The sequence below is a fragment of the Chionomys nivalis genome, chromosome 8 (genome assembly GCF_950005125.1).
Source record: "Chionomys nivalis chromosome 8, mChiNiv1.1, whole genome shotgun sequence".
Classification (NCBI taxonomy): Eukaryota; Metazoa; Chordata; class Mammalia; order Rodentia; family Cricetidae; genus Chionomys; species Chionomys nivalis.
This window is the reverse complement of record NC_080093.1, coordinates 25013112-25085200: the sequence shown is the minus strand read 5'-3', so window position 1 is coordinate 25085200 and position 72089 is coordinate 25013112. Positions and strand designations below refer to the sequence as shown.

General features: G+C 42.5%; 4 protein-coding genes across 4 annotated transcripts in view; 1 reads left to right on the top strand and 3 right to left on the bottom strand.

Moving 5' to 3' along the window:
- Window positions 1–6811: 6811 nt before the first annotated feature.
- LOC130880225 (interferon-induced protein with tetratricopeptide repeats 1-like) lies at window positions 6812–17732 on the bottom strand. The gene is made up of 2 exons (XM_057779165.1): window positions 17632–17732; window positions 6812–8660 (listed from the first exon to the last, which is right to left on the bottom strand). The coding sequence occupies exons 1-2, from the start codon at window positions 17634–17636 to the stop codon at window positions 7274–7276; spliced, it is 1392 nt and encodes a 463-aa protein (XP_057635148.1). The 5' UTR covers window positions 17637–17732; the 3' UTR covers window positions 6812–7273.
- A 9764-nt stretch (window positions 17733–27496) lies between these two features.
- On the bottom strand, window positions 27497–37632 carry LOC130880446 (interferon-induced protein with tetratricopeptide repeats 1-like). Its single transcript, XM_057779470.1, has 2 exons — window positions 37618–37632; window positions 27497–28970 (listed from the first exon to the last, which is right to left on the bottom strand). The coding sequence occupies exons 1-2, from the start codon at window positions 37620–37622 to the stop codon at window positions 27590–27592; spliced, it is 1386 nt and encodes a 461-aa protein (XP_057635453.1). The 5' UTR covers window positions 37623–37632; the 3' UTR covers window positions 27497–27589.
- Window positions 37633–40611: 2979 nt separating this feature from the next.
- Window positions 40612–51619, bottom strand: LOC130880064 (interferon-induced protein with tetratricopeptide repeats 1-like). The gene is made up of 2 exons (XM_057778895.1): window positions 51498–51619; window positions 40612–42424 (listed from the first exon to the last, which is right to left on the bottom strand). The coding sequence occupies exons 1-2, from the start codon at window positions 51500–51502 to the stop codon at window positions 41038–41040; spliced, it is 1392 nt and encodes a 463-aa protein (XP_057634878.1). The 5' UTR covers window positions 51503–51619; the 3' UTR covers window positions 40612–41037.
- An 18391-nt stretch (window positions 51620–70010) lies between these two features.
- The window catches only part of LOC130880310 (interferon-induced protein with tetratricopeptide repeats 1-like), a 5512-nt gene continuing 3433 nt past the window's right edge, over window positions 70011–72089 (top strand). Inside the window, exon 1 of the mRNA XM_057779286.1 lies at window positions 70011–70063. Within this exon, the coding sequence (XP_057635269.1) occupies window positions 70059–70063 (5 nt within the window). The 5' untranslated portion in view covers window positions 70011–70058. The remainder of the gene's footprint in view (window positions 70064–72089) is intronic.

Genomic DNA, 72089 nt, shown 5'->3' with positions numbered 1-72089 from the left:
GAACTTCCAGATTGGCAAGGAAGGGCGTAGACAGGGAAGTGATAGTTTCCTTTGCTTTACAGAAACTTCTCGGTTTCAGTAGGTCCCATTTATTCAGTGTTGCCCTTAATGACTGTGCTGCTGGGGTTTTACATAAGAAGCGATCTCCTGTGCCCATATGTTGTAGGGTACTTCCCACTTTCTCTTTTATCAGGTTCAGTGTGTTCAGATTGATATTGAGGTCTTTGATCTATTTGGACTTGAGTTTTGTGCATGGTGATAGATATGGGTCTATTTTCATTCTTCTACAGGTTGACATCCAGTTGTGCCAGCACCATTTGTTGAAGATGCTTTCTTTCTTCCATTGTATACTTTTAGCTCCTTTATCGAAAATGAGGTGTTCATAGGTTTGTGGGTTAAAATCCGGGTATTCTATTCGATTCCATTGGTTGACTTCTCTGTTTTTATGCCAGTACCACGCTGTTTTCATTACTGTAGCTCTGTAATAGAGTTTGAAGTCAGGGATGGTAATGCCTCCAGAAGTACCTTTATTGTATAAAATTGTTTAGGCTATCCTGGGTTTTTTGTTTTTCCATATAAAGTTGATTATTGTCCTCTCAAGATCTGTGAAGAATTTTGAAGGGACCTTGATGGGGATTGCATTGAATCTATAAATTGCCTTTGGGAGAATTGCCATTTTTACTATGTTGATCTTCCCAATCCAAGAGCAAGGGAGATCCTTCCCATTTCTGGTATCCTCTTCAATTTCTTTCTTCAAAGACTTAAAGTTCTTGTCAAATAGATCTTTCACTTCCTTGGTTAGAGTTACCCTAAGGCAAAAAGGCAAAAAGGCAACCTACTGACTGGGAGAAGATCTTCACCAACCCCTCAACAAACAAAGGTCTGATCTCCAAAATATATAAAGAACTCAAGAAACTAGACTTTAAAATGCTAATTAACCCAATTAAAAAATGGGGCACTGAACTGAACCGAGAATTCTCAATAGAAGAAGTTCAAATGGCCAAAAGACACTTAAGGTCATGCTCAACCTCCTTAGCAATCAGGGAAATGCAAATCAAAACAACTTTGAGATATCATCTTACACCTGTCAGAATGGCTAAAATCAAAAACACCAATGATAGCCTTTGCTGGAGAGGTTGTGGAGGAAGGGGTACCCTCATCCATTGCTGGTGGGAATGTAAACTTGTGCAACCACTTTGGAAATCAGTGTGGCGGTTTCTCAGGAAATTCGGAATCAACCTACCCCAGGACCCAGCAATACCACTCTTGGGAATATACCCAAGAGATGCCCTATCATACAACAAAAGTATATGCTCAACTATGTTCATAGCAGCATTATTTGTAATAGCCAGAACCTGGAAACAACCTAGATGTCCTTCAATGGAAGAATGGAATATATACATATTAGAGTACTACTCAGCGGTAAAAAAACAATGACATCTTGAATTTTGCATGCAAATGGATGGAAATAGAAAACACTATCCTGAGTGAGGTAACCCAGACCCAAAAAGATGAACATGAAATGTACTCACTCATAATTGGTTTCTAGCCATAAATAAAGGACATTGAGTCTATAATTTGTAATCCTAAAGAAGCTAATTAAGAAGGTGAACCCAAAGAAAAACATATAGTTATCCTCCTTGATATGGGAAGTAGACAAGATTTCCCAGCAAAAAATTGGAATCTTGAGGGTGGTGTGGACTGTGGGTAAAGGGAGATGGGGAGTGAAAAGTGGGAAGGGGAGGATGGGGAGAACTTGGGGAAATGGGATGGTTGGGATAAAGGAAGGGTGGATATGGGAGCAGGGAAGTATATATCTTAATTAAGGAAGCCATTTTAGGGTTGGCAAGAGACTTGAACCTAAAGGGGCTCCCAGGTGCCCAGGGCAATGTCCCCAGTTAGTTCCTTGGGCAGCTGAGGATAGGGAACCTGAAATGGCCCTATCCTATAGCCATACTGATGAATATTTTGCATATCACCATAGATCCTTCATCTGGCGAAGGATGGAGATAGAGACAGAGACCCACATTGGAGCACCAGAATGAGCTCCCAAGGTCCAAATGAGGATCAGAAGGAGGGAGAACATGAGCAAGGAAGTCAGGACCGCGAGGGGTGCAGCCACCAACTGAGACAGTGGGGCTGACCTATTGGAAGCTCACCAAGGCCAGCTGGACTGGGACTGAAAAAGCATGGGGTAAAATCTCTGAACATAGTGGACAATGAGGGCTGATGAGAAGCCAAGGACAATGGCACTGGGTTTTGATTCTACTTCATGTTCTGGCTTTGTGGGAGCCTAACCAGTTTGGATGCTCACCTTCCTATACCTGGATGGAGTGGGGAGGACCTTGGACTTTTCACAAGGCAGGGAACCCTGACTGCTCTTTGGACTGGAGAGGGAGGGGGAGAGGAGTGGGGAGAGGGGGAGAAGAGTGGGAGGAGGAGGAGGAGGGAAATGGGAGGCTGGGAGGAGGTGGAAATTTTTTTTCAATAAAAAAATAAATAAATAAAAATAAAAAAAATTTAAAAAAAGAAAAAAATCAAACAAAAAACAACCAAGAACAACAACAACAAAAAGAGTCCAATAACTAATAAAAGTAAGTACAAATGGGTCCCCCCAAACCCCTATAGCATAGACAACAAAAAGGGACCCACCAAGACGCAGCTCTGTAGCCTGGGAGCCAATTTTAGAGTGACATGGAGAGCTTAGATTGTGGACTAGGGGGCTTTCAACATGTGGCCTATGGCCATGCAGAAAGGCCACCCTACCCGGTTGGACCTCCAAGATGTTAGGAGTTTTGCTAATGAGAGTTCTCTGCTGACGCAAAAAATACCAATCAAGCCAAATTACAATTCAAATTTACAAATATCCAAATTTAATGGAACTCTGTGCTCTTGGGTGGCCCCAAGGGGGAACTGGGATACCGGAAACGTAATTATGGGCTGGGTGGGGGCAGTGGAGGAAAGAGACCACGAGGGAACTTGTGGAGATATCCTTGGTCTCTGCCAATGCATGAAGCCATCAAAATCTGTAGGTTCTGCAGCTGTAGGGTACCAGATAGTTGTGGGTGGCCATCTTGATATCCTCTGACAGGTCAGCCTATGACAGCTGGGTCTTGGTTAATGGGCTTACTGAAACATAGGGCTGTGTTTGTGGTCTATAGTGTCCCCAGATTTTGAGTGGGTCATCATGACCCATGTCCCCACTGAATGGAAAGAGCACGCAGATGACTTTTGTGGTGAAAGTGATATCGATGGCTGCAGAGGCAGGGTTGAGAGGGGAAGACATGGAAGGCTTTTGTGGCAGACTTTGAATCTCCCAAACTGCCTTCCCCTAAAACACATAACAGCCTAGACAGAGAGCCACCAAAGAAAACTCTTAAAAAGTGTGACAAAGTGTGATCTCAATCATCTGTAATGCCAGCTGCCCTACATCAACTCTTTTTTCCCACCTTTAAAACCAGAACTCCACAGGCAGAAACTGGTGGATATCTGAGTTCAAGACCAACCTGGTCTACAGAGTGAGTTCCAGAACAGTCAGAGCTACACATAGAAATTCAGTCTCAAGAAACCAAAATGAATGAAGCAGTGACTAAATAAATAAATATAAGAAAACTTGTGAACTAGCTGAAGACTAGCTGTTATAATTGTTCATCTCTTTAAGAGACAAGCCACGCCTACTCCCTGCAGCCCCTCCCTTCCTTACCTTGGCTTCTCTCTCTGTTCCCTTTTCTGCTGTCCCCTTCTCTCTCTTGCTCTGTCCTCTTTCCCTTCTTTTCTCTCTCTCTGTCTCTCTGTCTCTTACCCCCTTTTCCCTTTTCCCTTACCCTGCATAATTTAACTAATAAATATCTAATTCTTTTCTGTATGATGTGTCTGTCCACGATGTGCTGTCCATGTGCCTACACTGCTAGCCAACAGGAACTTGCACCTTTGCCGGGAACTTGCACTTACCAGGGGACTCACAGTCTGCAGGACCAGCCCACCTACACATGGCTGGGGCCAGCCACCTTGGTTTGTGGACCCGCTACAAGCTGCATGGGGCCCGAAACAAAAATCATACACTAGCTCTCCTCAATCCATAGTTTCTGAGCTTCTGGTGAATGTGTGGGAGAGGAAGGATTCAGTTGTATTTCAGGGGCCGGGCACTCAGAATTTGGCGATGCTCCAAATACTATATAGATAACACAAAGTGATATTTGTGTTTTTCTTGTTTGTTTCCTTCTATTGTGAGTAAGTTTACAAGGGGGCGTGGACATGGAAGGACTGTCAAGATCAGGGTGCATGATGTAAAGCTCCCAGATAATCAAAAAAGATGGTATGTAGGGAAAAAAGATTACCATATGTATTAAAAATGTTGTGAATTAAGGGGCATTTCAAGGAAACCAGGCTCAAAGACTTATCTGACAAATCAGATTGAAGAAGTGTAGGCCCATATTTCTACATGATTTGACATCTAAGTTCTCAGGCCATGGTTAAGATCCATCAGGCACCCTTCCAGACAGGCTGTCACTGCCCTAACAAAAGCTCAGGATATGCTGCTCCTTTTCCTTTGTAATTATGTAGATTGCCTGAAAAGAGGTGTTATTTTCAAACTAGTGACCAAGCTGTGGACATGACTGCAGATCTGCTACCCAGTAAACAGAATGTTAATGAACTTCCATGTTAGTTTACCTTGGGGGATAAAAGGTATTTGGTTAGTAAACACTGGTGAGCTTCAGGATTTGAATAAAGCCTGAGACTCCCTACCCATTTCTGTGTGAACTGTGTCTCAATTATTCCCATGCCTCCCTGCAGGTCCAAGAGAGAAAAATAGTTAATGTTGGGGTATCAGACCTTGACAAAGAAGGGGTGTTGCTTCCACCCTTGGAAATCATACATAGAGTGACAGTTAGCAGAAACTGGGATGTCACAGCCCTACACTAACCTATCATCTGATATCTGCTGTTTGTGTTAAAGGACATTTTGACCAACCTTAGTCCCCTCCCTTGATGTAGTCTGCTCTACTGAAGACCCTTTCCCCTGATCACCCATCTAGACCCGGACCTGACTTGCAGCTCTTGCCTTTGACTTGGTTAGGCCTTTTGACTCCTGGCTTGATTCCTTAGCATCTTTCTTGGCCTGATGCTGACAACAACACCAGCAATCAGTACCAGCAGCACCTCCTGGCCTCCTACTCATCTATGGCTCTTTCTCGTGTGGGATCATTCTCACTCCTCTTTTGAACTGCAGTTCATCATGGAATATTGGGAACCATACTCATAACTAAGTACACATAATCTTCATTTACTAAACAATAGTGACGCTATTAGCTACAACCTGATGCTCAAACCATAAAACACAGTGGTTCTACTTATTATTAATTTAAATATTTTTCATACTTATTTAGTGTTGTGTGCTTGTGTATGTGGTTGTGCACATGCACAGTGTATCACCGTGATTGTCCCTTGCACAGCTGTGCAGGGTAGGCCACAACTCGTTGAAGTTTCATCCATGCAGTTGGATGTAATATCAATGAGAAGAATCAGGACAATGGGAGAGACAACACTATGAGGGGAGAAAGAAGAGCAAAGAGGGCCAGGTGGGGGTGGCGCACGCCTTTAATCTCAGCACTCGGGAGGCAGAGGCAGGCAGATATCTGTGGGTTTGAGGCCAGCCTAGTCTACAAGTGCTTGCTCCAGGACAAGCACCACAGAGAAATATTGTTTCGAAAAACAAACAAACAAACAAAAAAAAGAAGAGCAAGGAAAACCCAAAAGAGCTGATAGGACAGTTAAACAACAGGGAGAGAGGAGGAGGAGCAGAGGGCAGAGAAGAGCTCCTGAGCATTGGCAGTGTGGGTCTGCAGATATAGAGCACAAGGTGCATCCTGGCCCAGTGAGTCTGGGATCTAGGAACTCAAGGCACATTAATCAATGCAGGAACCTTAAGCATTTTAGTTCTATAGTTTTGACCTATAGGTCTCATGAAGTTAAGGGCAGGATACAGGGCTTAGTGATAATAGGACATGCCAGATAGCTGAAGCATCCAGTATCTGACACACATATCATTACCTGAATAATCTTGTAAATATGTCTCCCCTGAGATAAAGGTGGAAATGGTTTCCTGGAAGAGAAGAATCTGCCAATTACCCAAATCCCAGCTTTTAAATCAAACTGCATATCCTCTTGCTGCTTCCCAATCTTTCTCTCTCTCGTTCCCTTTTCTTCTCCCCTCTCGGTTACTCTTCCTCTCTATTGATGTGGACTACCAGGGAACATCTTTATGAATCCTGAGAGCTGATACTACAATTTTCCTTTGCTTGAAATTAATAAACATGTTATTGGCTTAACATGGAAAAATCTGTAGAAAGTATCAGTTGTACTTTCCCAAGGATCAGGCAAATGAAGTCTAAGCCCATCCTAAGCATCATCTTCCTACTGAGAAATAGCAGCGCTCAGGTACCTGGGTAGCATCAGTCACCCTTACTAACCAGTGTTGTATAGAATGAAATAACCTTCTTCATGTTTTCACATCCCACGTGCTGCTCTCATGTGCACAGATTTCTCCCCTGCTTGCCCACTAGACTCCTGGGAGTTGGTTCTGCTATCCCATGTCCTCCTGAGTACCATGGAAGACTAACTTTTGGAATACTATCAACAAATTACACTGAAAGAGATTGTGATTCTCGTAAATTTTACTGGATTAATTTTAATGTCAGGGAAAAGCATCACACATAACACATTATCAATAAAACAGAAAAATTCAGATGAACTTCTTATGTCCTCTTTAGTCTGTAAGGTCAGAACAAGCTTTCTTGCATTACTGTCCCCACACTTAAGTCTCTCGTTAGCTGTGAATGGGTGTCCAGGAATGTGAGAGCTCTCCTGCTTTCAAACGCTCTCCTTTGCTCAAATCTTTTGCTCTGAGGTTGTACTGTAGTAAGAGTTCCTGATGATCAAAATTGAATTCTGAATGGAAAAGACTTTTTTGTCCAGGACACTGGCAGGGAGAGGATGAACACTTTCTTCTAACATCATAGATATAAGGAAAAATGTTTATGACAGGACTCAAAGCATTGAGAACAGCAGGAGTCAGTCCTGGTCCTTAAGTGAGCAGGTGTAGTGGGGACAGAAGTTCCTTCTAGACAGGACAATAAGGGTGAGAAAGAGGTGGCAGGAGCCAATGAATTTAGGTACTTGGATTCCAGCAAGAATGCAGTTCTGGGGAAAACAGTCAGTTAGTGGGAATGGAATCTCAGTGATGAGTACATTATCTTCGCAGAGGTGATCTGCATTCAGAACTCAGGGTTCATCTCCCTAGTGAGTCTCAGAGCCTTCTCGTAGTACAGCAGGGCCTCAGGCATGTTCCCTTTCAGTTTGTGGACTAACCCAAGGAGGCTGATGCTCTCCACTGGTCGAACATTCTGCTGAACCCGTCTTTCAGCCACTTTCTCCAAAGCTATGAGTAGTTTCCTCCAGGCATAGGACTTTTCTTCTATTTTTAGACCTTTTAAGTAGTGGGTGATTGCCTTGTCTTCTGATTTTTGATGAAATTGCTGATAACGGCCGTAGCGTAGATGGATGTCTTGTTTTCTGTGACCTGTAAGGTTCTGCATGTTCAGTGCTATCTGGAAATTTGCCTCAGCTTCTTCATATTGGTGAATTTCTGCGTGCACTTCAGCCATGCAAACATAAACTACATCAAACGTGGGCCTCAGTTCCACAGTCTTCTGAAATTCACAAATGGCCAGTTGGGCCATTTCCTGCATGCTGCCCTGCCTTCTGGAGAGTGTGTTTCTGGATGTCTTCAGTTGGATCATTTGTTGCCTGTAGCAGAGCCCTATTTGGAAATGCAGGTAGCCAGAGTTAGGTGATGTCTGCAAGGCCTTGCGTAGGAGTTGGAGAGCTTTGTCTATGCAGCCTTTCCTTCGGTAATACTTGGCTGCATAACGAAAGACATAGGTTTGACAGGATGTGCTGCTGAGGGCTTCTTCAATGTGTCTTTCTGCTTCATCTGTGTCTCCTGTGTCCTGAAGTTTCAGGGCAAGATAAACTTTAATGTATGGATCTGCTGGATTTAACATGACAGCCTTCCTCAGGGGTCCCAGAGAAATATTATTATCATCAAAGTCTTGACGATAGGCAGCTACAGCATAGCCAGTGTTGTATTCGGGGTTTTCAGGCTCAGCTTCCAGAGCTTTTGTGAAGCAGGCCAGGGCTCGTCTATAATTCTGTCCTCCACACTTCAGCAAGGCCCAACCTTCCTCACAGTGCATCTCAGCACACTCCATCCTGTAGCGGAAGGGACTTGCAAATTCCTTGCAAGTTTTCTCCACCTTGTCCAGGTAGCTCTGGGCTTCTGCCAAGCTGCCCATGTGGTAATGCACCCAGGCACAGTTGCCCCAGGTCACCACACTTCTCTTGCCCAACTGCTCTCTCCTGGCCAAGGCTTCTGCTTCTCTCAGGCTCTGCAGGGCTTCCTCATTCTGGCCTTTCAGATGTCTTACGTAGGCCAGGAGGTTGTGCATCCCCACTGGCCCCTTGATGTCTAGGAACTCGACCTGCTCTGATATTCTCATTTCCAAATCAGGAATATCGGCGTCTTCAAAGAACAAGCTCCACGTGAAGTGACAGCTCAGCTGAAGCAGACTCTTCTTGACCTGATCAGCACCAGCATTCTCTCTGTGAGAAGGAAGTAGGAAGATTAGTTATGTGAGACCTGGTCAGAATCTGGCACCATGCAAAAAAACATTTTACAACATTCTTGTTTATTTCCTAGAAATCTAACATTTCGCTCATTTAGAATTTCTTGATATCTGTTTTTCCATCGATCCCTCAGCTCCACTTACTACAACTGTCAGAGTCTCCTTGCACATGCACGTCCACCTATGTGTACTTACCATCTTAGCTTTTGAGTTCATCCGTTTATTCACGAATGGACATGGTCACAGAGATACAGGCCCACCCGCATTCTTGTCAGACTCCTGCCCTGAGATGTGAAACTCGATAAAACTATTATCCCTTCTCCACTTTGTACATGTGCCTGCCACCTGAGCTGACCTAAATAGGAACTGTCCTCGGGTTCAACACCAAGTATTGGTCATTGCAGGTCCTTCCCTTTTCATCTCAGACACAAACAACCGGTGTCCTGTCAGAAGAAGGCTGACTCAGAACAAATGGTCATGCTCTCTGCCTTGGGACAGCCTTGTGACACTAGCGATATTATTTTCTCTGGATCTTTTACAGGGCAACATAGAAGGGGGGTGACTCAACCATGGTGTAGGAGGTCCTTCTGTATTTGTGTTGCTTTCATTGGTTATTAAAGAAACTGTCTTGGCCTAGTTGACAGAACAGAATGCTGGGAAGAAGAACAGAGTCAGGCAGACGCCATGAATCTTCAGCCTGAGACAGACATAAGTTCGAATATTTCTGATAAGCCACAGTCACATGGTGATACACTGATTTAATAGAAATGGGTTACTTAAGATGTGAGAGTTGGCCAAGAAGAGGCTAGATGCAATGGGCCAGGCAGTAATTTAATTAATACAATTTCTCTATGGTTATTTCAGGTTTATGCTAGCTGGGTGGTGGGATGCCGCCTGCTCCTCCCACTTGGATAGGGCAACAAGCACCCACCTTCTACAGAGTGTTGCCTAGTACGTCCTCTCCTATGGTTACAAAGAATCCCTGCATTCTAAACATGAATCTACATTCATGTTCTTTCTTATTTTGCTATGGAGCAGGACAATCACTTCCCTAGAATGTATCACTAATACCTCAGTATCACACTGTACCCATCTGTGTAATGGGAATGTTATCAGTGTTTCCCATTTCTGGTCTTTGGGAAGATTAGTGAAGCTAAACACATGGCTATGTTACAAACTCCACAGCAGTTTCCTGCTTTTCTATCAGTGTTGAGAGCAAGAGATAGAATTGTGTGACTCGGGTTTTGTAGGCACCCACAGCAGTGGCTCTGAGTCTTACATGGCTAGATGGCAATAGGCCCTTGGTCCTGTTGGTAGTTGTCTGCCAGAGGCCAGAGATGCCAAAGTGCTTAAATCAGCTGTCTTTGGCTTTGATCTGATCAGATGTCAAGAATAGCAGCAGGAGGTGCCATACCTGTTAGGTCTTTCCCATAAAGGAACACTCTAGCTTGGAGCCCTTAAGTGTTGACAAATAGAACATTACAGCCATTTAGAAACCTCATGAATCAGTCATTGGACTCACCAGCCCACCCATCCCATATGCTTCTATCCTGAAAAATGTCCTGATGACTCTGGATCGCCCCCCACTTCTGAGTTCAAAGTCTACTGTAGGAATTTTGTCTTCATTCTTTCAGTTAAGTCTGAAGCCTGCTTTCTGAAAATCCCAGCTAGGTTCATGAACACCAGTTTTAAAAAATACAAGACCAGAATACAGCACCATCGCCTCAAAGAAAGCATTGGGTGAGCAGGCCAAAATGCTAGAAAATCTCCAAGATGGTCCTGTTAAAAATGATTTTGAAAACAAAGAATTGAAATCACTATAAAGCTAAAATAATCAAGACATTATGGCACCAGCATGAGTATCCCTGTAAGAGAAAAAGGCATATACAGCACTGGGGATGGTGTTACAGAATGACCTGAGAGAGAACACTGATTGCATGGTTGAGCCCTCTGCGTACAGGCGGCCGTAGGAAAATTACCGAGCATAGTGGCTTGCCAACAGAACTTGGGGGATTTATACTATTAGAAAATACCTTTTTACATACCAATCTCAGTTCTCCCTCCCTACTTCCATCGTGTCCCCTACAACCCCTTCTTTTCACCCTCCATCCACTCCTCAGACAGGTTAAGGCCTTCCTTGGGGACTCAACCAAGTATGGCATACCAAGTTGAGGCAGGACCAAGACCATTCCCTCTTTATCAAGGTTGAATAAGGTAGTCCACCAGAGGGAATGGGCTCCAAAAAGTCAGTTCATGCACCTGGAATAGGTCCTGATCCCATTGCCAGGAAGCCCCACAATAGATCAAGATACATGACTGTCACCCCACATTCAGAGAATCTATTTCAACACAATGCAGGTCCCACAACTATCAGTCCATAGTCTGCCTGTGAGCTCCAACTTGCTCGGGTCAGCTGTCTCTGTGGTGTTTTCCCACCATGCTCTTCACCTCCCAGTCTTGTTCATATGACCCCTCCTCCCTCTCTTCAACTGAATGCCAGGAGCTCAGCCCAGTGCTTGGAGTGGGTCACTGCATCTGCTTCCATCAGTTACTAGATGTAGTTTTGTGATGACAGGTAGGGTAGTCACTAATTGCTCAGCACTAAAAAGCAATGACATCATGAAATTTGCAGGCAAAAGGATGGAACTAGAAAAAGCATCCTGACTGAAGTAACCCAGACCCAGAAAGACAAACATAGTATGTACTCACTCACAGTCCATATTATATGTAAACAAAGAATAACCAGGCTGCAATCCTCAAACCCAGAGAAGCTATGTCAAAAGGGGGACCCTAAGAGACACACACATCAGGGTCCCAGGAAGGGAAAATAATTAAAAGCTTCTGGGTAAACTGTGCCAGGATCGAGTCAGGGATAGGACGGAAGGGGAGAGCAATGTAAGAGGTACCTTGATAGAGGGGGCCAATATGAGGTTAGGGAGAATCCTGATGCTGGAGAAATTGTCAGGAATCTTCAAGGATGATCCCAGCTAGGAGTCCTAGCAATAGTGGAGAGGGAATCTGATCAGGCCTTCCCCTTTCTAAGATTAGTACACTAATTGTCATGACATGAAATAGCCGGCCTGCATGGCACCTCACCTGGTAGGTGTTTCTTCCTAACATGCAGAGACCACAATCCTGGTAGATTCTCATGTAGTCTTTTTGTCTGTGCAACGAACTCTGAGAACTCTTTTCTGTTTTCTTCCTCTTCTTGTAGGAAAACCTCCCGGTCCTGTAGCAGAAGAGCCCACCCTTGCATCTTCAGCTAACTTTAATCACCTTCCTCTAACTTTATCCATAGATAAGTACTATTCTTGAGGCTGGTTTGGACAGGGACACAGTTTGGACATTAGTATAGCCAAATGATTTTTGACTTCTTGACTTAGCCTCTCTAAGTATTTGATTTGAAGAAAGAGGTTCTTTTGGGCAGATTTTAAAGTCTGTCATACAACTGAATGCAAAAATAGAGTAGGAAGGATATACTAGGAAAGTTTATTCACCATTTAGGATAGAAAAAGCACCCACGAGAAAATATTGCAAGAAAGGTTTAAATCATGGCATATATCTAGAGCCCAGGGGTGGGTACAGAGCCCCAGGGTGTATTCCTCAGTTTTTCCCCCTGTGTTTCCACCTTCCTATAGTTTGTGGTTTGTGGTTTGTGGTGTGTGTGTTTGAGCTATGTGTCCCTGTTATCTGTGTGATCGTGTAAAAAACAGTATATGCTCATGCCCAATTTTTAACTTGGTTTCAAGTCTGGAAAAAGTTCAGTTTTGTAGTAGGAGCTGCGGGCTGTGTTCCTGCCGCCCCAGCTCCTGGTCGCCTGGCTAGCTTATGCCCCAAAATAACAACACACTAACAGTATTCTTATAAACACTGCTTGGCCCATTAGCTCTAGCCCTTACTGGCTAATTTTCATATCCCGATCAACCCATCTCTAATAATCTGTGTAGCACCAGTCTTACCGGGAAAGATTCAGCATGTCTGACCTGGCGGCTGGCTGCATCGCATCTGGCTCTGAGAGGAGTTGTCTTATATCTGAGCTCACTTCCTCTTCCTCCCAGCATTCTGTTCTGTTTACTCCTCCCACCTAAAGGCTGGCCTATCAAATGGGCCAAAGCAGTTTCTTTATTAGCCAATGACCTTTCTCCATCACAGTCTCTTTGAAGGTTAGAGATACTTTCAGAAAAATAGATTTTAACCTTGTCTCAAGGCATTCTGGCAGGGTTATGAAAAAGGGAGATAGAAAAAGGAAAAGAAAAGCAATACTATCCCAGCAAAAGTAGAGGGTTAGAAGTGACAATCTGGAAGCAACTACTCTGAGACAGAAGCTTTGGGTTTAGAGACACACACATCTCAGTAAGGGACTAGATGGAATGATGCCCCTCCCATTTTGGGAATCTGATGGTCTTTTATTAGTTTTGAATGCCATTTCTTTACATAAGACCAGAGATAGAATTCACTTCTAAAATTTTTGAAAATTTCATTGGCTTGAATGACAAAAGATGAGCTGAACAAAGATGATAACAATGGACAGGAAACATAGAGATCAGATAGGAAGAGTCAGTGAGGCCTCATGATACACAAAGAGCAATGAAAACCATTACAGTGGGGATTGGAGAGCTGGTATCCCCCTGCTAGGCTGTACAGCACCAGATGTCCAACCCTGATATCATATATAACAAAAAACATTATAAATGCTGGACAGGGACACACACATATATATGTTCATATATACGCATACAAAAACAATGAATGAACTAAAGAGGCAATGAATTTGGAGGAGAGCATGGAGGGTAAATGTGAGGGACTTGAAAGACAAAAGGAAAAGAAAGGGAGAAATGTCATTGGGTTCTAACCTCAAAAATAAACAAAAACCTGTGGAAGAAGACATTAAAGTAAATTAAGGAAAAGTAAAAACATATTTTTAAAACAGTCATAATGATCAGGAAATAACTTTCTTTTAGGGTTCTTCTAAGCCTTGGTCTCTCCATGCTCCTCCTCTTCCCATAGCATTCCTATTGACTAAAAACACTGACAGCCCTGTCTTCCCTAGGCTTCATGTAATGGACAGAGGATGCTCAAAATGTCCTTGATGTACCAACCAGCAGAGGAGTCACAGCTGTTTGTTCATGCCGTATAAAGGGTTATGAGCTTCATGGCCCAGTGTTCTTTGGGCTTATACCTCATCTCACTTATCCACTCGAATTTCGAGAGCACTGTTTCATAACAAAAATATTTCAAAATGTTTCTAATCATGAGCCCCTGAGAGAGTTCAATTGATGTTGGACACAATTATTTGGTTTTTTGAAAAGTGTCTCTGGGAATGGTTGGTCATTGCTCCTATACTGAGGTCTTTGATAAGCATTTGATAAGCAAAGCTAGAAAAAGATAAAAGCATAAGAAGTTTTTGTTTGTTGTATCCTTGTCTCTCTGTCTGTGTGTCAGTCTCTCTCTCTCTCTCCCTCTCCCTGTCTCTCTCTCTCTCTTTAACTCCGTCACTGTTTCTCTCTTCTTTTTCTGTCTTTGTCTGTTCATCAGCACAAAGTCCTTGCCCCCACAGAGAAGCACAAAGTAAACCAGCAATGATAGACACATAGAATTGTTTCTTCAATAGGAGAAATGTATAGCTTGTTTCCCACCCAGAAGCCTGGACATAGAGATCCTTAATAGCCTGATGATTGTGCTATCTGTAGAGCCAGGATACAATGCTCCCACAGCAGGACCAGAGGTGGCTAATAGCTAGATGGCCTTTGCTTTATCTGTTTGGCCAAAGTCTCCCCAAGCACCCAAATCAAAAAGGGAGTTGGCTAATGCCCCAAATGTCCTCTACACTATCTGTATGACTGACATTACATATGATCCTTCCCTGAGTCCTTAAGGCAATACATAAAACCTGTCTCTACAACCCTTCTTCTTAGAAGGAGTACTTGGAGTTGAGTTCCAATGCAATTATGCCTCTTTGTAGACAGGGCATTGTATTCACCAAAGAAGTTTTTTCATATTCCCCTGGGCTTAAATAAACTCACAACAAACTGCTCAGGGCCAGACTCTAGTGAAGAGTCCAAGACTATGAATATAAAAATGTAGATTCCAGAAACAGGAATGTAGAAATAAAAAATTATAAAGTTGTATGTCTAGGAAAATGAGAACAGACTGTCAGCAGCTCTCTCAGCAGCTTCAGGATGAACTACTAACAAGGCGTTTTTGCTTTACAACCCATTGCTCTATTTACAAGGCCAAGCATCTCTCTGCAAACTGAGAGCTAGCCTACAGATATGAGCTGAATCAACTTTTAGGAAATAGATATATGACCTCTGGGTTATTCCTTATCCCTATGTGAAACTGGCAGCATCAAAGGGGAGACCACAGGGTTTCAGTAAACACCACCTGGAAGTACCAAGGAAGACAATAGATTAATGACAAACACTGGTTTAACCAAAAAACTCTGTTAATGGAGATTGTAAAATAAAGCAATCTGTATCTGAGTTTTACCTTGAGATTTTAAAAATTCCTTTGTTCAGATCTAATGCACAGTGTCCCTCCTATAAAAAAGGTGGGTATAGAAACCGACCTTTTACCACAGCCTAACAAAATCCATCTCTGGATGTGGTCTCAGCTAGCTGATAAGCGTTTTGTGCTCCATAGAGATTTTTTTTTATTTTATTTTTTACAGGATTCTTGTTACTGGGATAAAGTTGCTTCTAGTTTATCAGACTTTGGTGGTCTGTCCCCACCATTGCACGACCCCCCTGGACCCAATGTCTAGAAGTGTGAACAACACTGGCTGACTAAGGTGTGTTCAACCTCATTTCCTTTTTGCCTCGTGCAGACCATTACTCTGCTGGCCATGGCCTTTACAGAGAGCCCAGCATTTCTTCTTCTCTGAGTCTCTGTCTCTTTCTCTGTCCCTGAAAACACTAAATGCATGTTTACTTCTTCTTTTCTCGGGCACTTAGAAACCATGGGCATTTTTCTATAGGAACATTAATCATGGTCTAGGGACATCAGATTCAATCCTGCTTTTCTTTGGTTTCCCTGCCTATAGCAACCCACAGTTAAAATTAGAGACAGTTAAAATTTCCATACATTAGGGAAACTAAAGACATTAGCATGGTAGCTAATAACACTCTGAAATCTGGACACCATCTGTCTATGGAAATCTGCCTTGACTGGGAGGCCCCAAGGATCCTTGAGGGGAGCTGTGCCCCAATGGGAGGCACATGCACTTGTGCATAAGCACTTGCAGCAGGAAAGCTGAGCAGCACAGAGGCAGCCACCATTTGTGTGGGTAACTGGGACAGAGAGCAACCTGGATCCCACTGTCCACGTGCACTTGGAGATCTCAGCATCCAGCCTCCCCTGTGCACTTGGAGATCTCAGCATCCAGCCTCCCCTGTGCATTTGGAGATCTCCAGCCTTTCTCACACTGCAGGCACTCAATTGCAAACCACAGTCCTAGCCACCTGCTAGAGTCATGGGAACTCTGGACCAGGCACAGCTTAGTCATTGACTCTATGATCATGACTGTCACCTGACAGCCCTTAGAGTCTTCTGCTCTCTTGTTTATTTCATTTCACAATTTTATACCTCTGTGGTTTTTGTAATCTCTCTCATTATACAACAGAAGCTCTCAGCCTCCTTCATACTCACATACTATAGATGGTTTTATGTGCAAGAACATACAATAGTTGCCTATGAAAGAGAGATTCTGTAGCCCTAGATTCGAGAGAAAACACTCTACTGACTGACACTTTAGACCCAGAGGGCAATTTCAAACATAAAAGTCAGAGAAATTTACATAAAAAGACTTCACACAGAGCTGGAGTCCAGTGCTGGTATCTCACTCCTTTAATCCCAGCCCTTGGGAGGCACAGGCAGGGGGATTTATGTGAGTTCATGATGAGCTTGGTCTACAAAAGCTAGTTTCAGGACAGTCTCTAAAACTACAGAGAAACCCTGTCTCAAAAACCAAAAACAAACAGAAAACAAAAAGACTTCAGGTGCCTAGCATTTCCTTATTATATATACATATATATGTGTGTGTGTGTGTGAATATAAATAAACATATGTATATGTTTATATACACACATACATGCATATATTCCTGGGCATATTTAGTTTATTGTGGGGAAATATTTAAATATTTCTCATTAAATGTATTAGAATTTCCACATTTCTGTCTCATATTGAGGGACAGAAAAAAAATGTGTTCTCTCTTAGTTTAACCCAGCCAGGGGTTGGCAGAAAGCACTTGGACCAGTAACCTTGAGCAGCATCTCAAAAGATCCTCTGGGGGTTTGTTGGGTACACTTCAAGTAGAGTGAATTGTGAGGTCAGGATATGGCAAGGAGAACATTCTCAGCAGCTGCTCTTGTTTAGGGCTCTAATTGCATAGAGTGGTACCTTATTCCACTCCCGAAGTTCTCGTTGGTAATCATCTCTCTGATGGGATGAGCATGCTAATATATCACCCAGGGATTTTGAACTACATGTGTGCGACAGCCTTAAAAACTGAAGCAAGCATCTGTTCACTCATCCAGCCCCATGCAAATATTACAATCATTAAACAAATTTCCTGGTCCCTCAGTACAATCAGCATCCTTATTCCTTTCTGAGTAGTAGAAAGAGAAGCCACAAAGAGGGGGCTGAAGAGATGGCTCAGTGGTTAAGAGCATTGCCTGCTCTTCCAAAGGTCCTGAGTTCAATTCCCGGCAACCACATGGTGGCTCACAACCATCTGTAATGAGGTCTGGTGCCCTATTCTGGTCTGGCCTGCAGACATACACACAGATAGAATATTGTATACATAATAAATAAAATAAATAAATAAATATTTAAAAAAAAAAAAAAAAGAGAGAACAAAAGAATGGAAGCAGACTTAGTCAGAACTGGCCACAAGCAAATGTCTGTGTCCTGGGTTCACTCAAACTGCACAGCAGGGGAATCCTTACCCCATGGTGGCTGTGAAGGTGGCTGAAGTTCTCTGGACTTTCACCAGGATAGGACTCCTCAGGATCCTTCCTTGATGCTCTGCTCTGTTGTGGACTTTCACCCCCACTGGACTCTCAGATATGAGCTGGGAAACAGCTCTGTAACGGGAGGTGACGTGTGGCATACACCTCGAGGAAACTGAAACTGGAAAGTGAAACTAAAGCCTTCAGGATTCTCCTCAGTGAAACTGTGGACAACCAGGGATTTTCCTTCTTGCTCTCTCCTCTGAACTGATGAGGAGAAGGCTCTGGAATAGACAGACATGTCAGTTCCACTGTCTGTCCAGAGAAAGACATCCCCGGGACCAGGAGATGCTGTTACAAAGGGGTTGATGGAGGCGGTGTGAACATAAAGGACCAGACTGGCATCTTCCCAACATAATTGTTTCTTAGTCAAAAGATCTGAAGTTCTGCACATTGTTCTTGGCAGTGAGCCCATAGTCGTGTGGATTTGATGGAATGGCAAAAGGGAAGTTTAGGGATAGCAGAGTCCATCTGCAGGTCAGTTCCCCTGCAGTCCAGAAGTCATCCGTACCACTTGGTTTGCTGTCTGGCTCTCCTTATGAACTTCTGTAGGTGCCATTATGTGTGTGTTTGTGTGTGTGTGTGTGTGTGTGTGTATGTATGTATATATATATATATATATATATATATATATATATATATTCATTCTAGCCTGCTTATAATCTGCCCTGTCATAGACCAAAGCAACTTCTTTATTAACCAATGGTAATAAAACTTATTCACCACATACAGAAGGTATTCCCATATCATTTGCCCATGACTCATGGATTTTTACCCCTCTTCCTGCATGACCTGTTCCCTCTGATTCCAGCTGGTGACTCTTTGGTCCATCTCAGCCAGTTGAATGTGGACTCTGCTCTCAGAACCAAGGTCCGACTCTACTCATGGTCTTGGGACAATCAATACAAACAGATTTCTCCCAACAGACCCCTTATTTTGTCTAAATAAAAAGAGTTTTAACTGTAATATAGTAAAACTATGTACAATAAGAAAAATTATCAGGTATTGTCTATATAGAAAGGAAAGGTATTAACTTTAACAAATGAAACTTTGTACAATAAGAGCAATTATCAAGTAAGAATTACATTCACAATGTCCAGTCCATTTGTTTTTGGCAAATTCAGAGAAAATATTACCTATCCTCTTTTGATAAACCCAAAGCTTTGTACCTAAATTACTTTCAATCATGGCTAAGAAAAACTAACTATAACCATCTGTATTCAACACCATCAAAGAACTGAGAAGGGTATACTATTACCTGAGTATATAGGAAGTGCACAGCAAGCATCTTCCAAAACTCTTAGTAATGAGAGAAACAGCTGACATCCAAGCAATGTTGGAGCATCTATCTTTGGCCAACAGGCCTAGAATATCTGCTAGACTTTTCTGTGGAGAAGCAAATTTAAAAGACTGTCCTACCTTGTCTTGGCAAATTTCAGTAGTTGCCTTTTTGAGTGTCTTTGTTGAGAGGACAAAAATTCCAATTGAGACAGCATACCTTCAGCAGTTGAGGCAAGGGCAGTCTCTTTGCCAGTGGCTAACTTTACCACAAATGAAAGAAAACTCCATGCAGAGGTTTTCTATGCTCATCATCTTCTTTGCAGTAAATCAGTGCTGCTAGGAACAGATATGTCTCACTGTCACGAAAAGTCCTATGTTATTTGATATTGGGACTTAGCTTTGTTTTTCATATTATATCCCTGAGAAAATGTTCAAATTTAACAACCTTTTTGTTTCTACTATGGATGCATTTCTGCAAGAGCTATATTACATACCTGGTACATATATTTCTGTGGCCACAGTGGTGATTAATTTTGTTCTTCTTTTTTATGTGCTTAAAGAAGTAGTTTGATAACACAGTCAAGAATGGGAAATTGAGAAATGATACAGTCTTTATACACAGGTTTTGAAGGCATGAAGAGGTCATAGAGAGCAGCTGAGGTTTGGTACTATGAGAGGCCAAGAAAGGCCATTTGGTGAAGATGCAGCTTCAGTGGCAGTTGACGGCTCAAACCAGAAGGGGTCATGCAAAGAAGTTGAAGCTTGCAACTTTGAAAATAGCATGAGAGGCTGTTTGTGAAAGTAGAACCCAGTTGCAGAAAAGGACCCCATCATTTTGAAGATTCCAGTACCACAGGATGGCCACCAAGAACAGCAGCAGCTGGGGAGTGGAGCCAGCCAGAGCCTGGAAGACAAGCTGTGTGTGCTGCAGAGGGCAGAGGGAGAAAAGTGACCTAAGCCCTTTGCAGGAGACCAGAAAATTGTGAGTGGATCCCAGATAATTGGATGGTTGGAATTTTATTTTGCTTTGACTTGATTGTGCCTGTGCCCTGATATTTCCCTCTTTATGTAAAAGGGATTTTACTGGAGCTTACAGTTGAGAGACTTGGCTTTTAAAAAACAGTATTTGCAAAGAAATTGGCTATTTTAAAAGAACTGATATTTTAATGTGTTTGAATTTGTAAAGACTGTGGAACTTTTAAAGTGTTTAAGATCTTGAGGATGAATAAGAAAGGAAGTGTTGTGGCTTAACAGAAGTTGACAAGGGGTCAATTGTACTGGCTGGTTTTGTGTGTCAAGTTGATACAAGCTGGAGTCAACAAGGGAAATCAGCTAAGGAAAGGTCTCCTTGAGATTCAGCTGTAAGTCATTTTTTACATTTAGTGATCACTGGAGGAGGGCCCAGCCCATTGTGAGTGGTGCCATCACTGGGATGCTGGTTCTAGGTTTTATAAGCATTTGGGTTGAGCAAGCCATGGGAAGCAAGTCAATAAGTAACTGCCTCCATGGCTTCTACATCAGCTCCCTCTCTGGGAACCTGTCCTATCTGAGTTCTTGTCCTAACTTCTTTCAAGGGTAAACAGCAATGCTGAAGTGTAAGCCAAATAAACTCTTTCCTCCCCAACTTGCTTTTGATCATGGTGTTTCATTGCAGCTAGGGAAACCCTAAGACAGCACTCTTGTACAAGAGCCATCGTAGCCTTTGCCATTCTTGTAAAAAGAAACTGACAAACTCTTTTTGGGATGGGCTCTAATGGTCACAGTTCCATGCTATGGAAGCCCAGCTGAGCGATACCTCCAGCCAGTGCGTGTCTAATGCCATCTGACTCAGTATTGAGGCCTTTCTTTTACATAAGCACAGACTGACTTTTTTTTTTTTTTTTTTTTTGGTTTTTCGAGACAGGGTTTCTCTGTGGCTTTGGAGCCTGTCCTGGAACTAGCTCTGTAGACCAGGCTGGTCTCGAACTCACAGAGATTCGCCTGCCTCTGCCTCCCGAGTGCTGGGATTAAAGGCGTGCGCCACCATCGCCCGGCTTACAGACTGACTTTTGATTAATCCTTGGTCATTAATGCCTGTCAATAACCCTGAGGAGTACAAACATGACTGCCTGGGATGCTGAATGTCATCCAAAGTAGGCAACCTGACATGACAGATACCCCCTAACCACCAGAGATGCAGATTTCTATATCACTGGAAGCAATTTTATTCAAGATGTAACCAGGTATGTGGAGGCAGGATTGGTCAAGGGCAGAAAGGTCCCGAGAACAGACATAATTTTCCTGAAATAGGCTTTAAGATGGACATGGACTGAAGGGCCAGGCAGTGGTGGTACAAGCCTTTAATCCCAGTACTTGGGAGGCAGAGGCAGGTGGATCTCTGTGAGTACCAGGCCAGCCTGCTCTACAAGAGCTAGTTTCAGGACAGGCTCCAAAGCTACAGAGAAACTCTGTTTCAAAAAACAAGAAAAAAAAATAAACGGACTAAAGGAAAACAGTGAACATTGACACAGACAGCCAATATGCTTTTGCCATGGTTCATGCCCATAGACAGATATATAAACAGAGGGACTTAGTCACCTCAAAGGGAAAGATTATTAAAAATAAGTATAAAATTGTTCATTTGCTAGAGGCCATGTGGTGCCAAGTGAATTGCCTGTCATTCACTGGCCAGGACACCAAAATACAAAGCCCCCAAGCTCAGGATAACAACCAGGCAAATTAAGTTGCTAAAGAGAATGATCCCCAAAAATCCAAACCCCAGACTATCTGTTGTCGCTGAGACCCAACTGTGCTTTGATAAAGATCTTCCTGAATCAGTTCAGGAGATATCAATTCATATTCTTGTAACAGGATGGCCGCTTGTTTGTCCCGGCTGCCCAGAACCGAAATAATCACTCAGAAACCATGTTCATTAAAACACTGATTAGCCCATTAGCTCTAACTTATTTCTAGCTAACTCTTACATCTTAATTTAACCCATATCCACTGATCTGTGTATCACCGGCAAGATTCTAACTGGCGTCTGTCTCAGGTGAAGGATCCATGGCTTCTCTTTCTGCCTCTTCTTCCCAGCATTCCATTTAGTTTTCCCCACTTAGCTCTGTTCTCCTATGGCTCTGCTATAGGCCCAAAGCAGTTCCTTTATTAACCAATAAAAGCAATACATAGACAGAAGGACCTCCTACACCATGTTCTGACTTGGGGGCTCAGGAGAGCCACAACAGATGGTGGATCTAACCTGGCAGAAGAATCTGCATGCCAAAGGTACTGGGCCAAAACTTGCCAACTGCCTTGCATCGCTCCATGCACTTGTCACCTAAGAAGATCTCAGACGCCTTTCTAAAACTTTAGATTATCTTCTTGGGTTTTTCATCTCAAAGCTATTTGACAAAAACATCTTAGTCTAACTTTAAGTACTTTTCAATGTTCTGTTTCAGCTGTGGGGCACTCTGAAACCCATGACCACATATCCCAATATTGAGCTTAAAAGAAATTAAGCTCACTGGACTAACTGGGACTCAAAAATTAAAATTTTTTCTTAATCATTAACCTTTTCTTAATCATTAAGCCACAGTCTATATGGCTCCTCAATAGAAACTTATGTGTTATAACAGTGTGACACTTCTTTGTTTATATTTTTAACCACAAAAACTCTATCTAAACTGACATTATTATTATTGTTTACATAGTATAGCTTAGGAAGAAGTCATTTTCATGATAATAATGTCCAGTGGAATGGGATGTTTCCATGAGAGAAACACGGTGCATTACAGGCAGTGGAAAAGTCCCCACACACAATCGCACCGTGCCAGATACCAGGATATGATAGCAGCAGCAATCATGAGAGGGCACAGAAGAAGCCAAATACATTCCAGAGTCTGTGGTCTCCGGGTCTAATGTGTCAGAGTTTGACCTATCAGAGAGTTTCCTCCTGGTGGGTTGACACTTTGAACTTCAGCTTTCATCTTTTGCTCTTCTGACATGGCCATCAGCAAAGACACCCCCATCAAAGATTTGACAGGAAAACATAAATCAAGGAAGAAATGAGGAACATGCCTACTTGATTATGAAAATAGAACCCATTATGCTGTATTGCTAAACATCAGTTTCCATTTACTGTAAGAGTTGAATCACTGCTTTTAAGTCTCTTTTCTGGATCCTGACCTGCCTCAACCTGTAGGCCCATATTTCTGTATGGTGTGGCAGCCAGGCTCTGAAGCCATAGGCCCGACCTGAGGTCATAACATAGCCCTGCAGACAGGCTGTCACTGCCCCAACAAAAGGTCAGGATGTTGTTGCTCCTTTCTTTGTAATTTAGAGGATGCCTTATAGAGATGCTGATTCAAGCCTACATGACAGTTAGCAAACACAGCAGACAGGTAGATGTGGACATGACAAAATGCCATTCACCTGATTACCTTGGGGACAGAATGTTGGTATATTTCCCGCTCAGTTTGTGTGTTGGTATAAAAGCTGTTTGGAGAATAAACGAGAAAAATTCTTTAGGATGTGAACTCAGGACTTCATTGTTGTAAGGAGCTGCGGGCTGTGTTCCTGCCGCCCCAGCTCCTAGTCGCCTGGCTAGCTTATGCCTCGAAATAACAACATACAAACTGTATTCTTTTAAACACTGCTTGGCCCATTAGTTCTAGCCTCTTAATGGCTAATTCTCATGTATTAATTTAGCCTATTTCTAATAATCTGTATAGCACCCCAAGGTGCGCTTACCGGGAAAGATTCAGCATGTCTGACCTGGTGGCTGGCTGCATCGCGTCTGCTCTGGACTGGAGCAGCAGAGTGTCTGCCTGGGAGAAGGGAGCATGGCATCTGAGCTCACTTCCTCTTCCTCCCAGCATTCTATTCTGTCTATTCCACCCACCTAAGGGCTGGCCTATCAAATGGGCCAAGGCAGTTTGTTTATTGACCAATGACCTTCCTCCATCACTTCATGAGGGACCACTGAGAATTCCCCCCCCCCCAATGAGTCCATGGGGTTGCACAAAGATGGGCATAGATTACCGAAGACTAGTAAACCAGAAGCAAACTTTATTCTGGGAAAAAAATTTAAATAAATAAATAAATCTCCATGGGCACAAAAATCTTATCAGCTATCTGAGATCACAGCTGAAGTTTGGATTTGTAAGGCTGTGGCAAAGGTCGGCTTCCAAACTCCCCCTTTTATAGCAAGAATTAGGCAATAACAAAGGAATTTTTACAATCTTGAGGTGAAACTTAGACACAAATTGACCTTCTTTGCATTTTTCAGTAACAGAATTTTTCAGTTAAACTAGTGTTTATATTTAGTCCATTGTTTTTCCATGGTGTCCCCTGATAGTGTTTACCAAGGCTCTGCACCTTCCCTGACACTACCAGTTTCCCATAGCAGGGAAGGGTAGGGGAAAATGCACAACTGAAATGTCACATACACCCCACCACTTAAAGGTTAACTCAGCTCATATTCAGTTGTTGATCATGAGTGGCCACTTTACAGAGCTGACCCTCAGTTTGCAGAGGGCTTCTTCAGTCTTGCAGAGAGAGCTGTTTACAAAACGAAGCAACTAATCCTTAAGCTGCTGAGAAAGCTACTGACAGCCTGCTCTCATTCTTCTAGGCTTACAACTTTATATTTCTTTATTTCTACATTCTTATGTCTGGAATCTACATTTCCATATTCTTATTCTTGGACTCTTCAGTTCTACTGTGGCATTTTCTTCCTGCTGCCTGTTGATCTGATGTAGAACTCCAAGTCCTTCTCCAGCACATGTCTGACTGCACATTGCCATGCTTCCTGCCATAACAATAATGTAATGAACATCTGAACTGTAATCCATCCCCAATTAAATGTTTTCCTTTATAGGCATTGCCATGGCCATTGTATCTCTTCACAGCAATAGAAACCCTAAGAGTTCCTATCCACCAAAGTATTGTTGATCACTCACTGACGGTCATGCTGTTTAATTCAAAAAACACTGACATAGATATTCACACCTTCCATGCAGTACCTGAAACGCAACTAACTAGAGATGGCCCAGTTGTTCCCTTTCTTACTATAGCCACCCCTGTAATTGGTTTTTTACTCTTTGTTCTTTGAGAGGTCTGCCACCCAGCTCCCAAATAAATCCCACAGAGGCATTCTTTCTTATGAATGCTCGGCCTTGGCTTGGCATGTTTCTAGGCAACTTTTCTTAACTTAAATTAACCTGTCTACCTTCTGCCTCTGGGCTTTTACTTTTCTATATTCTATATTCCTTTCTTTCCTTCTTACTCCACAGCAGGCTATGTGGTTGGGTGCCTGACCCCTGGCATCTACCTTTCCTTCTTTTTTTGCTCCTCCCTCTTTTGTTATTTATTCTCTCTGCCTGTCAGTCTACCTATCCCTCTCTCTTGAATAGTTATTGGCTGTTCAGCTCTTTATGATATCAATCAGGCATTTTAGACAGGCAAAGTAGCACAGCCTCACAGAGTTAAACAAATGCAATAAAAAAGAATGCAACACTTCTTTGCACCATTAGACAAATATTCCATGGCATAAACAAATGTAACATATCTTCAACTAATATTGAATACAACACACCCCTATAGTAGTTTTTCAGAAAATAAATCATAAATCCAGTCCATTGTCATTGGGACTGCCAGTGCAAATGTCTGATAAACATGCAAACTTTAAATATATTATTTGTTTAGTCTTTTAAATTTATGTGTATACGCGTGTGCCTGCACAAGCCTACAGCATGCATGGAGGAGTCTATGGAGGCAAACAGTGGGTTGTCATGGACCAGCCTCGACAAAAACACATCATGTCAGGGTAGAGACAAAGGGATTTAGAAATATAGTAAAGAATATGAAAATGAAAATGAAAATAATAACATGGAGAAAACGCCTTTATCCCAGCACATGGGAGGCAGAGGCAGGTGGATCTCACACATATAATCCCCTGAAATATTTTGTAAATATGTCTCCCCTCAGGCAAAGGTGGAAATGGATTACTAGAAGAGAAGAGCCTGCCAAATAACCAGATCCTAGCTTGTCAATCAAACTGCATGTCTTCCTGCTGCTGCCCAATCTTTCTCTCTCCCGTTCCCTTTTCTTCTCCCGTCTCAATTACTCTTCCTCTCCATTGATGTGGGCTATCAGGGATCATCTTTATGAATCCTGAGAGCAGACACTACAGTTTTCTATTGCTTGAATTTAATAAATATGTTATAGATTTAACATGGATAAATCTGTAGAAAGTATCAGTTGTAATTTCCCAAAAGTCAGGAAAATGAAGTCTAAGCCCATCCCAAGCATCATCTTCCTACTGAGAAATAGCAGCGCTCAGGTACCTGGGTAGCATCAGGCACGTTTACTAACATGTGTTGTGTAGAATGAAATAACCTTCTTCATGTTTTCACATCCCATGTGCTGCTCTCATGGGCACAGCTTCTCCCCTGCTTGCCCACTAGACTCCTGGGAGTTGGTTCTGCTATCCCATGCCCTCCTGAGTACCGTGGAAGACAAACCTTTGGAAAACTTTCAACAAACTACACTGAAAGAGCTTGTGATTCCCATAAATTTTAATGGATTTATTTTAGTGGAGGGAAAAGCATCACACATAACACACTATCAATAAGACAGAAACAATCAGGCAAACTTTTTATGTCATCTTCAGTCTGTAAGGTCCCAGCAAGCTTTCTTGCATTACTGTCCCCACACTTAAGTCTCTCGTTAGCTGTGAATGGGTGTCCAGGACTGTGAGAGCTCTCCTGCTTTCAAACGCTCTCCTTTGCTCAAATCTTTTGCTCTGAGGTTGTAATATAGTAAGAGGTGCTGACGACCTAAAAAAATCCTGATTGGAGAAGACTTCCTTGTCCAGCACACTGGCAGGCAGATGATGAAGATTTTCTTTTTTTTTTTTCTTCAGTAAACTCCATTATATTTTTTTGTTTTTTTAATTAATTTATTTATTTATTTAAAATTTCCACCTCCTTCCATCCTCCCATTTCCTTCCAATTCCCCCGACTCCCATTACCCATGCTCTCCAGTCCTAAGAGAAATCAGGGTGCCCTGCCTTGTGGGAAGTCCAAGGATCTCCCTCCATCCTAGGAAGGTGTGCATCCAAGCAGACTAGGCTCCCAAAAACCCAGTACATGCAATAGAATCAAAATTCAGTGTAATTATCATTGGCTTCTCAGTCCAGCCTCATTGTCAGCCACGTTAAGAGAGTCCGGTCTGATCATGTGCTCATTCAGTCCCAGTCCAGCTGGCCTTGGTGAGTTCCCATTAGATCAGTTCCACAGTCTTCCTGGATAGATGCAACCCTCTCGGTCCTGCCTTCCTTTCTTATATTCTCCCTCCTTCTGCACTTCGATGAAAATTTTCTTGTCACAGCACACACATAAGGAAAAAGGTTTGTGACAGCGCTCAAAGGGTTGAGAACAGCAGGAGTCAGTCCTGGCCACCATTAAGTGAGCAGGTGTAGTGGAAACAGAAGTGAGGATGAGAAAGAGGTGGCAGAAGCCAATGAATTTCGGTACTTGGATTCCAGCAAGACTGCAGTTCTGGGGAAAGCAGTCAGTTAGGAGGAATGGAATCTCAGTGATGAGTACATTATCTTCGCAGAGGTGAGCTGCATTCAGAACTCAGGGTTCATCTCCCCAGTGAGCCTCAGAGCACTCTCGTAGTACAGCAGTGCCTCGGGCATGTTCTCTTTCAGCTTGTGGACTAACCCAAGGAGGCTGGTGCTCTCCACTGGTCGAACATTCTCCTGAACCCGTCTTTCAGCCACTTTCTCCAAAGCGTTGAGTAGTTTCCTTTGGGCATAGGACGTTTCTTCTATTTTTAGACCTCTTAAGTAGTGGGTGATGGCCGTGTCTTCTGATTGAAATTGCTGGTAACGGCCATAGTGGAAATGAATGTCCTGCTCTATGTGCCCACTGAGGTTCTTCATGTTCAGCGCTATCTGGAAATTTGCCTCAGCTTCTTCATATTGGCGAATTTCTGCCTGTGCTTCAGCCATGCAAACGTAAGCCATCTCAAACGTGGGCCTCAGTTTCACACTCTTCTGAAATTCACAGATGGCCCGTTGTGCCAATTCCTTAATGCTGCCAGGCCTTCGGGTCTGTCTGTTTCTGGATGTCTTCAGTTGGATCATTTGTTGCCTGTAGCAGAGCCCTATTTGGTAATGCAGGTAGCCAGACTCAGGTGATGTCTGCAAGGCCTTGCGTAGGAGTTGGAGAGCTTTGTCTATGCAGTCTTTCTTTAGGTAATACTTGGCAGCATGTCGAAAGACATAGGTTTGACAGGATGTGCTGCTGAGGGCTTCTTTGATGTGTCTTTCTGCTTCATCTGTGTCTCCTGTGTCCTGAAGTTTCAGGGCAAGATAAACTTTAATATATGGATCTGCTGAATTTAACCTGACAGCCTTCCTCAGGGGTCCCAGAGACATATTTTTGTCATCAAAGTCTTGACGATAGGCGGCTACAGCATAGCCAGTGTTGTATTCGGGGTTTTCAGGCTCAGCTTCCAGAGCTTTTGCAAAGCAGGCCATGGCTCGTCTATAATTCCGTCCTCCACACTTCAGCAAGGCCCAGCCTTCCTCACAGTGCATCTCGGCACACTCCATCCTGTAGCGGAAGGGACTTGCAAATTCCTTGCAAGTATTCTCCACCTTGTCCAGGTAGCTCTGGGCTTCTGCCAAGCTGCCCATGTGGTAATGCACCCAGGCACAGTTGCCCCAGGTCACCACACTTCTCCTGCCCAACTGCTCTCTCCTGGCCAAGGCTTCTGCTTCTCTCAGGCTCTGCAGGGCTTCCTCATGCTGGCCTTTCAGATGTCTCACATAGGCCAGGAGGTTGTGCATCCCCACTGGGCTCATGATGTCTAGGAACTTGATCTGCTCTGAGATTCTCATTTCCAAATCAGGAATGTCAGCGTCTTCAAACAGCAGTGTCCATGTGAAGTGACATTTCAGTTGAAGCAGATTCTCCTTGACCTGATCAGCACCAGCATTCTCTCTGCAAGAAGGAAGCAGGAAGATTTTTCTTTGACAACCTGGCCAGAATCTGACACCACGGAAAATACGTTTTACAACATTCTTGCTTATTTCCTAGAAATCTAACATTTCGCTCGTTTAGAATTTCTTGATATCTGTTTTTTACATTAATCCCTCAGCTCCACTTACTACAACTGTCAGAGTCTCCTTGCACATGCACGTCCACGTACGTGTACTTACCATCTTAGCTTTTGAGTTCATCCATTTATTCACGAATGGACATGGTCACAGAGATACAGGACCTCCCGCATTCTTGTCAGACTCCTGCCCTGAGATGTGAAACTCGACAAAACTATTATCCCTTCTCCACTGTCTGTAAGGACAATGTGTAAAAGTGCCTGCCACCTGAGCTGACCTAAAAAGGACCTGGCCAGGGTACAGCACCAAGTATTGGTCATTGCAGGTCCTTCCCTTTTTATGTCAGACACAAACTACTGGTGTCCTGTCAGAAGTAGGCTGACTCAGAACAAATGGACGTGAGCTCTGCCTTGGGACAGCCTTGTGACACTAGCGATATTATTTTCTCTGGATCTTTTTTCTCTGGGCAACATAGATGGGGGGGGTGACTCAACCATGGTATAGGTGATCCTTCTGTATTTGTGTTGCTTTCATTGGTTATTAAAGAAACTGTCTTGGCCTAGTTGATAGGGAAGAACTCAGGTAGGCGGGGAAGACTGAACAGAATGCTGGGAAGAAGACCAGAGTCAGGCATACACCATGAATCTCCAGCCTGAGAGGGATGTAGGTTAGAATCTTGCCAGTAAGCCACTGTCACGTGGAGATACACTGATTTAATAGAAATGGGTTACTTAAGATGTGAGAGTTGGCCAAGAAGAGGCTAGATATAATGGGCCAGGCAGTAATTTAATTAATACAATTTCTGTGTGGTTATTTCAGGTATAAACTAGCTGGGTGGAGGGATGCCGCCTGCTCCTCTACTCAGGTGGGGCAACAACCCCTCCCCTTCTATAGAGTGGCGCCTACGCTGTCCTCTCCTATGGTTACAAAGAATCCCTGCATTCTAAACATGCATCTACACTCATGTTCTTTCTTGTTTCGCTATGGAGCAGGACAATTACTTCTCTAGAATGTATCACTAATACCTCAATATCACACTGTACCCATCTGTGTAATGGGAATGATATCAGTGTTTCCCATTTCTGGTCTTTGGGGAGATTAGTGAAGCTAAACACATGGCTACGTTATAAACTCCACAGCAGTTTCCTGCTTTTCTATCAGTGTTGAGAGCAAGAGATAGAATTGTGTGATGCGGGATTTGAAGGCACCCACAGCAGCACCTTTGAGTCTTCCATGGCTAGACGGCAATAGACCCTTGGTCCTGTTGGTAGTTGTCTGCCAGAGGCCAGAGATGCCAAAGAGCTTAAATCAGCTGTCTTTTGCTTTGATCTCATCAGATGCCAAGAACTGAAACAGGAGGTGCCATACCTGTTAGGTTTGTCCCATAAAGGACACTCTAGCTTGGAGCCCTTAAGTGTTGAGAAATAGAACATGACAGCCGTTTAGAAACCTCATGAATCAGTCATTGGACTCACCAGCCCACCCATCCCCTATGCCTCTACCCTGATAATGTTATGATCAAAATCCTGATGACTCTGGATATCGCCCCCCCCCTTCTGGGTTCAACGTCTACTGTAGGAACTTCATCTTCTTTCTTTCAGTTAAGTTCTCATAATATTTCTGATTTCTGATAATCCCCAGCTAAGGTCCATGAACTCCAGTTTTAAATACTACAAGACCAGAATACAGCAACATCACCTCAAAGGAAGCTTTGTGTGACAGGCTAAAATGCTAGAAAATCTCCAAGATGCTGCTGCAATAAAAGTGATTTTGCCTACAAAGAATTAAAATAACTACAAACCTAAAATAATCAATATATTACGGTGCTAGCATGAGTATTCATATGAGAGAAAAAGGCATATATAGCACGAAAGATGGCATTACAGAAAGACATGGGGCAGAACACTGAGTGCATGGTAAAGCCCTTCTACCTACAGGGGGCCATAGGAAAACTCCATGGGCCGAGTGGCTTGCACAACAGAACTTTGGGGGCTCTATATATCTAAATAATTTATTTTTCATACATAACAACCTCAGTTCCGCCTTCTTTCTTTCCTCCTGCCCCCAACATCCCCTTCTTTTCACTGTCCATCCACTCCTCAGAAGGTAAGGCGTTCCTTGGGGACTCAACCAAGTATGGCATAGCAAGTTGAGTCAGGACCAAGACCATTCCCCCTGTATCAAGGTTGAGTAAGGTAATCCACCATAGGGAATGTGCTCCAAAAAGTCAGTTCATGCACCTGGAATAGGTCCTGATCCCACTGCCAAGAAGCCCCACAATAGATCAAGATACATGACTATCACCCCACATTCAGAGAATCTATTTCAACACAATGCAGGTTCCACAACTATCAGTCCATAGTCTGTCTGTGAGCTCCAACTTGCTCGGGTCAGCTGTCTCTGTGGTGTTTTCCCACCATGCTCTTCACCTCCCAGTCTTGTTCATATGACCCCTCCTCCCTCTCTTCAACTGAATGCCAGGAGCTCAGCCCAGTGCTCGGAGTGGGTCACTGCATCTGCTTCCATCAGTTACTAGATGTAATTCTGTGATGACAAGTAGGGTAGGCAGTACTAAAAAGCAGTTTTGTCTTGAGATTTGCCGGCAAAAGGATGGAACTAGAAAAAGCTTTCTGACTGAAGTAACCCAGTCCCAGAAAGACAAACACAGCATGTACTCACTCATAGTGGATATAAGGCATTCTGGGAGTGTTCTGAAAAATAGAGATAGAAGAAAGAGAAGAACACAACACTTTCCTAGCAAATGTAGAGTCTTAGAAGTGACAATCTGGAAGCAACTACTCTGAGACAGGGGCTTTTGATTTAGAAAAGCACACTTCTCAGTAAGGGACTCAATGGATAGATGTCCCTTACATTTTGGAAATCTTACAGTCTTATGATTAGTTTTGAATGCCATTTCTCTACATAAGATGAGAGATAGAATTCACCTCTAAAATTTTTGAAAATTTCATTGTCTTGAATGACCAAAGATGAGCTGAACAAAGATGGTAACAATGGACAGGAAACATACAGATCAGATAGGAAGAGTCAGTGAAGCCTCAATGATACAAAAAGAACAATGAACAACCAGTACAGTGGGGATGGGAGAGCTTCTATCCCACAGGCTAGGGTGTACAGCACCAGATGTCCAACCCTGATACCATATATAACAAGAAACATTATAAATGCTGGACAGGACCATACACATATCTATGTTTATATATGTGCATACATTAACAATCAATGAAAAAAGAAGGCAATGATTTTGGAGCAGAGTAGGAAGGGTAAATGTGAGGGTCTTTAAATAGGAAAGGAAAAAAAGGAGAAATGTAATTATATATTAATCTCAAATATAAACAAAAACCTTGTGGAATAATACATTAAAGTAAATTAAGAACAAGCAAAAACAATTTTTTAAAGCACTCATAACGATCAGGAAATAACTTTGCTTAGGGGCTTCTTCTAAGTCTTGTTCTCTCCATGATCCTCCTTATCTCATGGAATTTCAACTGTGTTTGTGGAGGGGCTGCAAATGCCAAGGCCCACCTATGAAGACCGGTGGACAGCATTAGGCGCTGGTCTTCACCTGCTTGTTTTCTGAGAAGGACAGACAGTGGTCGGCAGCTTTTAGTAATAGCACTGAGACTGCCATTCTCACGCTTGCTTGGCAAGCCCTTTACCCACTGAGCCATCTCTCCAGCACCAGTCTACGTCTCCAAGGGAAACAACTGTGATGCTTCTTCCTCCTGTCACGTGATATTTCAGATCTTAAGAGAGTTGCATGACATTGGGGTCCCAGAGAGAGCAGCATCAGAGATAATGAACGAAGCTTGTTGAGTAGAAACACTGACATCCCTTCTTTCCCTTGGCTTCAAGCAATGGACAGAGGATGCTCAAATGTCCTTGATGTACCAACCAGCAGAGGTGCCACAGTTCTTTGTTCAAGCCATATAAAGGGTCATGAGCTTCATGGCCCAGTGCTTTTGGGCTTATCCTTCATCTCACTTGTCCATTCTAATTTCCAGAACACTGTTTCATAATAAAATATTTCTATTTCTCTTTCTAATCATATACCCCTGGTAGAGTTCAATTGATGCTGGACACAATTATTTGGATATTTGAGAAGTGCCTCTGGAAATGGTTGGCAGTTGTCCCTGTACTCAAGTCTTTACTGATAACATTTGGTAAGCCAGGTTAGAAAGAGATAAAAGCAGAAGTTTTTTATAGTCTCTGTGTCTGCCTGTCTGTCAGTCTCTTTGTCCCCCTCTGTCTCATTCTGTTTTTCTCCTCTTGTTCTGTATCTTTCTGTTGAGCAGCACAAAGTCCTTGACCCCTCAGATGAGCACGAAGGAAACCAGCAATTATAGACACATAGGATTGTTTCTTCAATAAGAGAAATGGATAACTTGTTTTTCAGCCCTGAAGGCTGGGAATAGAGATCATTAATAGCCTGGTGATTGTGCTCTCTGTAGAGCCAGATCTACAATGCCCCCACAGTAGGACCAGAGGTGGCCAATAGCTAGGTGACCTTTGCTTTATCTGTATGGTCAAGTCTCCCCAAGCTCCCAAATCAGGGAGGGACGTGTCTAATGCCCAAAAATAACCTCTATGCTATCTGTAAGACTGACACCTCACAGAATTCATCCCTGGGCTCTTAAGGCAACACATAAAAGGTATCTCTACAACCTGTCTTCTTAGAAGTACTTGGAATTGAGATCCAGTGCAATTATGCCTCCTTGTGGACAGAGTATTGTATTACACCAAAGAATTTTTTTTTTTTTTTTCAAATTCAATTGGGCTTAATTTAATATTCTCACAACAAACTGCTCGGGGGTCACACTCTAGTGAAGAGTTCAAGAATAAGAATATTAAAATGTAGATTCCAGAAATGTAAATTTAGAAATAAAAAAATTTAATGTTGTAAGTCTAGGAAATGAGAACAGCTGTCAGCAGCTCTCTCAGCAGCTTGAGGATGAACTACTAACAATGGGTTATTTCGCTTCACAGCCCAGAGCTCTATTTACAAGGCCAAAGCATCTCTCTGCAAACTGAGAGCTAGCCTATGGATATGGGCTGAGTCAACTGTTAGGAGATAGATATATGACCTCTGGGTTAAGCCTTGTACCTGCTATGTGAAACTGGCAGCATCAAAGGGGAGACCACAGGGCTTCAGTAAACACCACCTGAACATCCCAGGAAGAAAATAGATTAAGTATAAACATTGGCTTAACTAAAAAAAAAACCTTTGTTGATGGAGACTGTAAAATAAGGCAATCTGTATCTAAGTTTACTGCTTATGTGTTGCTTTCTTTGGTTAATGAATAAAGAAACTGCCTTGGCCTTTGATAGGGCAGAACTTTGGTAGGTGGGGAAAACAGAACTCAATGCTAGGAGGAAGACAGCAGAGTTAGAGTGCCACCATAGAGCTGCCAGAGGCAGACATGTTGAATCTTTCCAGTTAAGCCACTGTGACGTGGCAATATACAGATTAATAGAAATGGGTTAAATCAAGATGTTAGAGTTAGCCAATAAGAACAAATGGGCCAAGCAGTGTTTTACTTAATACAATTTCTGTGTGGGTATTTCAGGGCTACGCTAGCCAGGCAGCTGGGATGAACAAGCAGCCTCTCCCTAAAACAACTGGCACTCGAACGTGGTCACTAAATCTACATAAAACCTGAGAGGGCTTGAAAAGGGAATTATAGAAGAAAACAATATATCATGAAGTTTAACACAGCTTTTTGCTGTTTGCTGGTGGTGTTTCATAGCTCCTTTAAGAGAGATTTTCCTGACTCAGAAGTTGCAGCAGGAAAAAAAAAAAAAAAAAAAAAAAAAAAAAAAAAAAAAAAAAAAAAAAAAAAAAAAAAAAACGGCCTTTTACCTCAGCCTAAAATAAATAATCCATCTCTGGCTGTGGTCTCAGCTAACTGATAAGCTTTTCGGTCCCCAGGGAGATTTTTTTATTTTATTTTTTACTGGAATCTTTTTTCTGGAATAAAGGTTGTTTCTGGCTTATTAGACTTTGGTTGTCTATCCCACCTTTCATGACCCCACTGGACCCAAAATCTAGAAGTTTGAACAACACTAGCTGACTAAGGTGTGTTCAAACACATTTTTTTTCTTGCCTCGTGCAGACCCTTACTCTGCCGGCCAAGGCATTTGCAGAGAGCCCAACGTTTCTTCTTCTCTGATTCTCTTTGTCTCTGTCTATGAAAGCACTAAATGCATGTTTATTCCTTTTGTTCCTGGGCACGTAGAAATGATGGTCATTTTTCTATAGGAACATTAATCATGGTCTAGGGCCGTCAGATTCAATCCTGCTTTTCTTTGATTTCCCTGCCTACAGCAACCCACAGCTGGAATTAGAGATGTTGTCCATACATTATGGAAAATAAAAACATTAGCATGGTAGCTAAGAACACTCTGAAATCTGGACAACTTCTGTCTATGGAGATCTGCTTTGACTTGAGGCTCACAAGGACCCTTTGGGGGAGCTGTGCCCCAAGGGGAGGCACATGCACTTGTGCATAAGCACTTGCAGCAAAAAAGCTGAGCAGCACAGAGGCAGCCGCCATTTGTGTGGGCAACTGGGACAGAGAGCAACTTGGATTCCACTGCGCACATGCACTTGGAGATGTCAGCATCCAGCCTCCCCTGTGCACTTGGAGATGTCAGCATCCAGCCTCCCCTGTGCACTTGGAGATGTCAGCATCCAGCCTCCCCTGTGCACTTGGAGATGTCAGCATCCAGCCTCCCCTGTGCACTTGGAGATGTCAGCATCCAGACACCCCTGTGCACTTGGAGATCTCAGCATCCAGACTCCCCTGTGCACTTGGAGATCTCAGCATCCAGCCTCCCCTGTGCACTTGGAGATCTCCAGCCTTTCTCACACTGCAGGCACTCATTTGCAAACCACAGTGCTAGCCACCTGCTGGAGTCATGGGAACTCTGGACCAGGCACAGCTTAATCATTGACCCTATGACCATGACTGTCACCTGAAAGCCCTTAGTGTCTTCTACCCTCTTGTTTATTTTATTCCACAATTTTATACCTCTGTGTTTTCTGGATTTATTTCTCATCATACAACCGAAGCTCACAGCCGCCTCCATAGTAACGTTCTGTAGATGCTTCTATGTGCAAAAACATACAATGGTTGCCTATGAAAGAGATGACCACTGTAGCCCTAGATTTAAGAGAAAACTACTCTACTTACTGACATTTTCAACCCAAAAGGCAGTATCAAACATAAAAGCACGAGACATTTACATAAAAAGACTTAACATGGAGCCAGCTAGTGGTGTGCATGCCTTTAATCTCAGCACTAAGAGGCAGAGGCAGACAGATCTCTGTGAGTTTACAATGAGCCTGGTCTACAAGAGCTAGATCCACGATAGGCTCCAAAATTACAGACAAACCCTGAGTTGAAAAACAAAACCAAAAATACCAGAAACCAAAAAAATTAAAAAGACTCCACAGTGCCTAGTACTTCTTTATGTTTTATATGTGTGTATGGATGTGAATATACATACATATATGCATATATTCCTGGAGGTATTTAGTTTCTTGCAGGAAAAGATTTAAATATCTCATATCAAATATAATAGAATTTCCACATTTTGTCTCTTACTAAGGGACAGAAAAAATGTGTCCTCTCTTGGGTTAACCCAGCCAGGGAAGGGCCAAAAGCACTTGAACCAGTAACCTTGAACAGCATCTCAAAAGATCCTGAGTGTCTCTAGGGTCCATCCCAAGAGCAATGAACGTGTGGGGTTAGGAGATGGGAAGGAATACACTCTAAGCAGCTGCTCTCTTTTAGGACTCTAAGTACATAGAGTGGTAACTTATTGTGTTGTAGGAGGTCGTGTGTTTGTCTCGACTGCCCAGAACCAAACTGACCACGCAGACACTGTATTAATTAAATCACTGCTTTGCCCATTAGCTTTAACTTCTTTTTGTCCAACGCTTACATCTTACTTTAACCCATTTCTGGTAAACTGTGTATCACAAAGTGGCTGTGGCTTACTGACAAGATTCTGAACAGAGTCTGTCTCTGGTGGAGTTGCATGGCTTCTCTCTGATTCTGCTTTCTTTCTCCCAGCATTAAGTTTGGTTTTCCTCACCTAGCTCTGATCTAGCTTATCACGGACCCCAAACAGTTTTAACCAATGGTATTCAAAGTATATAGAAGGGAATCCCACATCATTATTCCACTCCTGAAGTTCTTGTTGGTAATTGTCTCTCTCTATGGGATGAGCATGCTATTATATCACCCAGGGATTTGAACTACATGTCTGAGACAGCCTTAAAAACTCTAGCAAGTATTCTTTCACTCATCCAGCCCCATGCCCACATTATAATCATTGAACAAATTCTCTGGTCCATCAGTACAATTAGCATCCTTGTTCACTTTTCAGTAGTAAAAAGAGAACCCATAAGACATAACAAATCAGTGTAAGCAAACTCATCAGAGCTGGCCACAAGCAAATGTCTGTGTCATGGGCTCACTCAAACTTCAGAGCAGGGAAATCCTTACCCCATGGTGGCTGTGAAGGTGGCTGCAGTTCTCTGGACTTTCACCTGGACAAGACTCCTCAGGATTCTTTCTTGATGCTCTGCTCTCTTCTGGACTTTTGCACCAAATGGACTTCTCATATATAAGCTGGGAAACCGTGCTATAAAATGAGGTGTGGTGTTGCATACAACAGTAGGGAAATGAAACTGAAAACTGAAACAAAAGCCTTCAGGTTTCTTGTCAGCGAAACTGTGGACAACCAGGTATTGGCCTTCTTGTTCTCTACTCTGAACTGATAGGGAGAAGGCTCTGGAATAGACTGACATGTCAGTTCCCCTCTCTGTCCAGGAGATGCTGTTACAAATGGATTGATGGAGGCAATGTGAACATAAAGGACCAGACTGGCATCTTCACAATTATTTTTTCATCAAAAGTACTGATATTCTGCACTTGCTCTTTGGAAGTGAGACTATGGTCATGTTGATTTGATGGGATGACAAAAGGGAAGTCTAGGGATACCAGAGTCCATCTGCAAGTTCATTTTTCTGCAGTCCGGAAGTGGTCCAAACCACGTGTGGCTTTCCTTATCAACTTCTGCAGTTTCCATCCATGCATGTCCACCTCCAACTGCAGAACTTCTCAGTGTACCTGAGGTTTTAGTAGTTAGATTGTAGGTCTCAGACAAATAACCAACCTCTTTAATATAAGCAGAAGGGTTAGTAGAAAAGGAACCTTGATGGAGATGGGTCTTGTATTTATCTGTAGCTTTCATTGGTTAGTTAATAAAGAAAACTGCTTGGCCCTGATAGGACAGAAAATTAGGTAGGCGGAATAGACAGAACAGAATGCTGGTAGAAAGAAGCAGAGTTAGTGAGTTGCTATGATTCTCCCACTCCAGACAAACGCAGGTTAAGATCTTTCCTGGTAAGCCAGCTCATGGTGCTACACAAGATATTAAAAATGGGTTAGATCAATATGTAAGAGCTAGCCAATAAGAGGTTAAAACTAATGGGCCAAGCAGTGTTTAAAAGAACACAGTTTCCATGTAATTATTTTGGGTAAAGCTAGCCGGGTGGTGGGACACAGCCCCGCCGCCCCTCCCACAACAGAACCTAGCCTCTTTTCTATCTGAGAGAGATCTGAAAGAGAAAAGGGAACATGAATTTTTATAATGCCATTGATTCCTGCCACCTCCCAGAGAGGGCAAAAGAGTGCAGTGCTATGTTGGTATCTGGTATGGGAAGAGACTGGGGAGGATTGGGAGGTGGTAGCCCAGTGTGCAGAGGGGGGTTATTGGTGGGAAGTTGGGGTAGGATGGGGAGGATGAGAAGGAGAGGAAAGTGGGTAAGGTGGAAGTTGACCTTGAACTTCCAGATTAGCAAGGAAGGGGGTAGACAGGGGAGGAGAGCAATCAGTACCAGCAGCCCCTTCCTGGCCTCCAACTCATCTATGACACTTTCTCATGTGGGATCATTCTCACTCCTCTTTTGAGCTACAGTTCATCATGGAATATTGGGAACCATACTTATAACTAAGTACACATAATCTACATTTAGTAAACAATAGTGACTCTATTAGCTCACTCAAACCATAGAGCACAGTGGTTTTACTTGTATTAATTTAAATTTTTTCATACTTATTTAGTGTTGTGTGCTTGTGTATGTGCACATGCACACTGTATCACCCATGATTGTCCCTTGCATAGCTGTGCAGGGCAGGCCACAACTTGTTGAAGCTTCATCAATACAGTTGTATCAATGAGAAGAGTCAGGACAGTGAAAGAGAGACAACACTATGAGGGGAGAAAGAAGAGCAAAGTGGGCTGGGAGGTGGTGGCGCACGCCTTTAATCTCAGCACTCGGGAGGCAGAGGCAGGCGGATATCTGTGAGTTTGAGGCCAGCCTAGTCTACAAGAGCTTGTTCCAGGACAAGCTCCACAGAGAAATCCTGTTTCGAAAAACAAAAAATACAAAAAAAAAAAAAAAGAGCAAAGAAAACCCAAAAGAGTGTGGGTCAGCAGACATAGAGCACAAGGTGCATCCTGGCCCAGTGAGTTTGGGATCTAGGAACTCAAGGCACGTTAATCAATGCAAGAACCTCAAGCATTTCAGTTCTCTAGTTTTGACCTGTAACTCTCATGGACTGAAGTAAAGGAGACAGGGCTTAGTGATAATAGGAACACACCAGATAGCTGAAGCATCCAGTATCTGACACACATACCATTTCCTAAAAAGTCTTGGAAAAGTATCTACACTGGGGCAAGAATGGAAATGGTTTCCTGGAAGAGAAGAGTCTGCCAATTACCCAAATCCCAGCTTTTCAATCAAACTGCATATCCTCTTGCTGCTTCCCAGTCTTTCTTCCTCCCATTCCCTTTCTTCTCCAATCTCAGTTACTCTTCCTCTCCATTGATGTGGGCTACCAGGGAGCATCTTTATGAATCCTGAGAGCTGACACTACAATTTTCCTTTGCTTGAATTTAATAAACATGTTATTGGCTTAACATGAATAAATCTGTAGAAAGTATCAGTTGTAATATCCCAAAGGTCAGGCAAATGAAGTCTAACCGCATCCTAAGCATCATCTTCCTACTGAGAAATAGCAGCGCTCAGGTACCTGGGTAGCATCAGGCACCCTTACTATCCGGTGTTGTGTAGAATGAAATAACCTTCTTCATGTTTTCATATCCCACGTGCTGCTCTCATGTGCACAGCTTCTCCCCTGCTTGCCCACTTGACTCCTGGGAGTTGGTTCTGCTATCCCATGCCCTCCTGAGTACCGTGAAAGACGAACCTTTGGAATACTATCAACAAACTAAACTGAAAGAGCTTGTGATTCCCATAAATTTTAATGAATTTATTTTAATGGAGGGAAAAGCATCACACATAACACACTATCAATAAAACAGAAACAATCAGGCAAACTTTTTATGTCATCTTCAGTCTGTAAGGTCCCAGCAAGCTTTCTTGCATTACTGTCCCCACACTTAAGTCTCTCGTTAGCTGTGAATGGGTGTCCAGGTCTCCAAGAGCTCTCCTGCTTTCAAACTCTCTCCTTTGCTCAAATCTTTTGCTCTGAGGTTGTACTGTAGTAAGAGTTCCTGATGATCAAAATTGAATTCTGAATAGAAAAGACTTTTTTGTCCAGGACACTGGCAGTGAGAGGATGAACACTTTCTTCTAACATTACAGATATAAGGAAAAAGGTTTGTGACAGGACTCAAAGCATTGAGAACAGCAGGAGTCAGTCCTGACCATTAAGTGAGCAGGTTTATTGTGGACAGAAGTTCCTTGTAGACAGGACCATGAGGGTGAGAAGAGGTGGCAGGAGCCAATGCATTTAGGTACTTGGATTCCAGCAGGATTGCAGTTCTGGGAAAAGCAGTTAGGGGGAATGGAATCTCAGTGATGAGTACATTATCTTCGCAGAGGTGAACTGCAGTCAGAACTCAGGGTTCATCTCCCCAGTGAGCCTCAGAGCCTTCTCGTAGTACAGCAGTGCCTCGGGCATGTTCCCTTTCAGCTTGTGGACTAACCCAAGGAGGCTGGTGCTCTCCACTGGTCGAACATTCTCCTGAATCCGTCTTTCAGCCACTTTCTCCAAAGCGTTGAGTAGTTTCCTCCAGGCATAGGACTTTTCTTCTATTTTTAGACCTTTTAAGTAGTGGGTGATGGCATTCTCTTCTGATTTTTGATGAAATTGCTGGTAACGGCCATAGCGGAAATGAATGTCCTGCTCTATGTGCCCACTGAGGTTCTTCATGTTCAGCGCTATCTGGAAATTTGCCTCAGCTTCTTCATAATGATAAATTTCTGCCTGTGCTTCAGCCATGCAAACGTAAGCCATCTCAAACGTGGGCCTCAGTTTCACTCTCTTCTGAAATTCACAGATGGCCCGTTGTGCCAATTCCTTAATGCTGCCAGGCCTTCGGGTCTGTCTGTTTCTGGATGTCTTCAGTTGGATCATTTGTTGCCTGTAGCAGAGCCCTATTTGGTAATGCAGGTAGCCAGACTCAGGTGATGTCTGCAAGGCTTTGTGTAGGAGTTGGAGAGCTTTGTCTATGCAGCCTTTTCTTCGGTAATACTTGGCTGCATAACGAAAGACATAGGTTTGACAGGATGTGCTGCTGAGGGCTTCTTTGATGTGTCTTTCTGCTTCATCTGTGTCTCCTGTGTCCTGAAGTTTCAGGGCAAGATAAACTTTAATGTATGGATCTGCTGGATTTAACATGACAGCCTTCCTCAGGGGTTCCAGAGAAATATTATTGTCATCACAGTCTTGACGATAGGCGGCTACAGCATAGCCAGTGTTGTATTCGGGGTTTTCAGGCTCAGCTTCCAGAGCTTTTGCAAAGCAGGCCATGGCTCGTCTATAATTCCGTCCTCCACACTTCAGCAAGGCCCAACCTTCCTCACAGTGCATCTCAGCACACTCCATCCTGTAGCGGAAGGGACTTGCAAATTCCTTGCAAGTATTCTCCACCTTGTCCAGGTAGCTCTGGGCTTCTGCCAAGCTGCCCATGTGGTAATGCACCCAGGCACAGTTGCCCCAGGTCACCACACTTCTCCTGCCCAACTGCTCTCTCCTGGCCAAGGCTTCTGCTTCTCTCAGGCTCTGCAGGGCTCCCTCATGCTGGCCTTTCAGATGTCTCACGTAGGCCAGGAGGTTGTGCATCCCCACTGTGCTCATGATGTCTAGGAACTCGACTTCCTCTGAGATTCTCATTTCCAAATCAGGAATGTCAATGTCTTCAAACAGCAGCGTCCACGTGAAGTGACATTTCAGTTGAAGCAGATTCTCCTTGACCTGATCAGCACCAGCATTCTCTCTGCAAGAAGGAAGCAGGATGATTTGTTATGTGAGACCTGGCCAGAATCTGACACCATAGAAAACACATTTTACAACATTCTTGCTTATTTCCTAGAAATCTAACATTTCGCTCATTTAGAATTTCTTGATATCTGTTTTTCCATCGATCCCTCAGCTCCACTTACTACACCTGTCAGAGTCTCCTTGCACATGCACGTCCACGTACGTGTACTTACCATCTTAGCTTTTGAGTCCATCCATTTATTCACGAATGGACACGGTCACAGAGATACAGGACCTCCCGCATTCTTGTCAGACTCCTGCCCTGAGGTGTGGAACTCGACAAAACTATTATCTCTTCCCACTGTGTACAAGTGCCTGCCACCTGAGCTGACCTAAACAGGAACTGTCCTCGGGTTCAACACCAAGTATTGGTCATTGCAGGTCCTTCCCTTTTCATCTCAGACACAAACAACTGGTGTCCTGTCAGAAGAAGGCTGACTCAGAACAAATGGACATGCGCTCTGCCTTGGGACAGCCTTGTGACACTAGCGATATGGTTTTCTCTTGATCTTTTCTCTCTGGGCAACACAGATGGGGGGGTGACTCAACAATGGTGTAGGAGGTCCTTCTGTATTTGTGTTGCTTTCATTGGTAATTAACGAAACTGCCTTGGCCTAGTTGATAGGGAAAATGTTACGTAGGCGGGAAATACAGAACAGAATGCTGGGAAGAAGAACAGAGTCAGGCAGATGCCATGAATCTCCAGCCTGAGAGGGATGTAGGTTAGAATCTTGCCAGTAAGCCACAGTCTTATAGTGATACATTGATTTAATAGAAATGGGTTACTTAAGATGTGAGAGTTGGCCAAGAAGAGACTAGATATAATGGGCAAGGCAGTAATTTAATAAATACGATTTCTGTGTGGATATTTCAGGTATAAGCTAGCTGGGTGGTGGGATGCTACCTGCTCCTCCTCCTCAGCTGGGGTGACAAGCCCCCCTCCTTCTACTCCAGAGTGGAGCCTAGGATTACCTCTCCTATGGTTACAAAGAATCCCTGCTTTCTAAACATGCATCTACACTTCATGTGCTTTCTCTTTCGCTATAGAGCAGGACAATCAATTCCCTAGAATGTACTACTAATGCCTCAATATCACACTGTACCCATCTGTGTAATGGGAATGATATCACTGTATCCTATTTCTGGTCTTTGGGGGAGATTAGTGAAGCTAAACACATGGCTATGTTATAAACTCCACAGGAGTTTCCTGGTTTTCTATCAGTGTTAAGAGCAAGAGATACAATGTGTGACTCGGGTTTTGTAGGCACCCACAGCAGCACCTTTGAGTTTTCCATGACTAGACGGCAATAGTCCCTTGGTCCTGTTGGTAGTTGTCTGCCAGAGGCCAGAGATGCCATTTTGCTTAAGTCAGCTGTCATTGGAGTTGATCTGATCAGATGCCAAGAATAGCAGCAGGAGGTGCCATACCTGTTAGGTCTTTCCCATAAAGGACACTCTAGCTTGGAGCCCTTAAGTGTTGACAAATAGAACATGACAGCCATTTAGAAACCTCATGAATCAGGCGTTGGAATCACCAGCCAATCGATCCTGTATACCTCATTCCTGAAAATGTTATGATCAAAATCCTGATGACTGTGGACACCCCCCACCCCACTTCTTGGTTCAACGTCTACTGTAGGAACTTCATCTTCTTTCTTTCAGTTAAGTCTGAAAAGAGGTTTGCTTTCTGAAAACCCCAGGTAACGTCCATGAACACCAGTTTTAAATACTACAAAACCAGAATACATCACCATCGCCTCAAACAAGCTTTGTGTGACAGGCCAAAATGCTAGAAAATCTCCAAGATGGTCCTGTAATAAAAATGATTTTGAAAACAAAGAATTGAAATCACTATAAATTTAAAATTATCAAGATATTATGGCGCTAGCATGAGTATCCCTATAAGAGAAAAAGGCATATATACCACCGGGAATGACGTTACAGAATGACCTGAGACAGAACACTGATTGCATGGTTGAGCCCTCTGCATACAGGCGACCATATGATGGAGGAGTTACTTTCATTTAATAAAGAAACTGCCTTGGCCCATTTATAGGCCAGCCCTTAGGTGGGTGGAGTAAACAGACAGAATGCTGGGAGAAAGAAGCCGAGTGAGTGAGTCACCATGATTCTCCCACTCCAGACAGACACAGGTTAAGATCTTTCCTGGTAAGCCAGCTCGTGGTACTACACAGAATATTAGAAATGGGTTAGATCAATATGTAAGAGCTAGCCAATAAGAGGCTGGAACTAATGGGCCAGGCAGTGATTAAAAGAATACAGTTTCCATGTAATTATTTCGGGGCATAAGTCATGCGGGCGGCCGGGTGCCGGGGACACAACCCTGCCGCTTGTATTACAACAGCCATAGGAAAATTACTGGGCAGTGTGGTTTGCCAACAGAACTTTGGGAGATTTATATTTAAAAAAAATTTTTTTTTTACATACCAATCTCAGTTCTCCCTCCCTTCTTCCATCCTGTCCCCTACAACCCCTTCTTTTCACCCTCCATCCACTCCTCAGACAGGTTAAGGCGTTCCTTGGGGACTCAACCATATATGGTATACGAAGTTGAGGCAGGACCAAAACCATTCCTTCTATATCTAGGTTGAATAAGGTAGTCCACCACAGGGAATGGGCTCAAAAAAGTCAGTTCATGCACCTGGAATAGGTCCTGATCCCATTGCCAGGAAGCCCCACAATAGATCAAGATACATGACTGTCACCCCACATTCAGAGAATCTATTTCAACACAATGCAGGTCCCACAACTATCAGTCCATAGTCTGCCTGTGAGCTCCAACTTGCTCGGGTCAGCTGTCTCTGTGGTGTTTTCCCACCATGCTCTTCACCTCCCAGTCTTGTTCATATGACCCCTCCTCCCTCTCTTCAACTGAATGCCAGGAGCTCAGCCCAGTGCTTGGAGTGGGTCACTGCATCTGCTTCCATCAGTTACTAGATGTAGTTTTGTGATGACAAATAGTGTAATCATTAATTGTTCAGCACTAAAAAGCAATGACATCATGAAATTTGCAGGCAAAAGGATGGAACTAGAAAAAGCATCCTGACTGAAGTAACCCAGACCCAGAAAGACAAACATAGTATGTACTCACTCACAGTCCATATTATATGTAAACAAAGAATAACCAGGCTGCAATCCTCAAACCCAGAGAAGCTATGTCAAAAGGGGGACCCTAAGAGACACACACATCAGGGTCCCAGGAAGGGAAAATAATTAAAAGCTTCTGGGTAAACTGCACCAGGATCGAGTCAGGGATAGGACGGAAGGGGAGAGCAATGTAAGAGGTACCTTGATAGAGGGGGCCAATATGAGGTTAGGGAGAATCCTGATGCTGGGGAAATTGTCAGGAATCTTCAAGGATGATCCCAGCTAGGAGTCCTAGCAATAGTGGAGAGGGAATCTGATCAGGCCTTCCCCTTTCTAAGATTAGTACACTAATTGTCATGACATGAAATAGCCTGCCTGCATGGCATCTCACCTGGTAGGTGTTTCTTCCTAACATGCAGAGGACCACATTCCTGGTAGATTCTCATGTAGTCTTTTTGTCTGTGCAACGAACTCTGAGAACTCTTTTCTGTTTTCTTCCTCTTCTTGTAGGAAAACCTCCCTGTCCTGTAGCAGAAGAGCCCACCCTTGCATCTTCAGCTAACTTTAATCACCTTCCTCTAACTTTATCCATAGATAAGTACTATTCTTGAGGCTAATTTGTTCAGGGACACAGTTTGAACTTTAGTATAGCCAAATGATTTTTGACTTCTTGATTTAGCCTCTCTAAGTATTTGATTTGAAGAAAGAGGTTCTTTTGGGCAGATTTTAAAGTCTGTCATACAACTGAATGCAAAAATAGAGTTGGAAGGGTATACTAAAATAGTTTATTCACCATTTAGGATGGAAAAAGCACCCACGAGAAAATGTTGCAAGAAAGGTTTAAATCATGGCATTTGTCTAGAGCCCAGGGGTGGGTACAGAGCCCCAGGGTGTATTCCTCAGTTTTCTCCCGGTGTTTCCACCTTCCTATAGTTTGTGGTCTGTGGTCTGTCTGTTGTGTGTGTGTGAGCTGTCTGTCCTTGTTATCTGTGTGATTGTGTAAAAAACTGTATGTGCTCAGGCCCAATTTTTAACTTGGTTTCAAGTCTGGCAAAAGTTCAGTCTCTTTGAAGGTTAGAGATACTTTCAGAAAAATAGATTTTAACCTTGTCTCAAGGCATTCTGGCAGGGTTATGAAAAAGGGAGATAGAAAAAGGAAAAGAAAAGCAATATTTTCCCAACAAAAGTAGAGGGTTAGAAGTGACAATCTGGAAGCAACTACTCTGAGACACGGGCTTTTGGTTTAGAGACACACACATCTCAGTAAGGGACTAGATGGAATGATGCCCCTTCGAACTTGGAAATCTTAGAGTCTTTTATTAGTTTTGAATGCCATTTCTCTACGTAAGACCAGAGATAGAATTCACCTCCAAACTTTTGGAGAATTTTACTAGTATGAATGGCCAAGGATGAACTGAGCAAGGATGACAACAATGGACAGGAAACATACAGATCAGATAGGAAGAGTCAGTGAAGCCTCAATGATCCACAAAGAACAATGAACAACCAGTACAATGAGGATGGGAGAGCTGGTATCCCCCGGCTCGGCTGTACAGCACCAGAGGTTCAACCCTGATATCATACATAGCAAGAAACATTATAAGGACTGGACAGGTACACACACACACACACACACACACACACACATATATATATGTTTATATACACACATACAAAATCAACGAATGCACTAAAGAGGCAATGAATTTGAAGCAGAGCAGGGAGGATATATGTAACGGGCTTGAAAGAGGAAAGGAAAAGAAAGGGAGAAATGTCATTGGATTCTAATAGCAAAAATAAACAAAAACCATGGGGAAGAATACATTAATGTAAATTAAGGAAAAGAAAAAACATATTTTTAAAGCAGTCATAACGATCAGGAATTAACTTTTCTTAGGGGCTTCTTCTAAGCCTTGTTCTCTCCATGCTCCTTCTTTTCCCGTGGCATTTAAAATGTGTTTGTGGAGGGGCTGCAAATGCCAAGGTCTACCTATGAAGGCTGGTGGACAGCATTAGGCGCTGGGCGTCAACTGCTTGCTTACTGAGAAGGACAGACAGTGGTCGGCAGCTCTGTTCTCAGTAATAGCACTGAGACTGCCATTATCACTCTTGCTTGGCAAGCCCTTTACCCACTGAGCAATCTCTCCAGCACCAGTCTAAGTCTCCAAGGGAAACAACTGTGATGCTTCCTTCTCCTGTCACGTGATATTTCAGATCTTTCAGAGAGTTACGTGAGATTGATCCCCAGAGACAGTGGCATCAGTGATCATGAAAAAAAAGCCTATTGAGTGGAAATACTGACAGCCCTTTCTTCCCTAGGCTTCATGTGTGCTCAAAATGTTCTTGATGTACCAACCAACAGAGGAGCCACGGCTCTTTGATATGCTGTATCTCCATGGCCCCGTGCTCTGTGGGCTTATCCCTCATCTCACTCGTCCATTCTAATTTCCAGAGCACTGTTTTATAATAAAATATCCCTATTTCTGTTTCTAATCATGAGCCCTTGGCAGAGTTCAATTGATGTTGGACACAATTATTTGGATATTTGAAAAGTGTCTCTGGGGATGGTTGGCCATTGTTCCTATACTGAGGTCTTTAACTATAACATTTGATAAGCAAAGCTAGAGAGAAATAAAAGTGTAAGAAGTTTTTTTGTTGTATCCTTGTCTGTCTGTCAGTCTGTCTCTGTCTCTCTCTGTCTGTCTCTCTCTCTCTTTCTCTCTCACTTTGTTTCTCTCTTCTTGCTCTGTCTCTGTCTGTTCAGCAGCACAAACTCCTTGTCCCCTCAGATGAGCACGAAAGAAACCAGCAATGATAGACACATAGGATGGTTTCTTCAATAGGAGAAATGTATAGCTTGTTTTTTCACCCCGAAGGCTGGGAATAGAGATCATTAATAGCCTGGTGATTGTGCTCTCTGTAGATCCAGATATACAATGCTCCCACAGAGGGACCAGAAATGGGCAACAGCTAGATGGCCTTTGCTTTATCTGTATGGCCAAAGTGACCCCAAGCTCCCAAATCAAGAAGGGAGTTGGCTAATGCCCCAAATGTCCTCTACACTATCTGTATGACTGACACCACATAAGATCCTTCCCTGGGTCCGTAAGGCAATATATAAAACTTATCTCTACAACCCTTCTTCTTAGAAGGAGTACTTGGAGTTGAGTTTCAATGCAATTATGCCTCTTTGTGGACAGGGCATTGTATTCACCAAAGAAGTTTTTTCATATTCAACTGGGCTTAAATAAACTCACAACAAACCGCTCAGGGCCAGACTCTAGTGAAGAGTCCAAGACTATGAATATAAAAATGTAGATTCCAGAAACAGGAATGTAGAAATAAAAAACTATAAAGTCATGCCTAGGAAAATGAGAACAGTCTGTCAGCAGCTCTCTCAGCAGCTTCAGGATGAACTATTAAAAATGGATTATTTTGCTTTACAACCTATAGCTCTATGTACAAGGCCATAGCATCTCTCTGCAAACTGAGAGCTAGCCTATGGATATGAGCTGAGTCAACTTTTAGGAAATAGATATATGACCTCTGGGTTGTGCATTATCCCTGCTGTATGAAACTGGCAGCATCAAAGGGGAGAGCACAGGGCTTCAGTAAACACCACCTGGAAGTACCAAGGAAGACAATAGATTAATGACAAACACTGGTTTAACCAAAAAACTCTGTTACTGTAGATTGTAAAATAAGGCAATCTGTATCTGAGTTTTACATTGAGATTTTAAAAATTCCTTTGTTCAGACCTAATGCTTGGTGCCCCTACTATAAAAAGGTGGATTCAGAAACTGGCCTTTTACCACAACCTAACAAAATCCATCTCTGGCTATGGTCTCAGCTAGCTGATAAGCGTTTTGTGCTCCATAGAGATTTTTTTATTTTATTTTTTACAGGATTCTTGTTTCTGGGATAAAGTTTGCTTCTAGTTTATTATACTTGGGTGGTCTGTACCCACCTTTGCACAACCCCCCTGGAGCCAGCATCTAGAGGTGTGAATAACACTGGCTGACTAAGGTGTGTTCAACCACATTTCCTTCTTGCCTCGTGCAGACCATTACACAGCTGGCCATTGCATTTGCAGAGAGCCCAGCATTTGTCCTTCTCTGCTTCTCTCTCTCTCTGTTTCTGAAAGCACTAAATACATGTACTTCTTTTCCCGGGCATGTAGAAATGATGTACATTTTTCTATAGGAACATTAATCATGGTCTAGGGACATCAGATTCAATCCTGCTTTTCTTTGATTTCCCTGCCTACAGCAACCCACAGCAGGAATTAGAGATGTTGTCCTCACATTATGGGAAATAAATACATTAGCATTGTAGCTAAGAACACTCTGAAATCTGGACACCATCTGTCCATGGAGATCTGCCTTGACTGGGAGGCCCCCAAGGATCCTTGTGGGGAGCTGTGCCCCAAGGGGAGGCACATGCACTTGTGCATAAGCACTTGCAGCAGGAAAGCTGAGCAGCACAGAGGCAGTCGCCGTTTGTGTGGGCAACGGGGACAGAGAGCAACCTAGATCCCACAGCCCACATGCACTTGGAGATGTCAGCATCCAGCCTCCCCTGTGCACTTGGAGATCTCAGCATCCAGACGCCCCTGTGCACTTGGAGATCTCCAGCCTTTCTCACACTGTAGGCACTCAATTGCAAACCACAGTCCTAGCCACCTGCTAGAGTCATGGGAACTCTGGACTCAGGCACAGCTTAGTCATTGACCCTATGACCATGACTGTCACCTGACAGGCCTTAGTGTCTCCTGCTCTCTTGTTGATTTCATTTCACAATTTTATTCCTCTGTGGTTTCTGTAATCTCTCTCATCATACAACAGAAGCTCTCAGCCTCCTGCATACTCACGTACTATAGATGGTTCTATGTGCAAGAGCATACAATAGTTGCCTAGGAAAGAGATGATCACTGTAGCCCTAGATTCGAGAGAAAACACTCTACTAACTGACACTTTAGATCCAGAAGGCAATTTCAAACATAGAAGTCAGAGACATTTACATAAAAAGACTTCATAGGGAGCTGGAGCCTAGTGGTAGTGTCTCACTCCTTTAATCCCAGCACTTGGGAGGCACAGGTAGGGGGATCTCTGTGAGTTCATGACGAGTTTGGTCTACAAGAGCTAGATTCAGGACAGGCACTAAAACTACAGAGAAACGCTGTCTCGAAAAACCAAAGGTAAACAAAAAACAAAAAGACTCCAGGTGCCTAGCATTTTTTTACGATATATATATATGGATGGATGTGACTATATATATATATATATATATATATACATACATACATACATTCCTGGGCATATTTAAATATCTCTCATCAAATGTATTAGAATTTCCATATTTTTGTCTCTTACTGAGGGACAGAAAGAAATGTGTTCTCTCTTAGTTTAACCCAGCCAGGGGTGGGCAGAAAGCACTTGGACCAGTAACCTTGAGCAGCATCTCAAAAGATCCACTGGGGGTCTGTTGGCTACATTTCAAGGGGAGTGAATATGTGGGGTCAGGATATGGCAAGGAGAACAAGATCAGCAGCTGCTCTCGTTTAGGGCTCTAATTACATAGAGTGGTACCTTATTCATTCCTGAAGCTCTCATTGGTAATTGTCTCTCTGTATGGGATGAGCATGCTAATGTATCACCCAGGGATTTTGAACTACATGTGTGAGACAGCCTTAAAAACTGAAGCAAGCATCTGTTCACTCATCCAGCCCCATGCAAATATTACAATCATTGAACAAATTTCTTGGACCCTCAGTACAATCAGCATCCTTATTCCTTTCTGAGTAGTAGAAAGAGAAGCCACAAGAGAGAACAAAAGAATGTAAGCAGACTTAGTCAGAACTGGCCACAAGCAAATGTCTGTGTCCTGGGTTCACTCAAACTGCACAGCAGGGGAATCCTTACCCCATGGTGGCTGTGAAGGTGGCTGAAGTTCTCTGGACTTTCACCAGGACAGGACTCCTCAGGATCCCTCCTTGATGCTCTGCTCTGTTGTGGACTTTCACCCCCACTGGACTCTCAGATATGAGCTGGGAAACAGCTCTGTAACGGGAGGTGACGTGTGGCATACACCTCGAGGAAACTGAAACTGGAAAGTGAAACTAAAGCCTTCAGGATTCTCCTCAGTGAAACTGTGGACAACCAGGGATTTTCCTTCTTGCTCTCTCCTCTGAACTGATGAGGAGAAGGCTCTGGAATAGACAGACATGTCAGTTCCACTGTCTGTCCAGAGAGAGACATTCCTGGCACCAGGAGATGCTGTTACAAAGGGGTTGATGGAGGCGGTGTGAACATACAGGACCAGACTGGCATCTTCCCAATACAATTGTGTCTTAGTCAAAAGAACTGAAGTTCTGCACTTTGTCCTTGGCAGTGAGCCCATAGTCCTGTGGATTTGATGGGATGACAAAAGGGAAGTTTAGGGATAGCAGAGTCCATCTGCAGGTCAGTTCCCCTGCAGTCTGGAAGTCATCCGTACCACTTGGTTTGCTGTCCGGCTTTCCTTATGAACTTCTGGAGGTGCCATCATTTATGTTTACCTCCCTCTGCAGAACTTCACAGTTCACCTAAGGCTTTAGGAGCTATCCCTTCATTAACCAGGTCAATATTCCAGAGCCTAGAGCCATGGAGTCTTGCTTTGTGTTAATTGTTCTGAGATGTTTTTTAGTAAAGGGCTCTTGCCACTAGTCACAGCCCCATAAAAAATCATAAATACTCTTTAGAGTGTTGTCTTCACAGCCTTGATGCTATCATGTTCTAAAAGCTAAGAAGAACAGTCTAAGAAACTGTAGAAGGTGGGGCTCAGACTGGTTCAGCTCTAGGTCAAGTATGTTAGTCTATCATCTTGGTGTCCTTCGTTAATCTGCTTTCTCAGCCCTACTGGGGTCTATCTACTTCCTTAGCCTGGCCATTGATCCCTGTCTTCTCAAATACAGCTCATCTTTCACACCTCCAAACATAATAAAATCATTAAAAGAAACTTAAATATCTACCTCCCTCTCCCTTTGATAACATTGTATCCTCTCCTGAAAGTTTTCCCTGACTAAAGAGTTTCATTCCTAAACTTCAGTCAGCAGACAACAAATGGAGAAGGGGCTCTTTGAACATTTTCCCCCAATGAAGTTTAATATTGAAGAACCTGGAGATGTGAGTCAGTGAGCTGGCTAGGTATATGTCACAGAGTTAAAATGCTTGCTATCAATCCTGCCTCCGCCTGGTTTTAGTCCCCAGAATCCATCATCAAAATAGAACTAAATCCAGGGCGGGTGGAGGTTGTACTGTGACCTTCATACAAATGCCTTGACATGTTTGTTTGCCAAAACAAACACTCATCCACAGAGCTAATGAGAAACTTGCCTAACTCCATTTTGAAGACTGTACCCATTATGCTCTATTGTTATGGAATATAATAAGTTTCCAGTTATTGTAAGTGATTTATTTTAAGATATTTCAATTTTATTTAGGTGATGTTTAACAATTCTATTCATTTCTGAATTTGCATTTAATATGGTATATATAACATGAGCTGACATGAATGTAACATTTAGCGAAATGTGTTTGAAAAACTTACAGTCTCTGCACACGTGAGGCTGGAGACAAGGAATGCCATGAATTTGAGGCAACTGTAGCTTCACAATGAATTTGAGGGCAATATGGACTACAAAGCATGATTTTGTCTTAGCAAAACAATAGCAACAATAACAATACCAACAACTCCCACAAAACAAAAACAATAACAAAAAATGATGAATTAAATAGTAGCCTCTAAAAGTAATGAGTCAAAAAATAAATGAGATTATGTGTATAATAAAAAATATGAAGAAAGGATACATTAAATATGATAGCCATCATGACTAAGAAAACAATAGCATAAAATACAGTAAGCATATTTCTAATAGAGTAACACATATTAGTGAAAATATTTTCTCATGAAAACTTACATGTAAAGAATTAGCCCTAACATAAAGTTGTGTGACATTAGTGTTTACATTTATAAAAACTTTAATATAATTTATTCTCTTGTTATTTTATTTTGTAAAATCTTTGCATAAATGATTATCTATAAAATGCTGAATTAAAAACTGATGTTTAGTTAACAGAAAAATAGCTTGAATTACTATACTGTACGTGTTGAGTCACTTGTTTGTCCTGGCTGCCCAGAACCGAAATAATCACACAGAAACCATGTTCATTAAAACACTGCTTGGCCCATTAGCTCTAACTTATTATTGGCTACCTCTGATACCTTAATTTAACCCATCTCCATTAATCTGTGTATTGCCATGTGGCTGTGACTTACCAGCAAGATTCTAACTGGCATCTGTCTCAGATGAAGGATCCATGGCTTCTCTTTCTGCCTCTTCTTCCCAGCATTCCATTTAGTTTTCCCCACTTAGCTCTGTTCTCCTATGGCTCTGCTATAGGCCCAAAGCAGTTCCTTTATTAAACAATGAAAGCAATACATAGACAGAAGGACCTCCTACACCATATTCTGACTTGGGGGTCAGGAGAGCCACAACAGATGGTGGATCTAACCTGGCAGAAGAATCTGCATGCCAAAGGTACTGGGCCAAAACTTGCCAACTGCCTTGCATCGCTCCATGCACTTGTCACCTAAGAAGATCTCAGAACTCATCTCCCTTCATGTCTGGAAACCTGGACACTGAGAAACACTTCAGAGCATTTCTGATTGCTGTCTGACCTGTGCCCATGTAGATGCAAAGAAGGATATGCTTCTCCCAGGCCAATGGAGTCAAGGTACAATACTGGTGAATTTTGGGAATTGGACTTCACTGAAGTCAAGCTAGATTGCATGGCTACAAATGTTTCCTGGTCTTTGTTGATACCATCACAGTCTGGGTAGAGGCCTTTCAATCCCAAGTGGAAATAGCCCAAGTGGTAACTAAGAAATTAGTAATAGAAATTATTCCCAGATTTGGCCTCCCTATGTCTCTGGGTTCTAACAATGGCCCAGCCTTCATGGCCAACTTGTCCCAGTTGCTCTTTAAGGCTCTTGCCTTGACATAGATTATAAATTTCATTATATGTATCATCCTCAGAGCTCAAGAAAGACAGAGAGGATGAATAGAATTGTAAAAGAGATTTCAACTAAATATACTCTTGAAATTGGTGTTAACAGGGCCAATTACTTTATTACTTATCTTGAAAGGTAAATTTATAAGGAATCTTAAATGAATCACATATCTAAAGTTTTACATATGAAAAAGAATCACCAGCTCTACTTTAAATCTTTAGAGTACATATCCACTCATCAATAGTTTTTTATATCAGGAGATAGAGGGCCAAAATGGATACAATCATCAGTTTCTGTCATCAAACACTCCTAGCAAGAAAAATGCCTCAGCTAGTAAAAATTGGGCTGCTTTGTTCTTATTCCGGGACCTCAAAGAGTTTCTCATTCAACTACATGCTTTTCTAAAACTTTAGATTGTCTTCTTGGGTTTTTCATATCAAAGCTATTTGACAAAAACATCTTAGTCTAACTAAGTTCTTTTCAATGTTCTGTTTCAGCTGTGGGGCACTCTGAAACCTATGACCACATATCCCAATATTGAGCTTAAAAGAAACTGAGCTCATTGGACTAACTGGGACTCAAATTTTAAAACTTTTTCTTAATCATTAATATTTTCTTAATCATTAAGTCACAGTCTGTATGGATCCTTAATAGAAACTTATGTGTTTTAACAGTGTGACTCTTCCCTGTTTATATTTTTAACCACAAAAACTCTATCTAAACTGACATTATTATTATTATTATCATTTAGACATTATAGCTTAGGAAGGAATCATCTTCATAATAATCTGCAGGTAAAAATGCCCAGTGGAATGGGTTGTTTCCATGAGAGAAACACACTACATTACAGGTAGTGGGAAAGTCCCCCCACACAATCACACCATGCCAGATATCAGAGAAAGCAGCAATCATGTGAGGGCACAGCAGAAGCCAAAGACATTCCAGAGTCTGTGGTCTCTGGGTCTAATCTGTCAGAGACCAACCTATCGGAGAGTTTCCTCCTGGTGGGTTGACACTTTGAACTTCAATTGCCTTCTGTTGCTCCTCTGACATGGCCACCAGCAAAGACACCCCCCATCAGAGATTTGACAGGAAAACTTAAGTCAAGGAAGAAATGAGGAACATGCCTAACTTGATTTTGAAGACAGGACCCATCATCATGCTGTATTGTTAAGAATCAGTTTCCATTTACTATAAAAGCTGAATCACTGTTTTTAAGTCTCTTTTCTGGATCCTGACCTGCCTCAACCCATGATCTCGACTTGTTTTCGAGAATCCTTTTGCCCTCCTGGACCCGCCTTAGTCATCTTCCCTAATCACATGGTAATCACAATTATGTTTCTTGAGATTTTCCTGCATTTCCTTATTGTCCCATTGTCTCTCTTCTGTAAATCTGCTTTGCAAGCTACTGGTGATTTTAGTCCTTAAAGGGGGCCTATAAATGGATTCAGGGCTGCTCTCTTTAACACAATTCAGGAGGCAGCCATTACCCAGCTCTTGGGTGCACCCCAGTGAAATCAAGCTTACTACAAATTTGGCTCACATTATGGTAGTGGTCTTATTCTCACCTGGTGCAATCAACACTACAAATGAATTTTTTTAAAGTGTGATTGAATGGAACCCATTTAGTAAGGCATTTAACTCAAAACTGGCTTTTCCTTTGCTTTAAGTCTGCCCCTCTTTGAGCTGTGGGTTGGGCTTTTTTGGTGATGCAGCTGCCCCAGTTCACTTGCATTTCTGTAAGTAGCTCCAATAAATTGATTGACTCACCATGCTGTACTTACATGGAATTTCTCCTGTCTGTCAGTCCCACCCATCCCTCTCTCTTCCATAGCAACTGGCCATTCAGCTGTTTATTAGACCAATTAACAGACAATTATAACATTTAACAGTAAACATAGGTGCGTTTAAGTTACATGTATGAACATACACACAGAGAGAACAGGAATTGGGTGAAGTGGATGCTCTTGGTAGATCCTACCAAAGGCATTCCACTGTGCAAAACACACATGCACCAGAGTCAGCAAGAGTTATTTAGAGACAAAAACATAAGTAAACTGGGGGCCCAGGCAGGATATACTTCAGTAAAGATGGAGGGTATCGGTCATCTGACCTGGTTATCAGTTAAGATGACGGTAAGGTCACCTGACCTCAGTCAGATTGGCAGCAGTCACATGTTGTAGGGAAAAGCCACAATTTTTGAGCTGCAGGGATTTTATGCTTAGTAATTTGAGAGATCTAGAGGCATGATCCGCTCTGTGTCTGAGCCGCCATGCCACAAGCCGCAGCAGGGAGCAAAAGGCTGGAATTGAAAAAAGCTGCCTTGTGGATCAACCAATCTTGTCGGCAGCAGTAGCGCTGGCAGAGACAGCTTGAGGAAACTCCTTCCATTTGCCTGTGCACTGACAGTAGTTAGAAAGCGTTCATAAAAGTAGAGCCAGCAGGACACTGGCTGAGTGAGGGTAGGAGCCAAAGAAGTAGAGTATTAAGGCCTGTGGTTTTAGGGCCTCTAAAAGGCTTTCATCCCAGAGGTAATGGACATGGATGGCTTTCTACCTGTGGCTGAAACCGTGAAAACCCATAAAAAACGGCAACATCACAAGGCGCACAGGGAGACATCTCTCTGCTGTAGGTAGGGTGTGAATCTGCATGTGAACATTGCAGGACCTGTGGGAGATCATCCCCACCCATGAGTGGGATGTTATAACCTGGTTGGATCAAATCAGAGTGACTCAGAAGACAGAGAGGACAGAGGCTGCTCTGAGTGGCCTTTTACAGTGAGGGGAAAAAAAGAAAAGAAAGAAAAGGAAAACAAGAGAAAGGAGAATCTGAGGGACCCTGGGCCCCCAGTTGTGGGTGGATTGGCCCCGGGCTGTTCCAAACACAATTTTAGCTAAGGGAAGCAATCCAGAGATGAATGTCAGTGGAGGACTCAACGCCCATTGTTGGGGGCCATCTCCTCATTTCTAGGAACACCAGAAGACTGCCGGGAGCTTACCAGTCAATTTCTTGGTTTTAAAGAAATGGTTAAGCTGAACAGAATAGGGGAAAATCACCAATTGAAGCTGGTGATGTGCATAGAAATCATGCTTACACATATGGAACATGTGGTTGTTGTGGAAAAAATACCTGGTTCCAGATCCTGACCCCGGAAGAGGGGCTCAGGGTAGTAGAGCCTCCTAAGTCTCATGGCACCAATAAAAAATGCTGTGGATTTCTAGTAACTACAGTGGGCAGCTGGCCATGAGACCATGTCACAAGTCCCTGAGTAGGGGCAGGCAGCAGGCTTCAGAGCAGCCAATCCCAGGCAGGAATGGTGTACAAGACCATGCCACAGGTCTCTGAAGGTGGCTGGTCCTGGGAGGTGGACAAGAGACAAAGACATGGATAGGCACACCATACAGGGTGAGGTTGGATATTTGTTTAGTGAGTTATGGATGGGAAAGGAAAAAGGGGAAAAGAGGGGAGAAAGAAAGAGACAGACAGACAGACAGACAGACAGACAGAAAGGGGGAAGGAGAGAAGTGGGGATATGCAGAAGCTGCCTCTTATAGAGGTAAACAGAAGAGACTCAGGCTGTAAGCAGGAAGGAAGATCTGCCTGCCTCAGTGGATGGGGGAGGGAGTGGGCATGGCTTATCTCTTAAAGAGACAGGGCAGACCATTATACTAGTGATATAGATGGTTGTAAGCTGTGATATGGGTGCTGGGAACTGAGCCAGGTTCTCTGAAAAAGCAGGAAGACACTTAATCCCTGAGCCATCTGTTCATCCCGAACATACTACCCTTAATACTTACAATAAAAGGCAAGTTGAATGTTTAAGCAGATATCAGAATCAACACTTTAGTATTCTGTAGTAATCCTCTGATGTCGTGTGTAACTTGACATGGGTGTATGGGTTCATATGAGTCAGAGACACAATGAGAATGAAGTTAGCATCTGTGGCTGCAGGGGGCTCAGTCTTGGTGAACTGAAGCCTTACCCTTTGCTTCTTGACATTTTTATTTTTTTCCTATACTTACACTTTAACTAGGAGATTTCCATATCTCAAAGCAAACTGATTGAAACGTCTCATAATACAAGGCCAGGTACAAATACCTGATTCATGAGGTACCAAGGTTTTCCAGGTTTCCTCTAAACCAAGTTTTGCATAGGCTTTGTATCCATGGGAAACTCTCAGTCAAAATTCACATAGAACAACACAAGGTATTTATAATACAAAAGAAGGACTAGGGACTGTGTGAAAACTCCAGAGCCAGTCCAATCTAACCCAGCAGGGTTTCATGACTAGTGGAGGTTACTTGCATCTGTTGCCAGGCCAAAAGAACATTATACCACACCCTGGCCAGAGGGGAGACATTTTAAAAGGCCATTAAGTCCCTTTTTGGTTACCATACTATTGAAATCAAAACCCTAAAACAATGGATGCAAAAATTCATTGGTTGAAGGAGAGAAAAATGAAAGAGCCTCAGTACTGTAGCATCAGAGGAGGCACTTACCTCTGAGGAAGAGATTTCCCACAATTCTCAGTTTAGTTCCCACTTAAATTTACACAAGCACATGTCCAGGCTTCTGTTTCTTCTTTTCTATAAATTCATAACTTTGCTACTGGGAAGGGGCAGATAATGTAGAAGCCTTTCTCTTCCTGATTTAGCCAAACTGTAAATAAACCCATTTTCCCTTTCCAATTTCGTAGTTTCTCTTCATTAGAGGAAGTAGTAGGGTTTATAGACACAGGTTACTGATACCAGTTTGGACACAGCCACAGGACATAGCACCTGGCTTGCTGATGCCTATATGTGGAAGTTTCTGTCCCACCAGCAACTCCCAAATAAACACACAGAGACTTAATATTACTTATAAATGCTTGTCCAATAGCTCAGACTTATTACTAGCTAATTCTTAGACTTAAATTAACTCATATTTCTATCCATGTTTGGCCACATAGGTCATGGCTTGTTACCTCATTTTCTGCATGTCCTGATTGCTTGGAAGCTGGCTGGCATATCTCTACTCCTCTTCATCCCAACATTCTCTCTGTCTCTGCCTGTCCCATCTATACTTTCTGTCTGACTTCGGCCTGTAAGGTTTTATTAACCAATGAGAATAATACATATTCACCATGTACAGAAAGATTACTCCACAGCATTTCTTCCTTTTTGTCTAATTAAAAAAGAAGGTTTTTAACATAGTAAAACTATATGTAACAGAATAATTATTAAACAAGAATTACAGTTAGAATATTCAGTCCATTTGTATTTGACAAAATTAGAGAAAATATTTTACTGTTTATCTTATCTTTGTGACTCCAAAGATTTATATTTAATTTACCTTTCATCATCACTAAGTAAAACTATACCCATCTTTACTTCAACTTCATCAAAGACCCAAAAGAATGGAATGTTACCTAATGACAGGACATCAGGCTGCCTGGACAGTCATTCCTAGTTCTTCTGTAACATTGGAGCATCCATTTGCCCATAGGCCTAGTACGTGTGACAGACTTTTCTCAGAAGCAGGAAATTTTGAAAGACTGTCCTACCTTCTCTTGGCAAAGTTTGGTAGTTACCTTTTTTGTATCCAGATGTTCCATTTGGGACAGTAACTGTCAGCAGTTAAGGCAAGAGAAGTTTCTTTGCCCTCATGAGTAGCTTTTGCCATAAAATAAAAAGACTCCCTATGGAGTTTTTTTAATGTCCATTATTTTTTCTGTAGTAGATTTGTGCTGCCAAGTATAGATGTATCTATCTCACTGTTATGAAAAGTTTTAGGTTATTAAGTATATTGAATATCATATTCTGTAGTTCTTTGAAAATTTTGAAGACCATCTTTCTAAATATATCTGTTTATGACCTCAAAAATGCACCTAATGTAACTATAAGTTTGACTATTATAGATGACTGTAGTGCCTGTACTATGGGAGGGTATGCAAGCCAGGAACTAAGCTGAAGATTTCAAAAACATACACACACACAGACAGACAAAGACACAGAGACACAGGTCATCCTTGATTCAAGAGTGCCAAGTTTATTGTGCTCCAGGGAAGCTTATATAGGGATCCTTAACTGATAGCCACATCCAGCTCTTGGGATCTTTCAGCTGCAGACCTCATCAGAATCCACTGCCCTGCCATCAAGGTTTCATGCTCAGAGCAGCTTCAGGCATAAGTGTTTGCTCAGTTCACTTCATCAGGCAAAGAGTCTGAGGCAGACAAAGAAACTCAAGGGGCCAAGGGTCTGCAGTCCCTAATAGATGACTAACTCCTAACCTGCATTTTTAAATTATACATTATATTTTTAAATGAGTTGTATGAGCATAATATTCCAAACAAAAGTAAAAACATATATACAGCATAGCTGAAATAACATTAAATTTGTACCAAAAAACTAAAATTCATACCCATGTAAAATATTTAAGATTAATGTTGTTTTTTGGATTAAAGTAGATTTAATAATCTACCCTTTTATTCTATCATTTCTATATCCCCCCTTTTTCTTTTTAGAAAGAGATCCTTGAATCTAATCTCCCTTTTTAGAATGTTTCCTGACCATTACTAATAACAACTTGCACCTCACCTTCCATTACATGATAATAAACATCCATAACCCATTTGGGGGAATACGGGTGAAATTCTCTAGACTACTTCCTGTTAATTGGGGGCACTGATACTCTTTGGGGGATCCTGAGAAAATTTAGGATTATGGTCATGTCCTGACTGGAGTATTCTGTGAGACTGGCTCATTTCAGCGAGTTGCTTTGAAGCTGTTCTGGATGTAGAACTCAGAGGAACTCTGAGATGTTGGATCATCTGGGCCATCTACCCCCATCAGAGATTTTTCAGCAGGGGGGTCTTCCTTGATCAAACCTGATTTTTCTTAACCAGGAATGAATCCACAGCCTCTCATTTCCTATGGAAACAAAAGCATAACTTCTATCCCAAAGTAACACATCTTTCAATTTAAATTTTGAGGTCAAGACACATTTAAAATATGTAGGTTCATTGAATCTATCAGTTTTCATAAACCAGTGTCTTTTTTATCAGTTATCATTGTTCATTAACAGTCAAAAATCTAAAGACAGTATAGCATGTAGGATTCAAACTCTCCCTATTTTCTTATCGTTATATATGTTTTCAAATTTTTATTACTCTATTTTAAAGACTTTATTCTAAAACTATATTTTTAATCTAAGACCGTGTATGTTCTTTTTCCTGTCTCCGTGTTTGAGGTGTTACAGTCACTTGGATTCACCTTGGGTCACTTTGCAGTACCAGTGAATGTGAGATAAATTATCTCCCAAATGTGACCTTGAATAAACTTGAGGTATGGCTCTAATTATGTATTAGTGCAGAAGGCTGAGATTCTTAGATAACTTATTTCTTCCATTTGAGTTTCAAAAATTTGTGAAGAATCTGTATTGTAATTTATGCATGTATAGAAAATAACTAAATATACTATGACTTGATGGTCCTTAAGAAAAATACTAGATGATTAGTTTTTCTTTTATGATCTAAGAGCACATTGATTAAATTTAACTGTTTGTGTTTATGACAATTGAGTTGATGAAGGCATAAATTTTGGTGACTGAGTTCCATTAAAGGTCAGTCTATATGAGACTCCAATGAGATAGTTATTGCTTACCAACCCTGTACATTTAGCAGGAGAAGGCTTGTGAGCACCAAGGACAACAAGTCTTGCATTCTTTCTGGGCAAGCAGTTCATGTGATGTGTCAATCACTTTCCCCACTTCTGTGATAAAATATCTGATAAAGCCAGTTTAAGGGACAAGGGTCTTGATTCAGCTGAACATCATGGTAGACTTCCCAGGTACAGTTAGCACAAAAGCTTGGAGATTTCGTCTCACAATAATGAATAAAATAATATATATTCTTTCATTAGAGGCAGAATTAATACACATTGTATTTAAAAAGGACACACATTCTTCTTCCATGCTTTGTCCTAAGCTAATAAATTTCAAAAAATAATTTCTTCTTCAGAGTATAAAAGCCCTTAAAGAAATGCCTTCACTCTTCTGTTTGATATAGTACTGTTTACCAAAGGCAAGATATGAATAGAGTGAGCCCATGTTCTAGCAAAAGAAAAAATGGTGTTTTGTTCCAATAGCTTGGTTGCACCAATGCCCCTTTCTTTCTATTAGATTTTACTTGTAGATGGTACCCTTGGCTGAACTATGATAAAACCACTCGGAGCTTCTTAATTACCATTCAGTCCACAGTGCTACTTGTTGCACTATTCAAATAGAATGAAATGCCAAGACACTTAACTTGACCAGACTTTTCTTCTCCCACAAAATTCCTGAAATGTTAATTGACATTAGGGGGAACAAACATTGGACTGTCAAACACCTCCTCTTAAAGTCGACCAAAGAAAGGTATTGCCTATTCCTCTGTTAGCTTTCCCCATGCTTACCCTACTTTTCAGCTCTGTGCTTTCATCCAAATGAAATAATATTCCTTTGTTGACTAACCTGAGGTACTTTTGAGCCTTATGGCCACAGCAGCAAGAATCCAAACTGCAGCAATGTTTTGGCTCATTGTTTCACCACTCTTTCTCCCTGTTGCAATAGTTTGATTCTCAATAAACTTTGTTTTCAAGAGCAAATTTTAGGTTTACAGAACAAATACATAGAGACTAAGGAGTTTTCATATACTTCCCTGATTTTCCCGTGATTTTTCTCTAACATTTCTCTGGGGGTATATATTCATGTGTATGGAGGCCACTGACAAATATCAGGTGACTTCTTCAAGAACTTTCTCCTCAGATGCTTGAACTCATTGGCACAGGAGACCACTTCCTAAATATAACCCCAGCAGCACAGACACTGAGAAAAACAATTAATAAATGGGACTTCCTGAAACTGAAAAGCTTCTGTAAATCAAAGGACACGGTCAACAAGACAAAATGACAGCCTACAGAATGGGAAAAGATCTTGACTAACCAAGTCAGAACTAAGTCTGATCTCCAAAATACACAGAGAACTCAAAAAATTGGTCATCAAAAGAACAAATAATCCAATTTAAAAATGGAGTACAGACCTAAACAAAGAACTCTCAACAGAGGAATCTAAAATGGCTGAAAGCAACTTCTGGAAATGTTCAGCATCCTTAGTCATTCGAGAAATGCAATCAAAACAACTCTGAGATTCCATCTTACACCTGTAAGAATGGCCAAGATCAAAAACACTGATGACAACTTATGCTGGAGAGATTATGGGGTAAAAGGACCACTCCTGCATTGCTGGTGGGAGTGCACACTGATGCAGCCCCTTTGGATATCAGTGTGGCATCAGAAAATTAGGAAACAGCCTTCCTCAAGACCCAGCAATATCACTTTTGGGTATATGCCCAAAGAATGCTCAATTGTGCCAAAAGGATATGTGCTCAACTATGTTCATAGCAACATGGTTTGTCATAGCCAGAACCTGAAAACAACCTAAATGGCCCTCGACTGAAGAATGAATAAGAAAAATGTGGTGCATTTTCACAATGGAGTACTGCACAGCAGAAAAAAAATAATGACATCTTGAAATTTGCAGGCAAATGGATGGAGCTAGAAAACGTGTTGAGTTAGGTAACCCAGACCGTGAAAGATAATTATCATATGTACTCACTCATAAGTGGTTTTTAAACATAAAGCAAAGAAAATCAGTCTAGAAATACAATCTCAGAGAACCTAGACAATAATGACGACCCTAAGAGAGAAATACATGGATCTAGTCTATATGGGAAGTAGAAAAAGACAAGATCCCCTGAGTAAATTGGGAGCATGGGGACCATGGGAGAGGGTTGAAGGAGAGGAGAGGAGAGAGGCAGGGAGGGGAGCAGAGAAAAATGAAGAGCCCAATAAAATAAAATAAAATAAAAAGAAAGTCAAAAATAAAAAAAAATTTCTCCTCCTCTTCATCATCACCATCACCATCATGTGTGTTTGTGTGTGTGTGTATGTGTGTGTGTTGTATGCACACTGTGTATGCTGCTGTGGGCAGAACTTTCAGAGTGTGGAAGGGCAACTTTGTGTAGTGTGTTTTTTCCTTGCTTGGCAGGCCATTTTACCCACTAATCCATCCTACTGGCTGTCCACCTTATTATTATTTTAAGACAAAGTCTCTCACTGAACTGTCAAGGTCACTTGTTCAGCTAGATTGCTGAGTCAGCAGCTGCCAGGATCTGCCTGTCTTTGCCTCTCCAGTGTTGGGGTTACTGGCAGTGCATAGCATGACATGGTGAGATGGTGTACCTGGCTCTTGTAATGGGCTCATTTTCCTGATAAATAGCCCATTCCTTTTATAACTTACAATCCATTAATCCATGAGTGGATGAAACCGTTCATGAGGGCTCTGCCAATTACATTACAGATGCTCAACTGCTATATCTTAGGGACACCTGAACTTGGCGGGGGCAGGGATCTAAATCACAGTAGTTCTTTAATGCACTGCAGAACAACAACAACAAAAAGACATCATACATACATAATGGATCAGATGAGTCACATTCTCCCACATGAATTGGAGACTCAGGTGTCTCCTTTGAAAAGAAGTCACTAGTCTGAGAAAACCAGACCACAAGCCAAATCTTCTCTCTGTAAATCTCTAGATTTAGTACCTGTTAGAATGTGCCTATTCTACCTGATGATGGTTAGATCACCTGTAGGGTCTTTTCATTCTAGGCAACCAGGAGAAGATGACAGAGGGCAACCACCCATAAGAATGAGGCCACTGATCTGAGTTCAGAAAACTCCTTGTTAAAGATTACCTTCGATACGAAACTTCAAAATGCTGAGCATGGTCGCACATGCCTTTAATTCCAGCCCTCAGGAGGCAGAGGTAGACAGTTCTCTGACTTTGAGGTGAGCCTGGTCTACAAAGCAAATTCCAAGACCTCCAGGGCTATGATATTTTCTGAAGAAAAATGAAATGAGATCAACATCTTTCATTGCACAAAAATAATTTGCAATGGATCTAAGACCTTAATTTAAGCACGAAATACTAAAACTCCTAGGGGAATCACAGGTGATCCTTATCAAGACTTCAGGTTAGGCAAGAACGTGCAGAACAGAGCTGCAGTCGCACAGGACTCAGTCCCAAGCGTCAACATATGGAACTTCACAGAATTTCAAAGCTTCTGCACAGCAAAGGAAGCCATTAGCAGATCACACAAACAGCCCACACAATGGAAGAAATATTTTACTCCTATACTTCAGACCTGGGGCCAGTATTCAGAATTTGCAAAGAATTACAGAAATCAAATACGAAGGAAACAAAATCACCCCATGAGCAACTGGGCTAATGAAGCAAACGGGTTGGTTTACAGAAAATGTACAAAAAAAAAATTAGTTTTAAAATTGTACAACATCCCTAGTCCTCAAAATATGCACGTAAAAACTGCTTTGAGGACTAGGTCAGAATGGTGAGATCGAGAGATCTGGCAACAAATGCTGGAGAGGGTAAGAGAGAAACACTTCTTCACTACTGGTGGGCATGCAAACTAAAACAACTATTCAGGAAATCAGTCGCTGCGTGCCTCAAAAAGAATTCAAAACAGAACTACCCGATAGCCATGGGAATATACCCAGAGGACTCCATATCCTACCTCATAGCCATGGGAATATACCAGACAACTCCATATCCTACCTGATAGCCATGGGAGTATACCAAGAGAACTCCATACCCTACCTGATAGCCATGGGAGTATACCCAGGGGACTCCGTATCCTACCTTAGAGATATTTGCACATCCATGTTTATTGCTTCTGTATTTACAACAGCAAGGCAATGGAAACAACCTAGATGTCCATGAGCAGATGAATGGGTAATGAAAATGCAGTACTTATACAAAACAGAATATTGTAGAGCTGTAAAAAAATGAAATCATGAATTTTGTAGAAAAAAATAAATGGATTTAGAAAGTGTGTGTGTATACACACACACTTATGTAACAATGATTATTGAATAAAGAGGCCATGTATTTGAAAAAGAGCAAGGAGGGGTATATGGGAAGATTTGGTGGAAGGAACTGGAAGGGAGAAATGGTGTATTTATAGCATAATATCAATAATATAAAAAATAAAACATAAACTTTTAAACATGATTTTTTTCTCATATTCAGATACAACCTATTGTGTGTGTGTGTGTGTGTGTGTGTGTGTGTGTAAACAGCTGTAAAGAAACTAAGGAAGCATAATGGGTGGTGAGGAAGGACAGAATGGAGGCAGAAGGGCACGAGTCATGAAAGAGATTACAAAGCTTATTGGTTTTCATTTTAACTCTTTCAAAGCTTTTGCTTCCTTTCTTTTTTTGTGGTAGATAAATACATAACAGCATAACTGGCAGCGAAAGTGTAAAACCCGAAGTGAAGCTCGCTGGCTTCAGAATGGCCATCCTAACTGCATAGATGTTCCTGGGAGGCAGAGGCCGAGACGGGACAAGCGTCTGAGTGGCTTCTTTACGCCAGCTGTATAGTGGTCTTATTTGTGAATTCATTAAAGTTATGTTTTTTATAGTTGAAAAAAGAAGAAACAGTTGATGAAACAGTTGAAGAAGGCAGGACTGTCAGGCCATCACAGAGCATGTGTTGTGGCGAATAGAAGGTTTTTCCAAGAAATTTTGTGAAGGGTTCCCTGAGTAGAAGACCTATGCTCTTAGCTGCCATCTGTTACTTTGGGACATATTCTCCACTAAATAAAACTTCCTAAAAATGCACAAGCACACAGAGCTTTCCTTTAAAAAAAGACTCATCAGGATATGTGGATGGATGGATAGAACGGCAGAGAGAAAGGCAAAGCTGCAATCAAAGTTCCCAGTCTTCAAAAGTAAGCCTCTCTCTAGTGTTTGTTGTTTTTTGTTTTTTTCTTCCTAAGAGCAAACACAAATGCACATCTATTTGCACCACACATACATGTGCTCATCATGTGCTCTGTAGGCTTTTTCTTCCAAATATTGACGTCCCCACGGTGTGCTTTGTGAATCTGTTTACACCAAAGACACACTGGCCAAGATTCTGAAGTCTCTTGTCACCCTGGCTCTGCCACTACTGGGATCAGCCGAGTACTCGCGCTACAGAGTCATTATAAATTCTGTGTTTCACTGTCTCCAGGGCTTTTAAACCTGAGCCAGAAAGTGGAACTATCTACACTGCCTCAGTTTAAAGCTCAGAACTGAAGTTTAGCATCTGCACAGGGATGCTACCTGAGGCAATTCTCTCAGTGTCTGATGGGCGATTGCCACGAGGAAGGCTTCTAGCTGATGCTTAGTAAAGATTGGACTGAAGGGAAGACTGGTCCTACGTTAAAAACAATGCTCACAATTCCTGAAAGTTCTTAATCAACTGGCGCTGTTCCCCACTTGATCTCCCCATAGCCCCAGAAGGGAAGTCCTGTTACTATTTGGATTAACAAGTGAGTAACTCTGGCATGGAAATGTCAACCAAAGAAGCCAAGATGCCATATTGTTAGCAGCAAAGTTCAGTAATACCCCTGGGCACAATGTCTCCAGGCAGCCCTTGGTCTCTTCTCAGTACAATCAGGTGTGCATACAGGAAAGGGAGAGCAAAACACATTCATATCCCACGTTATGTGAGAGCTGGGGAAGAAAGAGAAAGTCCTCAGGAAAGATGTCTCCAGTGGATCCAAACTCGGGTACATGACCATACCTTATTCACCAGTAGGGAGTCTGGAGTACACAGTCTAGTTGAAGGCTCAGGGCGACTCAGCGTCTGCGCGTCTATGTACAGCAGTTTACTGTGGACTAGAGAGATGTCAATAACCTTATCTTGTAAGGCACAGCTGGAAACTGCTCTCGGTCCTTGCTTACCCCTTTGCTTATCTGACTACGCTGCTGCCTCCAAAAGCCAGATAGGGAACACCTCACAAGGGAGCGTCAGAACCACAGCTTTTCAACGTTTTTTTCTTCCCCTGCTAGTTGGATGGATATACCAGCCTTAGTCTCAGAAAATTTTGATGTTGCGTTTGAGGGACACTATGTGCGGGTTTTGGGGATGTCATAGCAGGGGACTGTTAATTCCACTGATGGAGAATAAGACCACAACCACAGTTTAAAGCCAAATTTGAAGTAAGCCTTAATTAAATACTGGCCAAGTGGATGGGCTCTGGCCAGGTACATACCCAGATTTCCGGAAAATTGTCTTGAGTCATGTTTGCATCCTCTTAAGAAGGAAAACCCATAATTCTTTCAATACCCATCAGGTTCAATCAGGGGCAAGTGTGTACACTGATTTACCTCCAGCCCGCATCCCGTCAGGGGCAAGTGTGTATTCTCATGTACCTCCAGCCTGCATCCCATCATGGGCAAGCTTGTATCCTGACATATTTCTTGCCTGTGAAGCTTCCACCCACACGTGATCAAGCACATCTGGCGCAGATGGGTCACAGGAACTTGTTTAGGAGAGTGAAAACACGTGACTGGTTATCTCCCACAAGCAAGAGCCTTCAGCACTTCAGCAGCAGCTATGTGTTCCTGAACAAGAGGCTTGGAAATCAGAGGCATTTTTGGTTCATGGATCTCTAAGGCATAGTAATTAAAATTTAAAATGTAGCATTGACTCTCACGGGACCCAGTAAAACAGCTTAAAACTATGAGGCTAACTCAAAAAAACTGTGTGGATCTGGAACTAGATACTAACATCCTCACTTCCTTGGATACTCTAGACTCCAGTTGCCCATCACAGTCTGCTGATTTTACACCTTGCTACTTACTGAGCTTGTGCTCCGGCTGGCCAATTCAAATAGGTTGTTTGGGCCACTGATAAGGTTATTGTACTCTAAGTGGGCAGGGGTAGGAATTTCACAGGAGGATATAAATGGCATGGACTTTGTTGTTTTCAGGACAATATCTCAAAAAAGAAAGAAAGAAAGAAAGAAAGAAAGAAAGAAAGAAAGAAAGAAAGAAAGAAAGAAAGAGAGAAAGAAAACACAGATAAATCAATCATCTGTAATCTCATTCTGCCACAAATGCTCTCTCCAGATTTCTGTTATGCACAAAACATGCACCCTAAAATGCCCCTTTGGGTGTATGTCATAGTAAGGAAATAGTCTGATGTGTTATATGAAAAAAAAATCATCCTTGCCTCTATTCTTTTTGCTTCAACACCCGATGTAAAACATCCTGACACAAAGTCTGCATGGAACCCAACACAAACATGGCTTCTAACAAAAATCTTGTTGGCTTCCTCAATCAAGCGTGTCTTTTTTATCAATGGAGAAGCAGCCCTCTTTACGTTTCCTTTTCCGTAAACTGTAACCTTGCTAGTTTCGTTTCAGTCATGGGGTGTGTGAAAAATTGCCTAGTAATCCTCCTATATATAAATACCTCACTGATCTGAGAACCCTTAGAACCTTGTGGAATCTGGAAAAGACTCTTGGCCTGAATCCAAGTACTACGGAGCAGTCTCCAAGCAACATGAGGTAAAGACTTCCTGTGCTCTGCTCAACCTATTTCTGTACATATTGACATTCTAAAATAAAGAGCCTCCGATGACTGGTTCCTAGTATGCTTCCTCCTAACAGAGCCGTCCTGCTCATGGTCCTGATGCTGAGAGGTCTCAGTCTGGCCACTGGGGAAGGTATGGATGGGTAGGAGGGAACAGCAGTGATAGCGTGATAACCACAGGCCTCTGGGGGCACAGGGAGGGAGAGTCGGTAGATCTGGAATGGTACTTAGCGATAGCTCTCAGGATGGGCTTCTTGAGAGCCTTGGTGAAGAACTCAACCACCACCAATTTAAAGGCCAGCTTGCTGGGAGCTCACAAGGGAGAATCAAGCCCTTGCCCTTTCCCGGCACCCTAGTTCCTGAGTGGTGCAACCAAGCCACTGAAGCCACAAGAAAGTGAAAACGTCCAAGAGATCTAGATAAAGAAGTCCACGTGGGAAATAAAGAACGGAGGGCAGTGGTCCAGAAAGGTAAGGTGAGTTTCCCACCTGTAGCAGTCTGCTTGGAAAAGGCAGCATTGCTCTTGAGGAAATAAATAAGAAAGACTTTCTATTTCAAAGGAGATGCCACTCTGTAGGATTTTTTTTTTTTTTTTACCTCAGTGGCAATTTTCCAAGGGGACACTTACAGACTGCCCATGAAAGGACAGAGGCCTGAGCCTGCGTGAAGACTGGCAAGCAGACAGATGAGGATGATGACTGCACAGCCTTGGGGGAAGGAGAGGAAGCAGGTTGTAATTTGATAATTACATTGAATCCTAGTGGAAAGGAGAAGCTAATTTTAATTTGTTGTAAATATATATGCATATATATTTAATTTATATATGTGTGTGTTTGCCTGCATGAGTTTGTGTCTATCACCTGCCTGCAGGTGTCCATAGAGGCCAGAGGGCATCAGAGTCCCTAGAACTGAGTTACAGGGCCACCTGATGTAGGTGCTGGGAACTGAGCCAGGTCCTCAACGAGAACAGTAAGTGTTATTAATTACTGAGCCATCTCTCTACTTCCAGCATTTGATAATTACAACAAAATATGAAAATGACATTACTCTAAAATATATTTTCACTACATTCACTATGCTGAGATTAAGCTTATGTGGCTGCCAGTGTCACTGTCAACTGGGTACTTATTGGAAACACAAGTTCCCAGATTCCACCACTCCAGAACTGTTCACTCAGAAACTCCGGAGTAGGCTCGGCCATCTGGATGTCTGAGATATCCAGTGCTACAACTGAGACACTAGACTCAAGGCATGGAAATTCTGAATCTTCAGTCTGGGATGCTCTGATGTAGACCCATATTTCTATGCGGTATAGTGACCAGAATCTCAGGCCACAGTTTACACCTGCTGTGCAGGAAGTGGTCACCTAGCCTGTCGCCATCCCTAACAGGCTGTCAGAGTGTTGTCCTGCGCCTTCTTTGTAATTTGGAGGATTCCTGAAAAGAGATGTTAGCTGGCATACAGAGCAGAAAGATGTGACAGAGCAGGCATAGGTAGATTCATCTGGTTACCTAGGAAACAGAATGCTAATAAATTTTCCCCTCAATTTATGTTTTGGTATATAAGGCTGTTTGGAGAATAAATGCAGAGGAATTTTCAGGATGTGAACTCAAGATGTCATGAGGGATCACTGAAAAACTCCCTTTCAATAAAGCCATGTGAGTTGTCTTTAATCCCACGCCTCCCCTCTGGTTGGGAGAAATAATGTATGGTCCAGGCTGGCACCGGACCCCCACACTCTGATTCATAAACCCCACTCCTACTCCAGGTTAGAATGATGACTGTCTTGATATAGTGCAGATCTTGTTTGGGCACCCATAGCTGTGTTCTTGAGAGTAGTGGTCCTGCCATATTCAGACAGTGATTAGCTCCAATCCGTCACGACTGTTGGCTCTTATCCTTTAATCCCCTCTTATGAGATATTCCTGAGTCTTTGGGGAGGGGCTGTGATATAGATCTCACAGTTATGGCTGAACACTCCAAGAATACTTATTCTTAACA